Here is a 72,089-nt window from a genome sequence, read left to right as displayed (position 1 = left end):
TAATATTATACCAGAATAAATCATATTTCTAGGAATTCCATGTAATTTCTGGCATGCTCATATCAATAACACACCAATAAATATAACTTTAAAAACACTAAGTATCAGGCCAGGCATGATGGCTTATGTCTGTAATCCTAGCACTTTGGGAAGCTGAAGCTAGAGGATCACTTGAGCCCAGGACTGGTCAACATAGTAGAACCCTGTCTTTAAAAAAAAAAAATGTTTTTTAATTAGCAAGGCATAGTAGCACATGCCTGTAGTCCCAGCTACTCAGAAGGCTGATGGAAGAAGATAGCTTGAGTCTAGGAGATTAATGCTTCAGTGAGCCATGATTGTGCCACTGCACTGCAGCCAGGGCAACAGAGTGAGACCTTTTCTCAAAAAAAAAAATGGTTTAGGGTCACTTATTATCTGAGTGACACAATGTTTTTCATTTAATTTAAAATACCAAATAAGCCTAATTAATTTAACATATCTTTTTTTGTAAGGAGAGTGAACAAATTATTTTGAGATATTCTAGGGAATCTCTGAAACATCCCAAAGTTAGTGGAGGTCAAAATAACTTAATTCAGAATTTGATTTAAGGACAACAAAAATGTCAAAAGGCTTAAAACACTTGACTAAATAGACCACAGGTAACTGTGAAAAGATACTTACATACTTATTTAACCAGAATGATAATTAAAGACTTCAAAGGCAAATTCAAAATGTTAAATAGTTGTAGGAAAAAACCTTAGTTATTTTAGTAGAGAGAAGTCAGTTTTCTTAAGTAATCAAAGACATGATAAAGGCTGCAGTGAGCCATGATTGCGCCACTGCACTCCTACCTGTGTGACAGAGCAAGACACTATCTCAAAAAAAAGGGATGAAGCACAAGAAATTATCTTAACATGAAACATAAGAAATTATCTTAATACAATGCAGAATTTTTGTTTTCTAGGCATATCACTCAAGAAATAAAAACCTTTCATTAAAAAAAACTTTGTTCCTTTAACAGGAGGAAAATCAGTTTCTAGTTTTTTGCCAATACAATTTTGATATTAAGGCTCATTTTTAAAACACAATAATTCATTTAATTTTAGCTAATTTGACCACACATTAAAATTTGTCTTTCAAATTTTTTTTTCCTTAAACAAAACACATCCTCATACTTTACTACTTTCTTTACTAAAAATACATCTTACTTTCCTCACATATAGTTGTTTTCTTTATTATAGCTAATAGTTTTAATTAAATATACCAATTACAATTACTTTCAGTATCTTTCATTTCTAAAAGCATGCATGTTTTTATAGTATAATTTTTATGTTTATTAACAAACCCAAATATTTCCAGCTTCTCTATAGCTGTGAAATGACAAGATGCCAAAAGTATATAAACTAAACATATATTCAGTAATTACTGCTTCAATATTTTAACTTACTTAGAAATAACTTAGACATTTAATGAATATATATTATCTAATATAACATAACTTTAATGTTTCAAGTTACTAAAAAGAACTTTTGAAACTACTTTTAAATAGACATGTTGCATAAAACGTAATTATTTTTGAAATTTTGTAAACTTTTATTTCACATACATTTACCTCATTCACTCATTTTTTAACAATTATTCTTGAACTCCTCATGAAAAATTTCCTAAAACATTAAACAGTCTGGGCACAGTGATTCACACCTATAATCCCAGCACTTTGGGAGGTCAAGAAGGGTGGATCACTTGAGGTCAGGAGTTTGAGACCAGCCTGGTCAGCATGCAGAAACCTCATCTCTACTAAAAATACAAAAATTAGCCAGACGTGGTGGTGTGTGCCTGTAATCCCAGCTACCTGGGAAGCTGAGGCACAAGAATCACTTGAACCTGGGATGTGGAGGCTGCAGTGAGCCAAGATCGTACCACTGCACTCCATCCTGGGCAACAGAGCAAGACTCTGTAATAAATAAATAAATAAATAAATAAATAAATAAATAAATAAATAAATAAAGCTAGCTAGCTATTGACGAGTCTGGGAAGTGTCACCCCAAAATATGCTACTTTGGTACATTAGTTTAAGCTGAAGACAGTTGAAAAGCAGCAAATGCAGGGTTAGGCTTTTTCTGACCCTCCTTAGCCTAGAGATAATACTCCAAGGAACTTGGTCATCAATCCCCTCCCCCAAGAGTTTTATTAACCAGGAAAGACCAACTCCTATTCCAGGAGAAGAGACTAGAAGTCGATCTCAGATAAGTGTCATTACAAACTATCATCTATTCTAATAAGGACCCATTCATCTTTCCCAGGAATTATTTACTCTCCCCTAGGTTGTCTACATTTTCTCTTCCTTCTCCCCTATGAAGAGGGTATATAAGCTTTTAAATATCACTGTTGGTGGTGGTGGTGGTGGTTGGGTAGGGGGAGGTATTTACTTTTCATTCCTATGATGTCCCATGCACATAACAAATTTGTATACCTTTTCTCCTGTAAATCTGTCTTTTATTTATTTCATAGATTTAGTTATCAAATCCTTAAAGGGTAGAGAGAAAGTTTTCCTTTGCCTATACTATCATTTTAAGCTGTTTTATTTTTGTTGATATATCAAACAAGTATCAAAAACATACAGAAGCAAAGAAATTAAAATTAAAATCAAAAAGTTAAACATATTATTTCCTCTGTTTTTTGTTTTTACTTCCATGACTGACATGCAAAAAGTAATTTAGTTTTACTCTGCATTCCTTCTCTTAAGTTAGATTTGTAGTTTTATGGTCTTAACATCTAGGAGATAACATAAGGTTGTTTGACTAATAAATTCAGGTTAAAATTAAAAGTATGTCTGCATTATACTTAATGCTGACAATTTTAAAAACATTTCTATTTTTATTTTGTCAACAATTTTAAAATTATTACCAGAGATTTCCCCAGACCTTGTGAACTTAAAAACATTTGGGTCATCTTCTATTTTTCTGAGAGGTTTGGGAATACGTAATTGATATAAATATTCATTTATCTCTAAGACAATTTGAATAGAACTTCTTTAAGGGATTTTATAATTTAGTTATAATTACAGGCTAATGCCTGTAATTCTGGGCAATTTGGGAAGCTGAAGTGGGAGGATCACTTGAGGCCAGGAGTTCAAGACAAGCCTGGGCAACAAAGTAAGACCCCCACCCGCCATCTCTACAAAAATTTTATTTAAAAAATAAAATTAAAGTATAAAAAACTAAAATTTGAAAAAGACTTAGACAACCACCCAATAATAGTAAAAGACTTCAACATCCCACTGACAGCATTAGGCACGTTACAGAAGCAGAAAACTAACAAAGAAATTCTAGACTTAAACTCAACACTTAACCAACTGGACCTGTGAGACATCTACAGAACACTTCACCCATCAGCCACAGAATATACATTCTTCTCATTTGCACACCAAACATGATCCACCACATGCTGGGCTAGAAAGTAAATCTCAGTAAATTCAAAAAAATTTAAATCATATTGTATTAGTTCATTTTCATGCTACTGATAAAGTCATACTCAATATTGGGAAGAAGAAAAGGTTTAATGGGCTTACAGTTCCACATGGCTGGGGAGGCCTCACACTCATGGTGGAAAGTAAGGAGGAGCAAGTCTTGTCTTACATGGATGGCAGCAGGCAAAGAGAGAGAGTTTCCCTCATGCAGGGAAACTTCCATTTAAAAATCATCAGATCTCATGAGACTTATTCACTATCATGAGAACAGCACAGGAAAGACCCGCCCCCATGATTCAATTACCTCTCACTGGGTTCCTCCCATGAAATGTGGGAACTGTGGGAGTTACAATTCAAGAAGATATTTGGGTGGGGCACAGCCAAACCATATCACATATCAACCTTACTCTCAGACCACAGTGGAATAAGAATAGAAATCAATACCAAAAGATCTTCAAAAACTACACAATTACATGGAAACTAAACAACTTGCTTCTGAATGACTTTTAGGTACACAATAAAATTAAGGCAAAAATAAAACATTCCTTGAAATAAATGAAAACAGATACACAGCATACCAAAATCTTTTGGAGATAGCAAAAGTAGTGTTAAGAGGAAAGTTTATAGTGCTAAAAGCCTACCTCAACAGTTAGAAAGATCTCAAATAAGCAATCTAACATCACACCTAGAGGAACTAGAAAAACAAAACAAACTAACCCCAAAGCCAGCAGAAGAAAAGAAATAACTAAAATCAGAGTAGAACTAAATAAAACTGACACATAAAAATTGATACAAAGTACCAAAAACCAAAAGTTGGTTTCATGAAATGATAAACAAGATCAATAGACCACTAGCTAGATTTTAAAAAAGAGAAGAGAATATCCAAATAAGCACAATCAAAAGCAACAAAGGTGACATTACAACTGATCCCATAGAAACATAAAAGATTCTCAGAGATGACTATGAACATCTCTATACACACAAACCAGAAAATCTACAGACATTGATACATTCCTGGAAACACACAACCTCCCAAGATTGGATTGGAAATAAATTAAAACCCTGAACAGACCAATATCGAGTTCCAAAATTAAACCACTAATAAAAAATTTACCAATCAAAAAAGTCTCAGATCAGACGGATTAACACCTGAATTCCACCAGACATACAAAGAGCTGACACAAATTCTACTAAAATGATTCCAAAAAATCTAAAAGGGACTCCTTCCTAACTCAGTCTACAAAACCAGCATAACCCTGATACCAAAAGCTGGCAAAATACAACAACAACAACAAAAAACTACAGGCCAATAACCTGGATGAACATAGACACAAAAAAATCCTTAACAAAATACTAGCAAACCAAATCCAGAACTACATAAAAAAATAAATTCACAAAATTAGAAAAAAATTAATTCATCACGATCAAATAAGCTTCATTCCTGTTAGTCAACATTGGCTCAACATGTGCAAATAAATAAATGTGATTTACCACTTTCATGGAATAAAAAACAATAACCATATGATCATCTCAATAGGTGTGAGAAAAACACCCAATAAAATTCAACATCCCTTCATGATAAAAACCCTCAAAAAACTAAGCTTCAAAAGATCATATCTCAAAATAATAAGAGCCATCTATGACAAATCCACAGCCAGCATCATACTTAATGGGCAAAAACTGGAAGCATTCCCCTTGAGAACTGGATGAGACAAGAATACCCACTCTCACCACTCCTATTCAAAATAGTCCTGAAGTCCTAGCCAGTGCATTCGAGCAAGAGAAAGAAATAAACGGGATTCAAATACGAAAAGAAGAAGTCAAACTATTTCTCTTCGCAGACAATATGATCTTACACCAAGAAAACCCTAAAGACACTGCCAAAAGGCTTCTGGAACTGATAAACAACTTCAATAAAGTTTCATGATACAAAATCATTGTACAAAAATCAGTAGTATTTCTAACCAAGAACATTCAAGCTGAGCATAACATCAAGAATACAATCCCATTTACAATGCCCCTCCCCACCCCCACCCCACCCCCACCCACACACAAATACCTAGGAATACATCTAACCAAGGAGGTGAACGATCACTACAAGGACAACTACAGAACATGGCTGAAAGAAATAATAGATGACACAAACAAATGGAAAAACATTCCATGCTCATGGATTGAAAGAATGAACATCTTTAAAATGGCAGTGCTGCCAAAAGCAATCTATAGATTTAACACTATCAATCTACCAACATCATTTCTCATAGAAATAGAAAAACCTATTCTAAAATTCATATGAAATCAAAAAAGAACCCCAGTAGTCCAGGAAATGCTAAGCAAAAAGAGCAAAGCCGGAGACATCTCATTACCAAACTATACTATAAGTCTACAGTAACCAAAACAGCATGGCACAGGTACAAAAACAGACATATAGACCAATGAATAAAAGAAAGAACCCGGAATTAAAGCTGCACATGTACAGACATTTGATCTTTGACAAAATCAAAGAAATAAGCAATAGGGAAAAGACTCCCTGTTCAATAAATGCTGTGGTATAGCTGGCTAGTGATACACAGAAGAGTGAAACTTGACCCCTATCTTTCACTATATACAATAATTAATTCAAGATGGATTAAAGACTCAATGTAAGGCCTTAAATTATAAGATTCCTAGAAGAAAACCTAGAAAACACCATTTTGGACATCAGCCTTGGAAAAAAAGTATGCCCACATCCTCAAAATCAATTGCAACAAAAACAAAAATTGACAAGTAGGACCTAAGTGAACTAAAGAGCTTCTGAACAGCAGAAGAAACTATCAACAGAGTAAACAGACAACTTACAAAATGGGAGAAAATATTTGAAAACTATGCATCTGATAAAAGTCTAATATCTAGAATGTATAAGGAACTTAAACAGTTGAACAAGCAAAAAACAACCCCATTAAAAATGAGCAAAAGACATGAACAGACACTTCTCAAAAGAAGATGCACAAGCAGCCAAAAAACATGAAAAAATGCTCAACATCACTAATCATCAGAGAAATGCAAATCAAAACCATGAGATGCCATCTTACACCAGTTAAAATGGCTATTATGAAAAAGTCAAAAAACAACAGATGCTGGTGAGGCTATGAAGAAAAGGGAAACATGAACTGTTGGTGCAAATGTAAATTAGCTCAGCCACTATAGAAAGCAGTTTGGAAATTTGTCAAAGAACTTAAAACAGAACTACCATTTGACATAGCAATCCCATTACTAGGTATATTTCCAAAAGAAAATAAATTATCCTACCAAAAACATAGATGCATTCCTATGTTTATCACAGCACTATTCACAATTGCAAAGACAAGGAATCAACCTAGGTGCCTACCAGTGGTGAACTGGATAAATAAAATGTGGTATGTATATACCATGGAATATTATGCAGCCACAAAAAAGAACAAAATCATGTCTTTTGCAGCAACATGGATGCAGCTGGAGGCCATTATCCTAAGCAAATTAATTTCAGAACAGAAAATCAAACAACACATGTTGTCACTTATAAGTGGGAGCTAAATATTGGATACTCTTGGACATAAAAATGGCAGCAAGAGACACTGGGGACCACTAGAAGCAGGAGGAAGAGTAGGAGGTAAGGACTGAAAAACTAACTGTTGGGTACCATGCTCACTACCTGGGCAATGGGATCATTTGTATGCCAAACCTCAGCATCATGCACATATACTCCCTGAATCTAAAATAAATGTTGAAAGTAAAAAAAAAAAAATTAAAATTAGCCAGGTGTGGTGGGATGTGCCTGTAGTTCCAGTTACCCAAGAGGCTGAAGTGGGAGGATCACTTGGGTCTAGGGTGGAGTTTGCAGTGAGCCCTGATCATACCACTGCACTGCAGCCTGGGTGACAGAGCAAGACCCTATTTCAGAAAAAAAAAAAAAGAGAGAAAATATAAAAAAAAATCCAAACTTAAAAGCTTATTAATACAGAATTGGATAAAGGACAGTCTGTATAAATCAAAAATAATTTTCAGTAATAAAATTAAAAGGAGATCTGTTTGACTTGAGGGAGAGCCCAATTTTATAAACAAACACTTATCTATTATTATTTTTTTATGGTCTTCAAGTTTAGGTGGTAACCAAGTGAAAGAGCAGATACAGAGAAGGCAGAGGATACAAAAGAAAAATATCTGAGAAACCTTTGCATGCTAATCAAAAATATATACCATTGTTTCTGAGGTATTTGGGATCCTTTTTTTTCAATGCACCCCATTTATGAGAATTTTGTTTAGGTTAAAACTTCCCCATTGTAGCTACCAAGATCCTATGATTCCCCATTTCTCTAGAAAAGCACAAATTCTGAGATGGAGTCCCAGACTCTTTGGATTTATGTGAATCCATTATTCTCTGTCTTCCTGAAACCTTTCCTACTTACGATCCTTAACTAAAGCTAGTTCAGGTTCCGTCTAACTCAGTCAGGTATCTGAAGCCTCCTTACAGGACCCAGTCTAGTTTCTGTCATGTCTTCCAATCCCAGTCTGGATCAAAAATGCTCAAATAAAATTCACAGAACTTGACACAAATTGTGGAGTTCATGTATGGGAAGGACTTAACAGTGATTACTGCCAAATGTACAGCAAAAAAAATCTCCTTACAGGACCCAGGCTAGTTTCTGTCATGACTTCCAATCCCAGTCTGGATCAAAAATGCTCAAATAAATTCACAGAACTTGACACAAATTGTGGAGTTCATATATAAGAAGGACTTAACAGTGATGACCTCCAAACGTACAACAACAACAAAAAACTCAGTATCCCACTGAGTACAGGGGGCTCAGTGGGATACTTACACCTGTTTGCTCCTTGCTTCCAAAGGTCATCATGGGGTGAGAGGGTGGGGGGTCTCTTTCAGACCCCACTCTGAGAAAAGAAAAATTTAGACAGGATAAATTTAATAGAGTTTATTTGAGCAAAGAATGATTTACAAATTGGGCCGCCCTCAGACCCAGAGGAGGTTCAGAGAGCTACCCTCTGGAACATGGGCAGTGAGTACTTATAGATAGGAAATGTCTGGCTGGGTTCAGTGGCTTACGCCTGTAATCGCAGCATTTTGGGAGGCTGAGACAGGCCAGGAGTTCACAACCAGCCTGGGCAACATAGCAAAACCGCGTCTCTACTACAAATACAAAAAGAAAAAAAACTTAGCCAGGCATGGTGGCATGTGTCTGTAATCCCAGCTACTGAGGAGGCTGAGGCACAAGAATAGCTTGTACCCAGGAGGTGGAGGTTGCAGCGAACTAAGATTCACCACTGCACTCCAGCCTGAGTGGCAGAGCAAGAGTCTGTCTCAAAATATAAAAATAAAAAATAGGAAATGGCTGAAGAAAGCAGAAACAAGGAACAAAAGGTGAACTAATCATTTCAAAGTTACTTTCCTTATATGGTTAAAGCAGAGGAGACATTGTTATCATGCCAGCTTACGTTGACTGAGCCCCTTCTGATGGGTTGCTATGAATTTTCTTTCTTTTTTTGGGGGGGAGGGTGCTGGCGGAAGGGATAATTGTCTCATTTTAAAGTACAGTTTGCTACATGGCACCTAGCTTGAGTGATTCCATTCAGGTTTAACCTGGTCTATTGGAGTCTAGTGCAGGAGCTCAGTCCAAAACAATAACCTCCCCAAAATTTTATTTAACATTACTGAACAACTTTCTAATTATTCATTTGACTTCTGGGTATATTGATTCCAGGTGTGAGAAAAGTTTTCTGAATTGCAAGCACCACCATCCTAGTCTAGAGGATAACATCTCATCGTATATTCACAAATTGTCAGTCTAGGTTGTCTACTTCAGTCTCTTGAGTTTAATTGATATTAGCTTTCCCAAGCCCAGCGAACATTGAATACTGAATGATTCAGAAGTGGCCTGAACCACAGTAAATTCACCAGTAGATTAGGTCTTTTGATAGTCATCTTGTCTTCTCTTGGTAACATCCTATCCTTCTGTTACTGCCCCTATGCCTTACCGCTTTTCTATTTATAATAGTTGTTAAGTGTTGATTAAATATAGCGTTTAATTTCCATTTGAAGATTAAAAATTCTCAACTGAAAACAATGCTCTCCTATTTTTCAGTTATCTTGGCATGGGGAGAGGGGCAATAATTCTCAAAGCCAAATGTCTCAAATAAATTAAAATGTAATATATTTTAAAGCCAAGAAGATAAGAGATATGTCATAAAATGAACAATATAGGAGAAGATTCCAATTATCTCAGAGCTCCAGGCAATAATCCTCAAAGCAAAATTAGGTATAAACATTTTAAAAATAAGAAAGTAAAAGATATGGCCCGAAGTGAATTATATAGGAAACAGTATTTTTCACAAGAGTTATTATGAAACAGATATAAAGACCTCCTTGGTATTGTGCTGGCCTATTGGCAATTTACTAAATTTAAGATAAATGGCCTTGAAAATTGAACCAGATGGAATCCATCTTAGTGGACTATTCAAGATAGAGAACTATATCACAGGTCCTTCAGAAAATAATGGAATTCAAGTGCAGCACTAATCCAATAAGAATTTTTTTAAGAGTCAACATCAGCTACTTAACAGTGATAGCAGCAAAGCCATTACTGTTGACTCTACTTTCATTACTCAAAAGTATTGCTTTGCTATTAAACTATAGCTTTAGGGGATATTTAGACCTTTTACCCCTAAGCATCTCTCATAATTTATTCCATCTGGAAGATTTGCATCAAGCATAATTTAAAATCTGCAGGCTCTATTCTCTCCTGGTGCAGAAGCATAACTCCCATTAGCGCTAATGAAAGCTATCTGTACATCTCAAGCAGTGTACCTCACTAAGTGCCTAAGAACCAAAATGTTTTATGCCCTGTGAGAAAAGCAGCATTACAGAGAATCTGTACAATTCAACACAGTTAAAATGCAAAGTGTGAATTGTATTCCAAATGACAGTGTTTCTTAAAAAGTGTGTCAATTTTCCATCAAAAAAGAGCAGAGCTCTCATACACCCACTGGAAAAAAAGAATTTCCAAGTTTGAACATACACAAAAGACAAGAAATACCTCTATTTCCAAAAAGGAAGTTTAGAGCCTGTGATTGTTATCTTGCTTTTTTTGTGAGAGGAGAGAGGAGTGTTTATGTTTTAAGTGTATTTGTATACTACTTTATGTGTAGTAACTCTTTTGCCTAAATTCAGAAACTCATCAAGTCTCAGGCCAGCTCTATACCGCCTTTAGTTTACTAGAAGTTTGGATTTTTGTGTGTGTGTAGATTCATCACTAAAAGCCAGTCATTGTCCATCTCATTTACACTTAACTGCTACTTTTATTTTTGTTTTTTCTGGACAGTATGCTGCTGAGTTTCTCCACAGAATATCCCCAAATCAAACTCCCAGCAGCCTGCAGCTGTTCTTCTAATGGCATCACATTGGAACCTCCTTCTGCACATTCTTCTGTCCAGTTTGTGAGTTTGTTTGGAATATCAAAATCCCTGGATTGCTGTAAGAATAAATCTGTTCAGTCTCCCATCCCCCTCCCTTAATAAAACAAAGGAGCTATTTAATGTTTTCTTGAAAACACAGAAATAATCCTGAGGAAGATTAAAGGATTTCCTCATATTTTGGAATCAAAGGGTTGTTCCAAAACCGGGATAGTTTCCAAGTTTTGATGTGGGAAAATTTGGTTATCACAACATTATCACTAAGACTGTATGCTGCACAAAACATTGATATAAAGCAACATCACTGCTGATTAAACACTATTAGCATATTCAGTTGGAAACACAAATGTAAACACAGATTTTTCAATGTTTGCATCAAGTACAATTACAATATTCATCTTTACACAGGAGTGAGTAAATAGAGACTCAAAGACAGCAGAAAAGATAGCATGCACATCGAAAAATGTGTAAATGAATGTTTAAAGTGGCTTAGAAGGTCTTATTTATCTTTAAAATAAACAACTAGTTAAGTCCTTTTGTTTCGTTTTGTTTTGTTTTGTTAACAGCTTGTAGCTATTATGCGCTTGTGATCTTGCCAAATGGAATGTGGCTGGGAGCATATGTTTAATAAAAATGAGTGTGAGCACACCCACAAACACACACACACACAAAACATTAAAGCAACACTACAGTTTACTTTTAAAATGACAAGATGCAAGGCGCTTTGGGAATTGAGGCAGCTCTCTATTTTAACTCTCCACATTATGTTCAGGCACTTGGAGCCTGAGTACATCTCAGCAAAGGAAAATAAGGATGCCTTATGTAAGAACTGACAAGCAGGCCAAAGCGGTTACTTTTGTTTGTCCAGAAGTTTTTTCCTTGTCTTTTTCCCAGCTTTTAATTTCATACATTTTCAGGATGCCAGAAACTCAAGTAAGTTGTGTTTAATTGGTCTTCCCTGCACTGACCCTACCAAGCTCAGAATCCATTTATAATTCACTTCTGCAACCATTCAGATCCTACTATAGATATTCTGTGCCTACAGCTTTATCTTAATCTTCCCTCCCCTAAATTCCTAATTTGTTTACTATAATTTCATTATATTTATTGTTGTAAGCCACCTCACATTTTTTATGAAGTAAGATTGGCTATAAATAAATAAATTTCATCCAGGCACCATGGCTCACGCCTGTAATTCAGCACTTTGGGAGGCCAAGGTGGGCAGATCACTTGAGGTCAGGAGATTGAGACCAGCCTGGCCAACATAGTGAAACCCCATTTCTACTAAAAATACAAAAATTAGCTGGGTGTGGTGGTGTACACCTGTAATCCCAGCTACTTGGGAGGCTGAGGCAGGAGAATCACTTGAACCCAGGAGGCAGAGGTTGCAGATTGCTCCACAGCACTTCAGCCTAGGCAGCAGAGCAAGACTCCATCTCAAATAAATAAATAAATAAATTTCCAGTATGATTTAAGTTTATGGAGAAAACATATTAAGATAATGTTAAAGTCCATGTTCACATTAGACTAAAGTTATTCTTTATCCTATGTTCTGTGGGCATCAAGGATGGAGCACCAGAATGAGAAAGAGCCTGGGAGTCAGAAATCTGAATTCATATCCAAATTTTCCTTATGAGAAAAGAAAAACAGCCCAGAGCAGTTAGAGTACCTGAGGTAAGGAAAATTTATCAATCCCAGACAGACAAGAGTGTGCGACTTCAGTCATGTGAGAGGAAGGGGGTGGCCACCATGCCCTGGGGCAATTGTTTATAGACATTTTGTTCTTGGGTAGCTGCATTACCCATTATCTTCATGTTCTTGGAATTTGTGATACAAAGCACAACGTATATAGCCAATCAATAGCCTATGCTATTTTAATGTAAATTCTTGGTAAACAACTTAGGAGTTGCCCCCTTTTTTTTCTTTAAAAACTCACCTGTAACTGATGCTTCTCAAAATGTACACTCAGGACAACTTGAATCTATGCTCCCAGGTGGCCATCCTGAAGCTTCTTGAAGCTCAAATAAATGCTACACTTAATCATAATTTTTAAATTTTGTTATTTAAGGTTGACTTTCTAGCTAATAATATATATTATTAGCTAATAATAATATAGTAATTGTTACCCATACTCCAAAATCTTCTTGTGCTTCAATTATTTAGTTTGCAAGAATGGACAGTTGCAATAGATAAGGAGCTTTCTATTGTTTAGCAATAGAACCCTTTATTTCATGTAAAAGTTTGCCTAGAACCAATATTCAAAAGAATCAAAACCAAGGTGGCTTATGTTGAAGCTGAATGGAACACAATGCTCCTTCTCTACCACTTTCTCTTTTATCTCCCATTTCACCTTCATCTTTACCATCACCTCCTCCAGTACCCCTTTGTGATACTATAACCAAATGCAGGTCCCACCACTTGCTGCTTGCACAGTCCAATTAACAACAGCGAGGTCCGTAGAAAGAAAGTGACTTTATTCCAGAGCTTGCTGAGAGGAAGCTGTACAGGCTCCTGTCTTGAGGGTACCGCTTCAGCTTCTGGAGCAGAAAGCAGGGTCTTTTAAAGGGGGCTGGAGGGGTTTGGTGTAAAGGGTAAGGAGGTGTGGGGTCTATGTGACTTGCTTCAGATGTCTTATCTATCAAGTGGTGTGACTGGCATGATTGTGTGCAGAGCTGGGTTGTAAATTGAGGCAGTCTCTTAGTGGGAGAGAGTTTCAGCGGCGCCTGGTTTGCTTCACGGTTCAGTCTCTGGAACTTCTAAGTAACACATAGTTAGATAAGCTTGCTGTGTAGGGAGTGTCTGGTGGAGAAAAGGTAAATGATATAATTGCATTCCTAAAGAGCTAAGTAGAAGGTGGGGGAAAATAAAAAATATTCAAAATAATACTTTTTTTTCCCTTTTAAAAATGGGGTATTTGATTACAAAATTGTGAAATATATATTTGGTGTTCCCTCCCTGTTTCCTAACATACGGTTACTGAAACCCATGGAATCTCTGGAGTGATGAGTGTCTTTGCTAGGCTAATGAGATGACTAGTGGCTGGGGGGCTCCAAGATAGCTTCAGGATGGGGATTGGGCATCAGAAAAACTAAGGCAAGATTACAGGGAGGGAAGAAGGATTGAAGGTTAAGTTGATCACCAATGACCAGTGATGTAATCAATCATGCCTGTGTAATGAAGCTTCTATAAGAACCCAAAAGAATTGGGTTAAGGGAGCTTGTGGATCACCAAATACTGTCCTGAGACAGTGGAGCACCAGGAAAGGGCATGGAAGCTCTGCGCCCCTTCCCACACACTTTCCCCATGCATCTCTTCAATCTGGCTGCTCCTTTGTATCCTCTGTAATAATCTTCATAATAAACTGGCAAAAGTATATAAAGGGTAAAGACTAAACTCTGACATTTTGATTTTGTCTTGCCCAAATTTCTATCTAAGGGGCCTAGGGAGTCACATCCTATAAACCATAAAATCTCATTAGAGAGGTTTTTATTAACCCAGAATAATAGGACTTCCTTTCCAATCTGACTCTAGTACAGCATCATGTGACAGATAGCAGTCTCTGAAAGAAATCAAATTATTTTACTCCAAAATATATTTCTTTGACATATTTTGAATTGGCTGCCACTGGGCCAACAGACTGAAATGGCCCCACAAAGTTGTCTTTTGTAGGCAAAATTTGCATCTCTAGAGAATCTCCATTAAAGCAGCCAGGTTGTTTCTTTCTAGGCCAGGGATGTCTAATGTTTTGGCTTTGTTACCAGTGGAAGGTATCTGAGTCACTAGCGGAAAATCTGTATGGGTTTGCAGCAACCTCAATTCTTGCCTCTTCAGAAGAAGGAATTCAACTGGGGAGGCATAAGGCAGAAAAAGAGACCAGGACAAGTTTCAGAGCAGGAGTGGAAGTTTATTTAAGAAGGCTTTAGAGCAGGAAAGAAAGAGAAAGTATGCTTGGAAGAGACCCAAGTAGGCATATGAAGGTCAAGTGTAATGTTTGACCTTGATCCTAAGACTTTGTAGGCTGGCCCCTTTCCCATGATACTTCCCTTAGGGTGGGCTGCCTGCATGCACAGTGCCTTTCTTATGCTTAACATGAGCACATGCCATGTGTTTAGGAAGCTGTAAGCATGTTTGTCTGAGACTTCCTTTCCTTTAGCAGTGGAGTGCCCCTAGAAGGTCATACTTCACCATTTTGTCTCTTAATGTGCTTGCCTGGGAAGTTGCTTCTCCTCCCTGGCATCTGCATTTAATTAACACTTTAGTGCAACAGGTATGGACCATCAGGACATGGCCTCACCCTGGCACTGACTGTCAACTTATCACTTTTAGAGAGGCAGTGTGATAACTGCCAAACCATCACCCAACATTCCTGGTGGGTGAAGGAGAGCCCTCTCCTGCCCTGCTCACACCTCTCTGACTACTTATAACAGCTTCCCTGGGCAACAATGGAAGAAGAAGAATTGTCTTGGGTCACATATAAAATACACTAACACTAATGACAGCTGATGAACTAAAAAAGTAAAAATAAAAAATTGCAAAAAAATCTCATGTTTTAAGAAACTTTACAAATTTGTGTTGGGCTTCATTCAAAGCCATCCTGGGCTGCATGCAGCCCACAGGCTGCAGGTTGGACAAGCTTGTTCTAGGCCTTTCCTAGATCTAGGAGAGATTAAATGAGAGCCTGACATCTTTTAAGATCTGAAAAGAGACACTATTTATTCTCTCTAAGGACTGCTGCTTTTGAGGCTTCATCTCTACAACAAGATCCATTGCCTCCACAACCTCCTTATCTTAACTCAGGATTTCCTTTCTACTGACTTCAAGTCTTGAGACAATAGCTTAACTTTCTCCACCAATTGTTGACTAAAGAACCTCTAAAACCCACCTTGGACTTGTAAGCCCCCTCTTGGAGATGTCCCACCTTTTCAGACCAAACCAATGCATACCTCCCACATATTGACTTATGATTTTATCTGCAATTTCTGTCTCCCTGAAATAAACTGTAACCCAACTTCCTCAGGCAACTTGTTCAAGACCACTTGAGATTGTGTAACCCATGCCTCAGTCACTTATATTGGCTCAGAATAAACCTCTTTAAATATCTTTTGGCAGAAGTTGGTTTTTTCCATCATCAAGTGTTTCCCTGAGTTCTGTGAGCTACTTTAGCAAATTAATCAAACCTGAGGAGGGGATCATGGGAACCCTGATTTGCAGCTGATCACAAGCACAGGCCACATTCTGGGTCTTGTGATTGACATCTGAAGTGGGGGACAATTTTGTGGGACTGAGCCCTCAACCTGTGGAATCCAACTCTATTTCCAAGCAGGTAGTGTCAGAATTGGATTGAATTAGAGGACACCCAGTGGGGTGTCCCCTAGTCTGCTAGAGAATTACTTGGTCTGTGAGGAAATACTTCCACCCATCTGGTGTTAGAAGTGTATTGAGTGACTATGTAAGACAGAGGAAAAAACACCTTGTTTTTTTCTTTCATCAAGTTGGTGTGACAGTAGAGAGTAGGAAAAAATATTGGCTTTTCCAATATATCTTACTCTTTTCCATGAACCCTGAAAGTTCTGAGGAATACTATTGAAATCCTGTAAAAATATATAATCTCAATAGAATCATTTTGATGGAAATTATTTTATTCTAAGTATATTTAGAAAGGGGTGGTAGTCAAATCATTTAGCATAGTAATATTGGCACCAACCTGTTAGAACAGACTTCAGCTAAAACCAACCAGTAACCTATGCCCCCATCCACCAGGTGAAAATTAGTGAAGACAGAGGCATGACACCCTAGGGTGTTTCGGGGCATACTGGAGTCATGCTATCCCCATTAACAGAGGACAATGTGATTTTTGTGGGGAGATATTGAAACTACAAGAAATGTAGGACCTATCTGATATTAACCTATCATACCACAAACTCATGTTATATAGGAAAATATTTATATAAGATAGTATTAAGCAATAATATACAATAGGAGAGAACAAAAATCTGGCTTCATTGTATGGCAAATGATTATGGAGAGCAGCTTGTACATAATTACCGCCCTAGATCTCAGATATTCCACAGATTATTTGGACAGTACCTAACACCACAATTCATTGGGAGGCAATTGGGTTGGGAAATACTGTCTATAACACTAAGTAATTTCAATCAAATGTCAGTTGATGGTTGATATATTCTCTACCCACAATGAACAAGTCCTGGGGTACACCAAAGCAAGACTTTGAAAGGTGAAGTTGCTATTGTTTTTCATAATCTGATATGGAGTATTTCTCTTGCTGACTGCTTGTGAGTTTGTCTTCTTTATAAATTATCATGCTTCATCTTGTCAGTGATTATGTCCTAGACCTCTTGAGATATGAGGCTAAGCATGCCCTGGGGAACAAACTAGAATGAAAAATCTGGTGGCTGGGTGTGATGCTTAATTTTATGTGACAACTTGACTGGGCCACAAGGTGCCCAGACATTTGATCAACATTATTCTGCTTGTATCTGTAAGGGTGTTTCTGGATGAGATTAACATTTTAATCAGTAGACTGAATAAAGCGTGTTGCTCTCCCCAGTGTAAGTGGGGAGAGCAATCTATTGCAAACCTAAATAGATTAAAAGGCAGAGTAAGAAAGGATTCTTTTTCTGTGCTTGACCATCTTCAAGCTGGGACATTGGGCTTCTCCTGCCTTTAGACTCAGATGCACACTGGAACTTACACCATCATCTCCCCTTGCTCTGGACTTCTCAGCCTCCAATTATAAGGAATGTGAACCAATTCCTTATAATATATATAAATTATAGTACAGAGGTATACATTCATTAATAATGTGTTATTAATAATTATCAATATAGCACATAATATAATATGTAATATCAAATTTTATATTATTTTAGATTTTATATAAATGTTTCATATAAATAATACTTATAAAATATATTTTATATTATATACATTATATATTTAACATTGTATTATTTTATATAATATAAACAGATACATACACATCTTATTGGTTCTGCTTCTCTGGAGTATCCCAACAAATACACTGAGGTTATTTACAATTGCACTCTGGATTTTTCAGCTAAACTTGTACTAGGGGCTTTAAAAAAGGAAGCTTTGTCTTTTTGTTCATTGGATCTCAGACATTCAGGATGTTTGTCTTGAGATCATTTATATGAAAATGCGTAGTAAACTATATCCTTTGTCAACACCATTATTTTTTATGTATCCTTAATAGGGATTTCTTTTAAAAATTCTAATGAGGAATTAAAAAAAACTTTTCTAATGAAGAAAATAGTAGCTAAAAATTAAGACTAGATAGCTTTTCTAATATCATATAAGTTGATAAATATTTTACATAAAAACTCATTCAAATTATTGTGACTACACTAATCAATTAGCTGAAGAATTATCAAACCTCCATCATAGTTTATGACATATAAACAACACCTGAGTTGTAGGGGATGAAGAAGACACCTAAAACTAAAATACTTGGTACTCTCAGCTAACTTGTACTTAGCCTATTTCCCAGGAAATATTGGGAATATTTGAGGCACTGAAATTTGGTACATTCAAGGCCAAGAAAATTATGAACAAAACACGAGGAAATCTCAGGACACTAACAATACCTGTGGTAATTTTAAAAATATGTTTACACATTCTTTGATATTCTTCCCTTCAAGAAGGAGAGCCTAATTTTCTTCCCATTGAATGTGGGTAGACTTAGTAACGTGTCTAATGAATAGAATACAGCTGAAATAATGGTGTATCACTGCTAAAATTAGTTTTAAAAAGACTGAAGCTTTTTATAATTTGAATCAGTCTCTCTCTCTCTCTCTTTCTGTCTCTCATATATCACTCACTATGGGTGGAAGCCAGCTGCCATGTTGCTTGAACTACCCCAGAGAAAGAGATGCACGTAGTGAAGAACTGAAGTCTCCTGACAACAACCATGTGAGTGAGCCTGGAGGTGGATTCTTCAATCCCTTCAAGTGGCTACAACTCCAGCTAACATCTTGACTGCAACCACATGGGAGACAATAAGTCAGAAGTTACTACCTATGACACTCTGATTCCTGACCTTCAGAACTGTGTGAGATAATAAATGTTTATTGTTCTAAGATACTAATTTTGAGGATAATTTATTGCATGGCAATAGATAACTAATACAATTATATGAGTCATCAGCTGCTCCTAGATTTGGGCAAAATATTTCAGGTTTAATAAATTTCCCATCACATTTAAAATACCTTTATTCTCACAAAATCAAATAGTTTAAAAATGAACTCTTATTTTAGGATTTTACCTATTTCTAATTTCTTTGAATTAATAGGTACAGAAAAATATTCCTAGTCCCGTTAAGACTGAACACATGGGCAGGAAGTATTCTTAACCACAATATAACTTAACACAGGAACAGGATATTATTGGGGGGTTTCAATTCTCAGCCCCTGGAGTGAACAAACTATAAGGTGGGCCTCATGACCCCCACTTCCTGATATTCATGCCTTGTGACCCATGACTTGCTCTTAACTGGTTGAATAATGCAAAGGTGATGGGATAAGAGTATAATATTCCTCTTGCTAAATTTTGTCCCTTGTTAACTTTAAGGAAGAAAACACCTTTGGTTGAGTGGCAAGACACTAGTCTCCAGCTGATAGCCAGCAAGAAACTGAAGTCCTCGGTCCAGCTACCCACTAGGAATGAATGCTGCCAGTAATCCTGTGCACTTAGAAGCAGATTGTTCCGCAACTGGACATCAAGTGAGACTGTAGCCTCAACCAAAATTGAGAATTTAATGCTGGGAGACCGTAGAGCAGGGGACCCAGCTAAGCCACTCCTAGATTTCCTAGATCCCACAGAAAGCATGAGGTAACAAATGTGTGTCATTTTAAGCCTCCAAATTTGTGGTAATACTTGAACACAGCAGCAGAAAACTAACACAGTAACCCATTAGATCATGCTTCTTCCTAAGATGAAAGATAGGGCATTATCTGTGCATTCAGTTCCATACTGCTGGATGACTTGTTTTAGTTGTGTGTGGACCTTCTGATGGTAATCATTCCAACACCAGTTAAGGGTCAGGTTTGCTTATTCTTTTGGTGGAAAATGCATTTATTGGATCATTTGATGGGACAGTGACCCCCCCACACACACACACAGCATTTAAGCCTCTAAATACCGTATATTTGATCACTGAAAAATGGAAATGCTAACTGAAGGATAGTCATCAAAACTTGTAGTCCATTCACGATAAGGGAGTCAAGGCTATCCAAATTTAACCAAGAGAAAAGAGCTCATTCCCAAACTAAACCAATGAGACAAGTAACCTAATTGTATCATTTCTTTTTCTTGTTGTTGTTTCCTGGATATTTTAGTTGTATGAGAGATCCTAGAGAGGTCTGTAGGGATGTAAGTACAACAGTCTTCTAGGACAGCATGCAATTGATCTCATATGCCAGTATCCTAAGCATTTGGTACCACCACCTGTCTAATTTCAGGATGCTCTCCTGCAAGTCTCACAGGCTCAATGGCATTGTCTAGCTGTCCTTCTATACTTTGAACCATTTATTGTAGGATTTTCTAGTTTTGGGGCTTTTGTAAAGTATAAATTGAAGAAGCTTGGTGGCAGAGGAAAGCTGTCCAAAATTCTCTTTCAATGGTTAACAGTTTGAAAGAAGTTTTTAAAATTGAGACCAGTTTTTCTCATTCTTAAGTTAAATTAATCTAAATATGTGTTTTCTTCTGAGAATAAAAATCAAAGGACCAAAATGGACCTTGTGTGATATCAGGGACTATTCCAAAGGCAGCCATTAAACTGCCAAGATAAGCTATCTCTAAAAAATTAACAGATATAGTCAATAAGCTTTTGTGTTACAAGCCCAATACCTACCAATGATTTGTAATAACCTACTAATGATTTATTTTTGGCTGCTATACCCTAAGGCGTTGCCATACAGAATGGCAGTGTCTTAATACCACTCATCCAGAATGGTCCTGCGCCAGGTGATGAAATTTGTCATACAGCAAACATCAGGTAGATCTAAAGCAGAAAACTTAGGGTTGTATAAGTGGCATGCTTTTCTTATAAGATCTGAAAATGCGAAACAGCCTCTGAACATATACCATCTGCTCTCTAGCTCTTTTCCAACCTATAACTCTAGGAAAGTTCTATGGCAAAGTCTAGCTTCTGTGAAGGGCCCCAGTTGTAGTCTCTTTGGGGAAAAGAACCTGCATTTGTAGGTATAATGGACATAGGGACTGTTAACAGCAATTACCTCTACGAAGTCAGACCAGATGAGAGAAAACAGTACAGTCAAGAAAACTTTTCTAATATGCACAAATCTGCATCATTTATGATATGATATTTTAGCTGAAACAAATTCAGAAACCAATAAGTGTAAGATATTACCTCTTTAAAATGTGACATTTCCTTATTCATGACTAAGTAAAACTATACCTTATAGGTGACTTGTTTTTTCTTCATTTCCTATTCCCATTATAGTCAATAGAGACTGTTTAATGTGTATGCAGGTCACAGTGGCTCTTCAACTAAAACATTGAAGTAATGGAGGAAAAGATGTTTTCTAAGCTTAAAATAAGCATGTAATTATTCAATTCCACTACTCAATTTTCAAGTATAGACACATATTGGAAGCTCAATTTTCACCAAGAATTTTTTTTCTATTGAAGCTCTTTCTGGACATGTTTAGTCTTCTGCTCTCTAAACATGAATATTCAAAGAAAACACTTTTATTTTGTGTTGTCACATCTTTTTATGGAAAATGACTGGTCTTAAATTATCTCAGACAGAGCAAAACCCTGTAGACACTAAATAATAACATACTTAAGATAGTAGGTTTTAAATTCAACAGCAACAACTTTTTAAAAATAAGGGACTACTCTTCAAGCACATTTAGACAGAGGTGTGTGAAGTCCAGATAAGAGATAGGAACTCTAGCGCCATCTAGCAAACATGCTGGGGAACATCACCAACTTTCTCTACTAAGACCTAACAGTGAGGTTAAGTGTCCTTCAGTTCTATGTTGATAGTTGGCCTTGGAAATCACATGTAAGCATTCCTTAGCCTTTCCAGAATTCTGAACTTGCTATATAGTTCTTTAAAAGGCAAAGGAGAAAACAGTTTACAACTGCATCAGGCCTGGTTGGTAAAGAAATGTGTCTTAGCAAATAAACGCCAGCTAACTATAAATCTGATAATACATAAATGTCTTCGCCTTCGTAAAAGTGGTGGTATCATTCCTTCTTGATAAAGACATAATTATGCTAAATTTGCTAATTTGTAATCTAAGCTATTTTTAGTAATTAAAGTAACGAAGAAAAGAAATATTTTCCTTTGCCAGCTTCCCATACAGCACACACACACACACACACATACATACACACACACACTTTAATATTTTTAATACATACTCATATATATTGTTTGTCAAGCTAGCCAAATCTCAACTACACAATAATTTCCAAGCAAAAGTATGTATTTAAATACAAGTCTGAACAAAATGAGTTGAACTCAGAAATCTCTTGACCTTCCAAAACCTTAAGGTCTAAATAAATGTCATCAAGCATATGAAATGTAGAACCTGATACTTTACTGCTAAAATTTCTAGAGCAGGAGGGTTTTAATGATGAAATTCCAAGAGTCATAATCCCCAATAGAGTTCAATAACAACATAAAAAGTGTCACTTTATAATAGACAAGACACGAATGAATGAATGAATGACTAGAAGAATTAATAAATAAAATTTCTATCCACCTGTTATCAGCCACAGAAAAGATTCCAAAAATGAGATTAACTTGTTGCTTTCTGCTTATAAAGGGCTGCTTCAAAAAATTCATTGTGCTTGGAGCCTTCAAAAAGCTTGTATGATGTTGCTTTCACTGTCACTGCTTACCAGAAGCAAGAAAAATATGGTAAATAATACTACCTTCTGGGACTAGAACATATATCCTTTCATATCCTCACATAGAGATGTGGAAGATGCTTCTTCATTATAGATGTGCAGAATTAGATGCCATTTATGTCAGTCAGGATGTGATCAAGGAACAGGAATTTGAACAGAAAATGTTTAATATAAGTGTTACTAACTTCAACAGGAGATTGGCTAGGAAGAAGCAAATGAAACTCTAAGGAATATAGAAAGACTATATAAAAGAAGCAGCTGTGACTCTTACGACAGAGCTAGTACCCCTAAGGAAGAATCTCCCTCTAGAAGAGCTGAGATCCAGACCCCACTGGAGAGGGTGAAGTTGTGGCTCATTGGAAGGCAGAGAAGTTGCTGAGGTGCTGTACCAGGAGAACTTGCTAGAAAGCTGCCCTCTGGGTTGCTGAGGAAACCATCCACAGAGTGAAACCTTGCTGGTGGCTCTACTATGAAGCCACCTGAAGGAGTGCCAGGAGAAGCTGCTGGCCACTGGGTGTCAGAGAAGCCATTCATACTATAGGAGCCTAGTACTAGAGAAGTTGCACATGTGGCAAGAGCCAAACCTTGGAAAATCTACTTGTGCCACAAAGATCTGGAAAGAGGAGCACATGGGAGGCAGCAAGAGAAACTCCTTTCTCCTCTAGTGTCCCTCCAGCACCCTTCACTGGCAAATCTTAACATTGTGCCTACTGGCAAACAGGGCCCAGCTTCACTATCACAGAGCAGGCATTGAAGGGTAGACTTGGAGCTAAGAGGCAATAAATTGGTACCTAGCACACCATTCTTTATGTGTGCCCAGTGTCACACATCATGCTTTAAAAATTGCTTATTCTCTGCTAACTGGTTTCCTCAAACTTAATTTTCACAAGAGGTTTTTCAATGTTTAGCTTAGTCTCCACTTTTCAATCTGTAGGCCACCACCAGATTAATTTCCCTAAACCACCATTTCACCTTGTCCTTACGCTGCTCAAAAGCCTTCAATAGATTCATACTGCCTGGAGTAGTGATCCCAAACTTCTTGAGTATAAGAACTCCTTCACAATATCAACAATTTTGTATAGTCCACCACATAATAGCATATTTACTATTAGAACACTTTAATTAAAAAAATAAATCTTAAAAGTGCTATAATAAATTTTGAAATATGTAATTAATCTGTATTCTGCTAAGTCACATTATCAACACGTAACAATAGACAGTAGCTCACATATGTGTAGAACATATCTATTTAATCTCTGGGCCATGCTTGGTATTCCCATGGATCAGAGTTCCTTACAATATTAACTCCAGGGTACCCAGAGATCTGAGGCCCACAAGTTGGGAAGTCACTGAACTAAAATCAATTCCAAACCTCTCAGCTCAGTATTGAGTTTTTCACACTCTGGTCCAATCTACTTTTCTAACCATATCATTCACTGACTTCTCACATTACTCCAGTTAAATTACTATAATCACTGCCCTGACCACATGTAGGGCTACCCTAAGCCTAAAATATACTCCTTCATCCTTCCTCTTTATCTATCCAATTCTTACCTTTCTTCAAAGCCCACGTTATACCCCTCTTCCAGGTGATTTTTCTTGGCCACTGTACCAGATGTGTCTGATTCTCAGACTCTCACTGAACATCTAAGTTATCTCCTGTGTGGAAGAGGTTGAAATCCTGAAAATGATACTTTCCAGGCCTTCCTCAGCAGAGCATTATTGTAATCTATCATTTATTCATATTGCCTTATGCACACTTATTCAAGAACTGAAATCAGAGGCAAGCAAGACATTTTCCCCCTGCAGACCTGTAGGTAGATAAATGGGCACTTTCAGCTGGTAAATATGGGGTTTGGCCTGCAGCATTCCCTTCTCTGTGCACCATTTGCACTTTGCACATAACTCTATCACATCACTTATCACATTGTATTTTAATTATTAGTTTATCTGGTTATTCTCCTTACCAGACTGAGAACTCAACAAGAGTAAATATGATCCTCCTGAATGGCTACTATCAAAAAGAAACAACATAACAAATATTGGTGAGGAAGTGAAAAAATTCTGCAACATTTCAAATTTGTAAAATTGTGCAAGTGTGCATGGTTGATAGAAATGCAAAATAGTGCTGCTGCTGTGGAAAACAATATGTTAGTTCCTTGAAAAGTTAAAATATAATTACTGTATGATTCAACAATTCCACTTCTAGGTATATACCCAAAAGAATTGAAAGCAGGTTCTGGTAGAGATATATGTACACTCATGTTCCTAGCAACATTATTCAAAATAACTAAAATATGGAAGCAAGCCAAGCATCTGTGAACAGGTGAATAAGTAAAATGTGGTATATAGATACAGTGAAATATTATACGGGAAGGAATTATTATTCCAGAAGGAAATTCTGGCATAAGCTACCACATGGATGAGCCACATGGATGAGGACGTTATGTTAAGTGAATCAAGTTAGTCACAAAAAGATAAACATTGTATGATCCCAATTATACCAAGTAAGAACAATCAAAATCACGGGATCACACAGTAGAATGATGGTTACAAGGGGTTGAGGGAAGCAGGGAATGAAGAGTTACTGTTCCATAGGTGAGAGTTTCAATTTTACAAGATGAAAGGGTTAGGAAGATGTATGGTGGTGATGTTGCATATTATGAACATATTTAGTATTATTGACCTGAACATGTGAAAGTGGCTACATTGGTAAACTTTGCTATTTGTGTGTGTGTGTGTGTTTTTGTGTTTTGTTTTTTGTTTTTGTTTTTGTTTTTGTTTTTTTTGATGGAGTCTTGCTCTGTTGCCAGGCTGGAGTGCAGTGGCGCGATCTTGGCTCACTGCAACCTCCACCTCCCGGGTTCAATCGATTCCCCTGCCTCAGCCTCCCGAGTAGCTGGGACTACATGCATGCACCACCATGCCCGGCTAATTTTTTGTATTTTAGTAGAGACAGGGTTTCACCATGTTAGCCAGGTTGGTCTCGATCTCCTGACCTCGTGATCTGCCCACCTCAGCATCCCAAAGTGCTGGGATTACAGATGTGAGCCACCGTGCCCAGCTGTTATTTGTATTTTACCACAATAAAATCACAACAAATTTTTTTAAAATGTTAAGAAAAATTCAGCCACTATTTTTAAATTTCAACTTTTATTTTAGATTCAGAAGGTACATGTGCCAGTTTGTTACCTGACTATATTGATGGGTATATTGTATGATGCTGAGGTTTGAGATATGAATGATCTCATCACCCAGTTAGTGAGCATGCCACGCAATAGTTGGTTTTGCAACCCTCTTAAGTTAATTATTTTATATGGTGAAAGGTGGGGATCCAGTCTCATTTTATCCAGTTATCTAAGCACCACTTATTGAATAGAGAGTCCTTTCTCTATTGCATATATTTGTCAACTTTGTTGATTAGATGTCCATAGGTGTGCAGCTTTATTTCTGGGTTCTCTATTCTTTTCCGTTTGTCTACGTGTCTGTTTAACTATGGGTACCATGCTATTTAGGTTATTGTAGCCTTATTGTATAGTTTGAAGTTGGGTAATGTGATGCTTCTGGTTTTATTCTTTTTGCTTAGAATTGCTTTGGCTATTTAGGCTCTTTTTTGTTCCATATGAATTTTAGAATGTTTTTTTCAAATTCCGTGAAAAACGATCTTGGTAGTTTAATAGGAATAGCATTTCATCTATAGATTGTTGTGGACAGTATGGCCATTTTAACGATATTGATTCTTCTAATGGATGAGTACGGAATGTTTTCCCATTCGTTTGTGTAATCTGTAATTTCTTTCAACAGTGTTTTATAGTCCTCCTTGTAGAGATCTTTTACACCTTGATTAGATGTATTCCTGGGTATTTTTTGTGTGTACGGCTATTATAAATGGATTATGTTCTTGATTTGGCTCTTAGCTTGAACGTTATTGATGTATAGAAGTGCTACTGAGTTTTGTACATCGATTTTTTTATCCTGAAACTTTACTAAATTGTTTATCAGTTCCAGGAGACTTTTGGTGGAGTCTTTAGGATTTTCTACATACAGAATCATATTGTCAGTGAAGAGAGATAGTTTGACTTCTTCTTTTCCTATTTGGATGCTTTTACTTTCTCTTGTCTGATTGCTTAAGTGGGCCGCTTCTACATTGAGATTACCAGCAGTAGTTTTTCTTTGTTCCCTGCACTTCTAGGTTTCTTAAAAGCCAGTAGCAGCAATACTTACATTCACTCCACATCTCATCCAACGTTTCTGTAATCCCATTAAGCTCCTTTCTACTTAAAATATCTAAAGTAGCTTTCACTCCTTGGAATTGTGATGCAGAGTTATCAGATAAACAGAGTTGTTTACAGCTTATGTTAGTTATGTTTCCATAACTAAGTGCTTGGTGCATTTAGGTTATCTCCACAACTGAACTTCCTAAAGAAAGGACTGTGTTTTATAGTTCTTTATGTGCAGTACAGAATCTTCTCTTGCAAGCAGTTTTTCAATAAATAATTAATGATTTTATATGATTAAATATAGGTATAAATAAGATTGAGATGAAGGCATACTAGACTGACATCTTAGAAAAAGTTGGGCAAAATTTCAAACTTGCAAGTCAATATTTAGAATTTTAATGGTTTAGGATTTTTTCAATGACCCTTCCCCTTCCCATTCCTCAGTAAACTAATTTACCTATTTTGAATCAAGTTGATGACTTCCATTCTAAGTATTTATCACCATTTTTGGACGGGCAACTTCAGGTCAACTAAGCCATCACAGCACTTCCTCCTCCACTTTTTGTTCCTGAGCATTTTGTATTCTTCCACGTTTAATCTCCTTGCCTCTATTTAATCTTGCGTAACTGCCCTTAAAAGTCTACCTTTCCCCCTTTTTTTCTTTCTACCATCAGGTATAAAATAATATGAAAAAAATATACTTTTAAAATGTGAAGAAAGATAAAGCTTTTATCCTTAAGCTACAAATACATCTTTTCCTATTTCTGAAAATCTAACTGCAGTGGGTTGAATAGCGACCCCCTCCCCAAATTCATATCTACTTGGAAACTAGAATATGAGCTTGTTTGGAAATAGGGTCTTTGCAGATATAGTTAATGACCTCAAGATGAAATCATCCTGGATTTGGGGTAGGCCCTCTGTCTCATGACAGGCGTCTTTATAAGAAGAGGAGAAGATACAGAGAGACACAGAAGAGAAGGTCATGTGAAGACCAAGGCAGAGATTGGAGTAAGAGTGCCATAAGCCAGTCCCTGGGGCCACTAAAAACTGGAGAGGTGAGGAAGGAGTCCCCCTTAGAACTTTCAGGGGAAGTATGGCTCTGCAAACACCTTGATTTTTTACTTGAATCCTTTAGAAACTGTGAGACAACAAATGTCTGTTGTTTAAGCCACCGAGTTTGTGATACTTTTTTATGGCAGCCCTAGAAAACTAGTATACTACCATAGCTGTTACTTTTGATGATAGTCAACGTAAGCATTATAGACATAAATAATTGTATTAAGTTGTAAAGAATTTGACATCATTGTACATGTGGCTAAACATGAAATAGTCATCATACATACCCTCTTCTTTTTTTAAGACCACCCTTAAGGATATAAATAAAGTGTCTCCTGCTGAAAGGACTTACTGGTTTGTAGTTTATTAGGAAAGTCAATTTAACATTTAACATTTAGAAGCTGGTTTCAAAGACAAAATTATCATGGTAAAAATTAAGCCATTTTCTACATTCTAAAGATAAAACTTTAGTAATTATTTTTAAAACCTGAAAATTTAGTGAAGACATAATTCTTCTTTCCCTTGAGCAATAGAAAAGTTGGGGGGAAGAAAAACATTTTACAACCTATGAGCATGCTCGCTTCTCCTCTTGAAAATGTCAGGCATTCTGAGGATTATGTTCTAAGGGATGCTATAGAACACAAATCTCCAGGCAGAGTTAATCACGCCCTTCCCAGTGCCTCCAGTACTGTGTACTCCACATGCACCTCTACTACATCACTTACCACATTATACTGTTGTTATTGGTTTACCTGATTGTCCTCCCAATAGACTGAGAACTCCGCAAGGGTGGGAGTGTATATAAGTCATCTTCACACTCCCAGGCCCTGGCACCACGCTTGGCAGTGCTTGGTGCTTGATAAATGCTGAACTAATTAAACTTGTTAACCTTGCTCTATTCATAACAGAATAGAAACATTTAAAACATATTGCAAAATTGCAGCCCTGAAATTGAGCATTTATCCTCGAAGCAGATGCAGCAGACATTTTTATTTACAAAGTATATTTTATGCACAGTATATTTCTTTTTCTCAAAAGAAAGCAGCAAGACTAGGCAATTAATAACCCAGACTTAATGAGGGAAATGTTCACAAGTTCCTGCAGCCTGATATTCATCAGAAAGATATAACAGCTTGGTGGTAGCAAGTCCAAGACATTTTTCCTCTTCACGTGCCATCCTACCATAAAGCAGTTTTCAAGAACAGTGGTAATGTGTCTGAAAGAGAATGAGTTTTGCCTAAAAGTCACACAAGCCAGAGGTTAAATTTTCCAAATTCCCTGGCCTAGAGTCATAACCACATTCCATACCCTCTACATTTAATATTCATAATGAATATGTAAACATTCTAAGGTAATTCTAGAGTTTTTCTAAATAGAATTTGCTATCTCAAGGGAACACAGACTCTAGCTGGTATGCTCATCTCTGAGCACATATCACCAGTCTAGTTTTAGGCTAATGGCTTTAGGGAGCAAAACAATTTTGGTGGGGGAGGGGAACCCAGAAAAGTGAAGAAATTGGGAAAGTCAGGACAGGAGCCCCAGTGAAACATATCAACAATTTTGGCTTCAGGAGTTTGACTGAAAGGGATAGGGTTTAAAATAAAGACTTCCCTGGCTTTCCAGTTTGCTGTAGGCAGCCCCTAAAATGGTCCCAATGAGCCTTGACTCCTAGGACCCAAGCTCTTGTGTAGTTGTCTTCCCTTGAGTGTGAACTGGACCTAGTGGCTCTTTTGTAACAAATAAAATACAGCAATAGTGACTGCATGTCACTTCTGAGATTCCGTTATGTCCATCCTTAGCTGCCTTCCCTCGCTCTCTTGCTCACTCAATCCAGAGACATCCAGTGGTCACATTGTGCACTGTCCTGCAGAGTGTCCCATGTGGCTGGGAATCCAGGCCCTCAGTCCAACAGTCCACAAGGAAATGAATGCAGCCAACAACCAGGTGAGTGAGCTTGGAAGAGTATCCTCTCCTGATTAAACCTTGAGATGACAGCAGCCCTGGCCACCATTTTGATTTCAGCCTTATGACAGACCCTGATCCAGAGGCTCCCAGGTAAGCCACACAAAGACTCCTGACCCACAGACTCTGAGATAATAAATGTTTGTTTATTTAAACTATTAAGTCTTGGGGTAACTTGTTACACAGCAATAGTAACTCATATATACAGCTTAAATCCCATTTCTAATATTAAGGATGGTCTTACTTTTCAAAACACATATTCTGATTTTTCTTTGTGTCAGAAGGCTGCCAGACACCTTGGATAAGGGTAGAGACCACTGTTTTAGGAGCTAAGTACTGTTTTGGATGTGCAAACTCAGAAAGCAAATCATTATAATCAAGATCTAGGCTGTCTCCTTTCCCACAAGGCCAATCAAAGAGAATGCGGCAAAACTGACCCTCGGACAGTCTCCCCAAGGCCAGAAAAGCCCATTCACTCATCACCTTATGACCAGTAGTGAAAAAAAAAAGTATTTTATTCTTTAAACACCTAACTATGTGTTTTTGAATTACTTTCAATGCAATGATTTATATGGGAACTGGAAAGTAACAAGAAGTGCCTCTCCATTGCTTCTGAATCATCAGAGATGCTCTCTACATGCACAAAATTAATACTAAGCATTTATTCTGTGGAGAAACATAATTGCCAGGCTGCTACAAGATAACATAAAATGTTTCAGCTTCTATTCATTGGTTACTGATTTCCCCAAACGATTTCCCTTTTGCTCAAACTTTCCTATACAACAGAGTACTTTATTAGATAATGTTTACTAATAAACTGAAGGCAACAGTGACTATTAAAAAAGATAAAGTGTTCAATTAGAATAGCTTAATTACAATGTGACTTTCTGCAGAGTTTTAGCTTGTAATTTTATCTGATAGCAATGTCAAGTGTTCATTCAAAATAAGACATCACATATTTGGTTCTTTCCAGATTTAACTAGATACGCTAAACAACAAGGCCTATACGTAGATAGATTCTTGGTGTCTAGACCTTCACAAATAATGCTGATATTTTCTGCTTATAATGAGAAATATCATATTAGGATACTCATTCAAAACAAACATGTTTTTAGGTCTTTCAACCTGAGGTACCGCCATGGCATTTTTTGTTAATGGTTCTCAAGTAGGGGAAACAAGCAGAACTCATCATTTGTTTCCTAGGGTAACAAACCAATTCCAACACTTTTCAATGTTTAGAGTAAAAAGCGACCTCTACTCAACAGTTTGAAACAGTTTTCAGAGATATTCTTGGAATTCAGTTTCATTTTACATTTCACTATGTTTTGAAATTGTCTCCTATTAAAGAAACTCATTAAAGACATCTCTTTTCTCTGCACTGTGGTTCAAATGAACTCACTGAAGGTAAAGTTAAAATCTGAAGGAATCTGAAGTGACAGAGACATCTAAATATTTAGCTAGGTAAATACTGTCTTATTCCCTTCCTAAATCAAATAGAATTTCCATGTTGCATCTGCAGGTGCAAACATGGAAAAAGGTGAAATCCCAGATGGTATGTCCTGGACTGAGGAAAACTCATATAATCTAACAGATATCACATCAGTGAACACATTTGATTTAGCTAATTTATTTATTTTCAGCTTTTATTTTAGATTTGGGGGTTACATGTGCAGGTTTGTTACCTGGGTGTATTTTATGATCCTGAGGTTTGGGATACTAATGATCTTGTTACCCAAGTCCTGAGCATAGTACCCAACAGTTTTGTTTTTCAAACCTTGCCTCCCACTGTCCTTCCCCCATCTAGTAGTTCCCCATGTCTATTACTGCCGTCTTAATGTCTACAGGTTCTCAATAATTCGCTCCCACATATAAGTGAGAACATGTGGTATTTGGTTTTCTGTTCCTGCATTAATTTGCTTAGGACAAAGGCCTCCAGCTGCATACATGTTCCTGAAAAGAACATGATTTCATTCTTTTATATGGTTCTGTAGTATTCTACATATACCACTTCTTTTTTAAAAAAATCCAATCCACAGTTGATGGCCACCTAGGTTGATTCCACGTCTTTGTTATTGTGAATAGTGCTGGAATAAACATCCAAATACATGTGTGTCTTTTTGGTAGAATTATTTTTTCTTTTCTTTTTTTTTTTTTTTTTTTTGAGACAGGGTCTTGCCCTGTCACTCAGGCTGGAGTTCAGTGGCACGATCTCAGCTCTGCAACCTCCACCTCCAGGGCTCAAGCGATTCTCATGCCTTAGCCTCCAGAGTAGCTGGGATTATAGGTGTGCACCACCACACCCAGCTAATTTTTGTATTTTTAGTAGAGACGAGGTTTCAGCATGTTGGCCAGGCTGGTCTCAAACTCCTGACCTCAAGTGATCCGCCCACCTTGGCCTCCCAAAGTGCTGGGATTATAGATGTGAGCCACCATGCCCGGCTGAATTTTTTTATTATTATTTTGCATGTATACCAGCAATGGGATTATTGGGTCAAATGGTAGTCCTGTTTTAAGTTATTTGAGAAATCTCCAAACTGCTTTCCACAGTGGCTGAACTAACTTACATTCCCACCAACAGTATCATGTGTTCCCCTTTCTCCACAGCTTGCCAACATCTGTTGTCTTTTGACTTTTTAATAACAGCCATCCTGACTGATGAGAGATGGCATCTCATTGTGGTTTTGATTTCATTCCTCTGATGATTAGTGATGTTGAGCATTTTTTCATGTTCGTAGGCTGCTTGTATGTCTTCTTTTGAGAAGTGTCTGTTTATGTCTTTTGTCCATTTTTAATGGGATTATTTGATTTTTTGCTTGTTTGATTTTTGAAGTTCCTTATAGATTCTGGACATTAGACCTTTGTCAGTTGTATAGTTTGTGCATATTTTCCCCCATTCTGTAGCTTGTCTGTTTACTCTGTTGATAGTTTCTTCTGCTATGCAGAAGCTCTTTAGTTTAATTAGGTCTGACTTGTCAATTTTTGTTTTTTTTACAATTGCTTTTGAGGACTCGGTCATAAATTCTTCCCCAAGGCTGATGTCCAGAATGGTGTTTCCTACGTTTTCTTTTAGTTCTTTCACAGTTTGAGGTCTTACATTTAAATCTTTAATCCATCTTGAGTTAACTATTGTATACGATGAAAGATAGGGTTCTGGTTTCATTCTTCTACATATGGCTAGCCTGCTATCCTGGAACAGCATTTACTAAATAGGGAGTCCTTTCCTCATTGCATATTTTTGTCAACTTTGTCCAAGATTGGATGTTTGTAGGTGTGTAGCTTTATTTCTGGGTTCTCTATTCTTTATTTCTGTCTTTTTTTTTTTTTTACCAGTACCATGCTGTTTTAAGTACTGTAGCCTTATAGTATAGTTTGAAGTTGGGTAATGTGATACCTCTCACTTTGTTCTTTTTGCTCAGGATTGCTTTGGCTATTTGGGCTTTTTCTTGGTTGCATACGGATTTTAGAATAGCATTTTCTAATTTTGTAAAAAATAATGTTGGTAGTGGTAGGAATAGCATCAAATCTGCAGATTGCCTTGGGCAATATGGTGATTTGGCCTATTTTAGAGGAGATCAAGAAGCAATTATCTACAGTGATGCTAGGATCCAAAATCACTCAACCTAGTCTAGAAAGGAAATAATCCTAGGTAGATCACAGTTGATGAAACTGCATTAGTCTTGTACACCACTGTGTCCTCAGAAGCTTGAAAAGTGCATGGCACATGGTGGATGCTCAGAAATTATTTGTTAAATGAATGGATTAATTGAATGAATGAACCAGAAATGTCAGGCAAGTAAATCTTATTGCCCAGACAATACTTAACTATATCTGTTGTTTATGGACCCTCAAGTTAGTTGATTTATTGATTTATTTAGTCAGTGTGTTCATCACCCACATCTTTATACCTCCACCTGCACACCTACATATGTTCCTAACATGAGTTGAAACAATCTCCCCAGTCTGAATATTCTAATAAACAAATGAGCATTTGGCAGTGGGATTAAACACTGAGGTGACCCTCCTGCCCCTTGAGCCACTTCCAAATATCAGTCAAAAGAAATCTTTTATTTTTTTTTATATACTGCAATTTTATTTCAATCACACAAACGAAGTTAAATTATTATATACATTTGCTGTCACATACATAACAGTTGTGTCATTATTAGAGATTTCAGTAATTAAAATGGGAAACAGAAGCTTAAGTTATTTACCTTATCAAAACTATGTTCCTTGGAGCCACATTATTATGATGGTTTTTGTGCTCTTGTACATCGGATGTCTTAAGCTAAGTACAGTTTAGGGGATCCTTTCTAATTACAGGAAGGTACTGCTTTCCTCAACACTGTGATCTGACCTGTGACAAATCTGTACTATCCACTATGTAAATGGCAAACAAGTCAATCGCAAACAAAGTGAATGTACAAATCTTAGTGCTGGTGTTGAAATCTCTTCAGAATAGTCAGCATGATTTAAAAGTTTGTTAAAAAATTTACAAGCATCAAGTGTCAATCAAAACTGAAGATGAAACACTAATGAATGTTGAAGAGAAATCTTTTCTAAGGAGCCTTTCCTATCCTCTCCATCCCATAAAACTCATTCCTCCCTTCTTCATATTTTCCCTCTATTCTGCATATACATAAACATTTTTAACTGTAAAATATAACATGCAGAAAAGTATATAAAATATTTCTGTACAGCTTCACAAATTACAGCAATGCACAGCTTAACAAAGTATAACAAATTGCACAGTTTAACAAATTATAGTTAAGTGGATCCATGTGTAAACCCACTGAGGTTAAAATATTGAGCTTCATCAGCATCAGAGTATGCCCCCTCTCTGTCTCTTCCTGATCTCAAACTCCTTCCTCCCCTTGGGGTAACCTCATCCTGACTATTAATGATGATTTGTCCTTGCTTTGCTCTATGTTTTGCCATATGAGCAGGAATCCCTAATCAATGTGTTTTACTTTTGTTTCATCTTGTTTCTTTGTGGAACATTATGTTTCTAGAATTTACATATGCTGCATAGAGCTGTAGTGTGTTCATTTTCATTGCTGAATGTATCCTATTACATGAATAAGCAGTTTGTCTATTCATTTTACCATCAATGGGTGTTTTGGCAGGTTTCCATATAAGGCCATTATGAGCAATACTGCATATTCTTGTCAAGTGTATCAAAGTGCACATAAGTATGCATTTCAATAATAGGTGTATCTCTGAGAGAAGAATTTCTGATTGTGCATTTCTGCACTTTACTAAATAAAGCCAAAACAGTTTCCAATGTTTGTGCTAATGTACAATTCCACCAGTTTTCGAAAGCTTTTATCACTCCACATTCTTTCACTGGTGTTCTCAAACTTAAATTTTCTCCAATCCATTACGTATCTAGTGTTTTCTCATTGAGGTTTTGATATTGAGGTTTTCATGATTCCCAGTGAGTTTGAACACCATTTTAAATGTACATCCATCATTTTGATTCATTTTTATTTCTTCATTTGTGAAACCTTCTGCCTGTATTTCTATTGGATTTGCAAGAATTTTTTTATTTTTTACTAAAATTTTATTGAAATTAAATGAAATCTATAGTTCAATTTAAGAAATAGTGAAATTTTGGCCAATTTAAGTTGTAGAATCGTGACTATTTTGTATTTCTCCATTTATTCTGTCTCTTTAAATTTATTTTAATGAAGTTGCACAGTTTCTCTAGAGAGTTGTTTCTAGGTATTTGTTTTTTCATTCAGTTGCACCGAATGTCTTATTTAAACTTTAGTTTCTGTTTGTTTCTAGGGTTTGCAAACAATTACCTTTGCATGTTGGTTTTTAGAGCTACATTGCTAAATTATTTTATTCTTATTATTGATCTGTTGATCATCTTAAATTTTCTATATACAATATTATGTCATTCAAGCATAATAAAAATGTCATTTTTTAAGTTTCAAATTTATATAGGCTTTGTTTTGTTGTTGTTGTTTTGTTGTTGTTTGTTTTCTTTTCCTTACTGTATTGAATAAGACCTCCAGAAAAGAATGTCGTACAGAGGTAGTCATAGTGAGTAACCTATCTTGACCTCAAGTACATAGTAAAATTCAACAAAGCTTCAGCACTAAAAATAATTAAGCATTAAACATGATGTGCTAGCCTGGTGTGGTGGCTCATACCTGTAATCCCAGCACTTTGGGAGGCTGAGGCAGGCAGATCATTTGAGATCAGGAGTTTGAGACCAGCCTGGCCAACATGGTGAAACCCTGTCTCTATTAAAAACACAAAAATTAGCCAGGCATGGTGGCAGAGGCCTGTAATCCCAGCTACTCAGGAGGCTGAGGCATGAGATTCGCTTGAACCCAGCAGGCGGAGGTTGCCGTGAGCCAAGATCTCGCCACTGCACTCCAGCCTGGGCAAGAGAGCGAGACTCAGTTAAAAAAAGAAAAAAAAAAAAAAACCATGATGTGCCGTACATATTTGCTAACTACTTTTTATCAAATAAATGAAGTTCCACTTCACTCTTATTTTGCTGAGTTTTACGTAATTTAGTAAAGATACTGAATTTGAACAAATATCTCTGTTCATCCACTAAAATTAAAATAGGGCTAAACATGGTGACTCACACCTATAATATCAGCACTTTGAGAGGCCGTGGCACGCAGATTGCTTGAGTCCCAGAGTTTAAGACCAGCCTGGGCAACAGGGTGAATCAACTCCATCTCTACAAAAATACAAAAATTAGGCAGGCATGGTGGTACATGCCTGTCATCCCAGTTACTCGGGAGGCTGAGGTGGGAGGATCGCTTGAGTCCCTGGATGTTGAGGCTGCTGTGAGCCATGATAGCATCACTCCATTCCAGTCTGGGCAATAGAGAAAGATCCCGTCTCAAAATAAATAAATAAATAGATAAGATAGGATGTTTCCCTCACTCTTACCCTGTAATGCAATGAATTTTATTTATTTATTTATTATTTATTTTATTTTTGAGGCAGTCTTGCTCTGCCACCCAGGCTGGAGTGCAATGGTTGCATCTTGGCTCACTGCAGCCTCAACCTCTGCAGGCTCACAAAATCCTCCCACCTCAGCCTCCCAAGTAGCTGGGTTACAGGCATGCACCACCACATCCGGCTAATTTTGTTATTTTTTGTAGAGATGGGGTTTCACCATATCACCCAGACTGGTCTCAAACTCCTGGACTCAAGTGATCCACCCACCTCAGCCTCCCAAAGTGCAAGGATTACAGCTGTGAGCCACCACACACGGCCAAACTTCATTAATTTTCTAAATCAACCTCATGTTCCTTGTATAAATTCAACTTTGTCATAATACATTAGCCCTTTTATGTACCGCTGTATTAGATTTACTAATATTTTGTTTAGGATATTTTCATCCATGTTTATAGGAGACATTTACCTATACTTTAATTTTCTTATATCCTTCCTGAGATTCGTTATTAAACAAATATTTTATGATAGCCTCATAAAATGAATTGGGGAGACTAATCTTTGGATTCTCTGGACTTTTGTGCAAGATTAGCATTATTTGTATCCCAAAAGCAAGAGAACACAATAATTAATCCATCCAGACATGACATTTTCTCTATGGAAAGTTTTTAAATTATCTTTTCAATTTTTTTAGTAGTTATATGACTTCACATTTTCTATTTCTTATGTCCATTTTAATAAACTGTCATTTTCTAGGAACATGTTCCTTTCATTCAAATTTTCACATTTTTGTCACAAAGGTATTCATAATATAATATCTTATTATTCTCTTTTTTGAGACTGCAAGGTATGCAGTAATATCCTATTTTTGATTCCTGATCATTGTTATTCACACTTTATTTTCTATGATTAGTCTTTGGTGGGGGGGGAAGGAAGACAAACAAAGATTGGAATGGAACTTCTTTAATTTGATGTTTTTAACTATATCTAATAAACACCTACAGCACGTGGTGCATAATGGATTTGGAAGACCTCCAATGTATACTGTGTGCTCCCAGCTTCCGTCATGGTCTCAGCTTATGTGTTAGAGAAATAACCGCTATAATCTTTAACACATAGTTAAAGCTGAAAGACAGCTAGCATTAATCCCTTTCTCTTTTTCTAATTATCTCTTTTCAATTCCTTCTCATACAAAATAGAACTAACACTTTCTTTTCCAGGAAAGCTTGTAAGGGCTCACAGATAAAACAACTTCACTCAAACAAGAAGGCTGAAGCCCTTGATGACTATTTGGTCCACCAGCTAATTGACCCATATCCTATGCCTGTGATATGCATAAAGCCACAGGATGTCAATCAGCAAAGTCAGTGGAAAGCTGGGAAATTATACGTTAGGACTACGTGAAGTATGTGTGGAAACAGATGATGATAAGTCCTGCCGTTGAGCACAGACGAAGTAATCGGAACACACTTTCCACAGGGGTTTTTTCACTATTGTTTGTGTAATTGGTAAGTGTATAACCATTTGTTTTATTATTTTTCATCACTTTAATTTAGAATAAACACTATTGGCAGCAATTCATTCAGAAGAATGGAACTGCATGTTTAATGAAAAAGTAATTACTCCATATCTATCTCTGAGAAAGTTAATGATGATTGTGTAACTTGCAAAAAAAAAAGTTTTCAACATTTACCATGCACTGTGAAGGCTGTGGTGATATTGCTGAACACATAAAAAGGCACAAATCTGCTGAAGAATTATCAGCATCAATTTCAAAAGTAACTAAGAAGACTTAGAAACTATTGATTCAACATGTGCAGCTGCAGAAAGTGCATCTACACAAGACTGTGGGGCATATCTTTTCATTTAAAGTGAATGCCTGTTCTAAATTAATTTTATTCATTTTGATTTCAGGCTTTTTTTTTATGAGACAGCGTCTCACTCTGTTGCCCAGGCTGGAGTGTAGGGGTGAGATCATAGCCCACTGCAGCCTCCTGGGCTCAAGCAATCCTCCTACCTAAGCCTGCCAAAGCATTGAGATTACAGGCATGAGCCACTGCACCTGACCATATTATAAGTATGAAACTTTAAACCTATGAGATATTTTATTGTTGTTTTATTTAGCCAATATTAATTCAGATTTACCAAATATTTGCTCTTTTATTATTTTTATTCTTCTCTTTATCTCTGGCTTTCTATGATTTTTTTCTTCTATTTAATGAACACTCTTTAGTATTTCCTTTACTGTTGGTCTACTCATGGCAAACTATCTCGGTTTTTCTTTATTTCAAGATGATTATTCGAAGACATTTTCACTAGGTACAGAATTTTAAGTTGGCTACTATCTCAATGCGTTAAAGGCATTATTTTAGGATCTTCAAGCTTCTATCAATGCTGTTGAGAGGTCAGTTCTCAGTTGTTTTAAAGGAAAGTTGTCTTTTTTTCCCTGCTAATACAAGTTAAACTTGTTTCTCTTTTCTCTTGATTTTTGGAAGTTTCACTCTGATATGTCTAGGTATGGGTTTCTTTTTATTTCGCATGCTTAATATAAGCATGTTGGGGTTTTGAATCTTTGTATTTCATCAGTTGCAGAAAATTCTGTCATTGGTTCTTCAGATATTCTATCTGCCACATTTTCTCTCTCTCCTTTCCTGCTTGAAATCCAGCTAAACTTTTCACTGTGTCCTCTATATCAATGACCTATTCCTCAATATTTTTCACAAATTGCCCTCTCTGTACTTCATCATAACAAATTTCTTCTGCCACACCATCCAGTGCACTAATTTTCTCATCAGTTCTATCTAATCTACTATTACACTCATTCACTGTGTTCTTTAATTATTGAAATTAGGTCTAGAATTCATACTGTATATGTGCTATTAGTCTTTAGAATGTACAGTTATCTATCACCATTTTTATACTTGATGCTTACTTCCTGAGTAGTAATCATAGTTGTCTCATAGTCTGTGTCTGATATTTCCAGTACAGGTAGAGTATACCTTATCTTAAATGCTTGGGATAGAAAGTGTTTTCAATTTTTTACTTGTTGTATGTTAAAATATTTGCATATACATAATGAAATATGTTGGGGATTTATTTGTGTTTCTCACATACCTTATACATCTATCCTGAAGGTAATTTTATACAATTTTATTTTATTTTTTTGAGAAAGGGTCACACTCTGTCGCCCAGGCTGGAGTGCAGTGGCATGATTATGGTTCACTGCATCATCAACCTCCTGGACTCAAGCAATCCTCCTGCCTCCCAAGTAGCTAGGACTACAGGTGCGCCCTACCACACCCAGTTAATTTTTGTATATTTTGTAGAGATGGGGTCTCACTATGTTGCCCAGGCTGGCCTCGAACTCCTGGGCTCAAGCAATCTTCCTGCCTCAGCCTCCCAAAGTGCTGGGATTACAGGTGTGAGCCACCTAGACTGAGCAGGACTTATTTTACAGCTTAGCTAGTCACCTCTCCCTTTAGGTTCTAAGGTCACATGGGCTGGATCCACATCTCATAGATCCCTTTGTCCCCCACAGCTGGCACATAATAGGTTTTCAATTCATGTTTGCTAAAGTAATGAATTGGGCATTAGCTAAGTCCTGCAGGGCAATCTCCGGGGGCAAAATGGAAATTGAAAGGACAAGTAAATGAGTGCGTGTGTTATTATGTTACAGTCCTGCTACCTTAGGCCAACCTTAAAAACTTTTGAAAAAGAGAAGAAACTGTATCTGCCACCAGGGGACTCAGCTGTACACCTGTTTTGTTTTGTTCTGCCCTGGCAGGTGTGCAGCTGGGAGCATGAAGCTGTCCGAATTCCTGACACAGAAGGCATCTGAAGGGTTAATGGGTCAAGAACTATAGATGACATAAAATATCCTGCTGGAGATCAGCTGTTGGGAGGTTCTCCTTATAGGAATCGTCTTTAGGAGGAGCAGATGAAGTTTTAGAACAAAGAAGCTTCTTGGAATTATTTTCTCTCCCTCTTTGAGGGATAAAGTGGTCTGTGCTAACTTACTTCTTAACTGAGAAGGGATTCGATTCTTGGATTTTCCTCAACCTCTCAATGAGTGGGAATAGAGATCCTGAAATGTAGTTCATGCCTAATTTAAATATATAAATGATACCAAAATCACATTCCCAGCTAGGAATATTGCAGCCAGGGTAAAAGAGTTGCAGCCATAATCCCACTTTACATGCATTTGAAACTTTCTTGTCCTCAAAACACTTCCTCGGCCAGGTGTGGTGGCTCATGCCTCTAATCCCAGCACTTTGGGAGGCTGAGGGGGGCGGATCACTTGAGGTTAAGAGTCCAAGACCAGCCTGGCCAACATGGTGAAACCCCATCTCTACTAAAAATACAAAATTAACTGGGCATGGTGGGGTAGGCCTGTAATCCCAGCCACTCGGGAGGCTGAGGCAGGAGAATAGCTTGAACCCCAGAGGAGGAAGTTGCAGTGAGCTGAGATCACGCCACTTCACTCCAGCCTGGTCAACAGAGACATTGTCTCAAAAAATAAAAATAATAAAAACACTTCCTCATCCATTATTCAGCTTTAACTCACAACCTCCTCTGACATACTGTTTTACATAAAAGCAAATGGAGACCCAGAGATAGTGAGTTGTTCTCCATCAGACATTCAGCAAATGAGAGCTGAAACTAGAATCTGCATGTTCTTTCTCTTAGTCCAGCGGCACTGTGCAAGGGAGGAAATAAATCAGAAATTATGTGATACCGAGGAAAGGCAATAGAATGCTTCTTGAAAGATGAGGACTTTGAGGTGAGCTTGAGGGAAAGAATATTCACAAATGTCAGAGGAATAAAGCTTGGGTATGCAAGAAATATAACATCACTATCACCAAGACGGAATTTCTATTTTTAGCCCCCATCCCACCAGGTGGCATATACGATTCAATTACAGTTTTCTCCTCCTTTTTCCAAGATTGGTTTAATATAGGGAAGGGGAAGCCTACAGGATGTCAAGGCTGTGGGCTGGGGCAGGAAGTGGGTAGAAAGTTGTTCTCATCTCTCCACACTAGCATCTGCTGAGATGCCTTCTTTCCTGTGACTTCAGGAAGAACACCCCTACATATTCTCTGTTTCTCTTCCCTCCCACCTTCTTCTCTCATTTTGTGTGTCTCCTGAGGACATAGAAAACCTTTGGCTGCTTCCTACATGGTGCAAAAGAACTCAACAAGCCACCATCTCTCCTACTTCTACACTAAGCCTGCAGTACAAGACTGTAAACATGATTAACTTTCCATCTCACCCAGGAAGTAAGGCACAAGCTTTCTCTGCTGTGATCCCCAAACCCATATGGGGATACGTCATTATTCCTTCATCAAGATTCAGCCCCAAGAGGCTGGGAGGAGTGTCGGACCTGTCTCAGAGACACATCGGCAATGTCCTGTGATTCTCTCCTGATTTGTTTTCTCTCTCTCATCCCATAGAATCTTTACCTATCTGAATATCAGAAAACTGCCTCTGATGCACAGCATATTCTTCCAAATCTATCACTTAGGGCCTAAATTCTGCCCACTGCAGGGCTAAGGTCTCTAGCACCCAAGTCCAAATTTTCACAATTCACAAACCAAGAACTTCACTCTTATTCTCAGAGCTGTGCTCTAAAGATCCTCTCTGGAGCTGATGAATGACCTTGAGTAAATGAAAGGAAGTCAAGAGTTCAAGGTAATGTAAAGGGAGATAGAGGCACACATGACAAATCAGTCAATATATTTATTGGACTATATTAAGCTTATAGTTAGATACTGTGTTCTGCAGGATCTCAAGAAATAGTTACGGGAGCTTCCTGGGAGCTGAACACGTGGAGGTTCCTGGGGGGTGGCACGCCCAGGGAGGGCACAAAAGCTCTTTGCCCTGTTAGCACTAGGGAATGTATCTGAGTCACACGGCACCAAAGTATGTTACCAGCAGTGAATCCTTATGGGTCAGCAGCGACCTCAATTCTTGCCTCCTCAGAAGAAAGAATTTGACGGAGGAGCGGAAGGCAGAGTGAGAGACCCAGGCAAGTTTTACAACAGAAGTGAAAGTTTATTAAAAAGCTTTAGCACAGGAATGAAAGGAAGTAAAGTACATTTGGAAGAGGGCCAAGCAGTCTAGTTGAGAGATAAGCGCGCGGTTTGACCTCTGACCTGGGGTTTTATACATTGGCATGCTTCCGAGGTCTGCATCTCTTCTCCCGGGATTCTTCTCTTGAGGTGGGCTGTCCGCATTCATAGCCTGCCAGCACTTGGGAGGGGCCGCGTGCTCTGTGTTTACTGTTTAGAGTTGAGCACATGTTCCCTTACCAGTCAAATGTCCTAGAAGGTCATTTACCAGTTAAACCCCACCATTTTGCCTCTTAGTACACAGGCTTGAGCTCACTCACCCAACTCCTGATATCTTACCGAGAAGCTGCTAATCACCAATTTCAGATGTTTCTATCTATTGGGAGACTGCCTTTTCCTGGCACTGGCTGTGGCCAATTATGATTTTAGAGAGACAGTTTAGCAACTGCCTGACCATCACATGGTGGTCGCCTGACAGTCCTACTGGAGCGGAAGGGGACCTCTCTTGCCCAGCTTATGTCTGAGTAGCTGCCTACTGTAACAGCCTCTTACCCCATACCTCACCTTACGTGTCTCTTCATATGTATCCTTTGCAATATCCTTTATAATAAACCAAGTAACATAAGTAAGTGTCTCCCTGAGTTCTGTGAGCTGCTTCAACAAATTAATTGAATCAAAAAGGGGGGTCATGAGGACCCCAATTTGAAGACAGTCAGTCAGAAATTCCAGAAGCCCAGATTTGTGACTAGTGTGTGTGTTGGGGGCGTGCTGTCTTGGGGAACCCTTAACCTGTGGGATCCGACACTATCTCAGGGTAGATAGCAACAGAACTGAAAGATAGTATCAGAACTGAATTAGAATACTGGTATCAACTGATATTCACTGCTTGGCGTGTGGGGGAAATACCCACACACATTTAGTCACAGAAGTCTTCTTCTGTGTTGATGATTGTTGTGGCATGAGAGTGAAACCACCTTTGCAAAAATTATAACTCAGTGAATTATTACAGTGAAAGAGATCTGACCTAACCGACTCCATCTTGCTTCTAACCTCCAAGCTGTCCTTGTTCATCCCTGGCCGTAGGCCAAACTAACTCCGGGAGGGAATTAGTTTATAGTTTAATTTTGAAACAAAGATAATAACAATCATTTCCCAAAACAAAACCCCTTCCTGCCTGGGAACTAGACTGCCTTTACGGGACTTACAAATTAGCCACACAATTAGAAGTTATGGTTAGGGGTCACACAGCCGGAAGCTGCAAAATTCTCAACCTCCCCAAATTATTCCTGGAGATAACATCACTATTGTAAAACCTAACATCACCAGTGCTTGAGATATTTTGCCGACACTGCACTCAATGGATCAGCTGACACCACCCAGATCAATAAACTGTCTCATCTGGCCTTGTGGCCCCCACCCAGGAACTGACTCAGCACAAGATGACAGCTTCAGCTCCTTATGATTTCATCTCTGACCCAACCAATCAGCACTTCCAACTCGCTGATCTCCTACCCACCAAATTATCCCCAAGTCTCTGGGAGGCTGATTTCAGTAATAATAAAACTCTGGTCTCCCGTACAGCCAGGTCTGCATGAATTAAACTCTTTCTCTATTGCAATTCCCCTGTCTTGATAAATCAGCTCTGTCTAGGCAGCAAGTAAGGGGAACTCATTGGGCAGTTACAAAAGTAGAGAAAAACATGGTTGGAGATAGTTTTTCCCTAAACAATTGGTGTCAGAGAAGTGGGATTTGCTGGAAAGGCCCTTGTTCACGGAAACATGTGGCTTGAGAAAAGAAAGGACAAAAGGGTGGAAGGTGAGGAATTTTTTTTTAATATACTTTAAGTTCCAGGATACATGTGCACAAAGTGCAGGTTTGATATGTAGGTATACATGTGCCATGTTGGTTTGCTGCACCCATCAACTCGCATTTACATTCGATATTTCTCCTATTGCTATGCCTCCCCTACTCCCAACCCCACAACAGGCCCCGGTGTGTGATGTTCCCTGCCCTGTCCAAGTTTTATTGTTCAATTCCCACCTATGAGTCAGAAAATGCGGTGTTTGGTTTCCTGTCCTTGTGATAGTTTGCTGAGAATGATGGTTTCCAGCTTCATCCATGTCCCTACAAAGGACATGAACTCATCCTTTTCATGGCTGCATAGTATTCCATGGTGTATATTTGCCACATTTTCTTAATCCATTCTATCATTGATGGACATATGGGTTGGTTCCAAGTCTTTGCTATTGTGAATAGTGCCGCAATAAACAAACGTGTGCGTGTGTCTTTATAGCAGTATGATTTATAATCCTTTGGGTATATACCCAGTAATGGGATCACTGGGTCAAATGGTATTTCTAGTTCTAGATCCTTGAGGAATCGCCACACTGTCTTCCACAATGGTTGAACTAATTTACACTCCCATCAACAGTGTAAAAGCATTCCTATTTCTCCACATCCGGTGAGGAATTTTTGATTCCTGGGTGGCAACCTGGTCACCTATGGTATGAAGCCACAGCTGTGTTAAGATCAGTTACTAGAAGTAAAATTTACCAGTGGAATTTAGAGATGGATTCAATTCCCCAGGAGTTGGTTCATTGGATGCATAAAGAAATGCAAACTAATAAGAAAAAATCAAAATAATCCCTTGGTTATTATTATCTGTGAGAGCTAAAATGAAATTAAAAGAGACTACTGGGTCAGGTCTTAATGCTACACCAAGGTGAGATTTCAGTCAGCCTGAGCCTCAAAGCTGCCCCTTAAGAGCAGAATTACGCAGGGACAACAGAAAGCACCTCTGAGAACTGTAGTTCCCAAGAAAGTAGTGAATGTGAAGAAAGGGCAAGATCAAGTAACTACTGAAAAAAGAGGTTACAGTGTGAGGGAATTGTTCCATTATGTAGATCAGCATCATTGCCTTCCTGAGGAACCTTTACTAAAGTGGATTATGAGAGCAATTAATTTTGAGGAAGTATCTTTGGTTTTAAGTGCTGCAGACAGGTAGAGCATATTTGGGTTGATGCAGGACCCACAGCTCACTATTGAACAATCGCAGGTGGGTATCTGTGATCCAGACATACAGGAGGTTATTCCTGAGGGAACAGTCAGCCTCATGGACGGGATACAAGCCAGTGTGAAGTCTGTTTACCCTGAAAAGGGGAACTGTCCAACTCCACCTGTAAATGCCAAGTGGAGCACCCAAGATGAAGCAACTGATATCCTTCATATGCAAGCCACATGAGACTGGCTTTATGATGACAGGGAGATTCACCCATTAAATATGCCCATTACCGAGGTCATGGTAAATGCTGTGGTTAAGGGGGCCTCTTCTACATGAGGTGCCATGTGACTTTACACTTTCATACTGGAACAGTTCAAGAAGCCTTATCACATTTGCTGCCTCAGCTTCCCCTCATAGGTCTTACAGATGCTAAGAAAAACGTTAGGTTAATTAACAAAAGAATAGAAAAAGGCAAAAGAGAGAGTCAAAGACCTCATTGCAGGAAGGTGAACATGTTTAAATGATTATTAAAAAATAAGATGAGGCTGGGTGTGGTGGCTCACACCTGTAATCCCAGCATTTTGGGAGGCAGAGGTGGGTGGATCACAAGGTCAGGAGTTTGGGACAAGCCTGACCAACATGGTAAAACCCCATATCTACTAAAAATACAAAAATTAGCTGGGTGTGGTGGCACACGCCTGTAGTCCCAGCTACCTCAGGAGGCTGAGGCAGGAGAATCACTTGAACCCAGGAGGCAGAGGTTGCAGTGAGCTGAGATTGCACCATTGCACTCCAGCCTGGGTGACAGAGCAAGACTCCATCTCAAAAAAAGAGAAAACATTGATGGGGTGAAACTAAGAAGAAAAAGAAAGGGGGAGTCATGGGACTTGTCCCAGCAGGGTGGAAATCTTTAGATGACTATTAAGAAATGAAATGAATAAAATGAAAATTGTTGGTGTTAGAACAAAGGTCTTAATACAACACTATAGAAGGCTGAATAGACCAAAGGGAGGTGTTTCTGGTCCCTCAACATTAAAGGGCCCCAAATGAGTTTGCTGTTTCTCCCAGTTTAGAGAAGTTTTAAAAGCTGGAATGCACAGATTGCAATGAAAAAATTGCAATGAAAAAATCTGACCTCAAAAGGCCCAGGGTTCTTTGGCTCAACTCTTGGCTGGTGATATGGTGATATGGTTTGGCTCTGTGTCACCACTCAAATCTCATCATATTGAGGGAGGGAACTGTAATCCCCATTGTTGAGAGAGAGAGGTGATTGGATCATGGGGGCAGTTTTCCCCATGCTGTTCTCATGATAGTGAGTGAGTTCTCATGAGATCTGATGGTTTTTTAAGTGTTTGACAGGTCCTCCTTCACAAGCTCTCTTTCTCCTGCCGCCTTATGAAGAAGGTGCCTGCTTCTCCTTCGCCTTCCACCATGATTGAAAATTTCCTGTGTGGCCATGTGGAACTGTGAGTCAATTAAACCTCCTTTCTTTATAAATTATCCAGTCTTGGGTATTTCTTTATAGTAGTATGAGAATGAATGAGTGCAGCTGGGGACCCAAAGCCTTTTGCACAAGAAAGGGTAAAATGATCTGGGGATGGGGAAGAGAAGTTTCTGAGGCTAGAATATAAAATCCATGGCTTGATAGAATTGTGAAAGTTGGTATATTTGAGCATCCTCATGTGAAGTGGTTGCATCTCTTTTACCTGATTTTATCATGGGAATGAACATTGTATCTGATTGGGGAATGTTTCCCTTACCTGGTACTATAAAACAGAAGGCATGTAAATTCACCCTTCCAGCAATACTAATTGGATATGCTAAATGAGAACCAGATTACCCAAGCCAACACAGTGCAGAGTAGAAGCTAGAGTGCTGATAGGGACAAATACATAATTTGATAACCCTCAAGTATTTCCTGAGGCTTATGGCAAAAGCCTGTGAACACCTCATAGCAACAACTACTGGGATTTGGACTAGAGGATTTCCTCTTGAGGGGCATTTACTGCCTTCCTATGAAACATTAGCTAAAGCTACCTCTATGCCATCTAAAATACCCATGCTGTCCCAGATGATGTCAGAGGAACATTCTAATGTGAATGACAGTGCCCAGAAGGGTTCCATAATAAAATGGAAATGATTTATAGAAGATCATGCTACATGGAGAATGCAAACAGGAGCTACTCTTGAGCAGGAAGTTTCTTTTTTCCTAGGACTGACTCTGGAACTGTGTAAGAAACTGCTAGTGCCTGATAAACTCAGTACTGGATAAACAGCTCTCTACTGATCAACCAAGAGCTGCTTGGTTCATGGATAGCAATTCCAAGGTAAATGAATACCAGCCTGTTTGGAATGCTGTTATTTTGATCAAATAAGGTAAAAATAGACGTGCTCGATGGGCTGAATTGCATGCCGTTTTTCTAACAGTGATGGAAGCATTGAAAAATGGCAGGACCCTCTATATTTGGGTTTTTACTGTCTCACGGGCAGTGACCAATAGCCTGGTCATACACTCACACAAGAGTGCAAAACTTGGTCTATTAAGGGGATGCCCATAATGGAGCATGGCCCAATGGGAATTTGAGGAGTGTATTAGAGTAAGTCTGTACCCATCAGAAGAAATCCTTTCCCGGTTTAGATAGTGACTAGAATCAACAAGCAGAATTCTCCATGTGCTCCCTGAAGGTGGCCACCTGGGCCCACAAAATGAGTGGATATGGGGATATTGCAGCAGGGCAGAGATGGGCTGAATCCAGACGTGCTCCTTTTGCATCCTCTCAGGCACAACATGCCGGGAAGTTTTAGCAGCAGCAAATTGATTCTTGCCTCCTCAGAGGAAAGAATTCAGCTGAGGGGTATAAAGCAGAGTGAGAAGCGGAGGCAAGTTTTAGAGCAGGAGCGAGAGTTTATCAAAAAGTTTTAGAGCAGAAGCAGAAAGAAATCATGAGCAGAGTAAACAGATATCCCACAGAGTGAGAGAAAATCCTTGCAAACCATGCATCTGACAAAGGACTAATATCCAGAATCTACAAAGAAACTCAAACAAATCAGCAAGAAAAAAAAATTCCATTAAAAAGTAGGCTAAGGAAATAATAGATAATTCTCAAAATAAGATATACAAATGGCCAACAAAAATATGAAAAAATGCTCGACATCACTAATGATCAGGGAAATGCAAATCAAAACCACAATGTGATACTGCCTTACTCCTGCAAGAATGGCCATAATCAAAAAATCAAAAAATAACACATGTTGGCATGGATGTGGTGAAAAGGGGATATGTTTACATTGTTGGTGGGAATGTAAACTACTATAACCACCATGGAAAACTCTATGGAGATTCCTTAAAGAACTAAAAGTATTTGATCCAGCAATTCCACCACTGAGTATCTACCCAAAGGGAAAAAGAGGTCATTATATGAAAAAGACACATGCACAAGCATGTTTGAAGCAGCACAATTCTCAATCACAAAAACATGGAACCAACCAAAATGCCCATCAATCAACAAATAGATAAAGAAAATATGGTATATCACATTCTTGTAATGTCAGCTACTCAGGAGGCTGAGGCATGGGAATAGCTTGAACCTTGGAGGTGGAGGCTGCAGCGAACCAAGATCACGCCACTGCACTCCAGCCTGGGTGACAGAGTGAGACCCTGTCAAAAAAAGAAAAGAAAAGAAAGAATAAAACATGGTATATATATGCCATGGAATACTACTCAGCCATAAAAATGAACAAAATAATGGCATTTGCAGCAACTTGGATGGAGCTGGAGACCATTATTCCAAGTGAAGTAACTCAGGAATGGAAAACCAAACATTGTATGTTCTCACTTATAAGTGGGAGGTAAGCTATGAGGATGCAAAGGCATAAGAATGACACAGTGGACTTTGGGGACTTGGCAGGGGGCAGGGGAAGGATGGGAGTGGGGTGAGAAATAAAAAACTACACACTGAGTGCTGGGTACACTGCTCAGGTAATGGGTGCACCAAAATCTCAGAAATCACACCTAAAGAACTTATCCATGTAACCAACACCACCTGTTCACCAAAAACTATTGAACATAATTTTTTTTACAAAATTTGACAGCAAGATTGAAAGAAAGTAAAGTGTCCAGGTGTGGTGGCTCACACCTGTAATCCCAGCACCTTGGAAGGCTGAGGCAGACTCCTGAGGTCAGGAGTTCAAAACCAGCCTGGCCAACATGGCAAAACCCCGTCTCTACTAAAAATACAAAAATTAGCTGGGCACAGTGGCGGGCACCTGCAATCCCAGCTACTATGAAGGCTGAGGCAGGAGAATCGTTTGGACCTGGGAGGTGGAGGTTGCAGTGAGCCTAGATCATGCCATTGCACTCCAGCCTGGGTGACAGTATGAGACTCTGTAAAAAAAGAAAAGAAAGTACACTTGGAAAAGGGCCAAGTGGGCAATATGAGAGATCAAAGTGCCCTGTTTGGCTCTTGATGTGGGGTTTTATACATTGGCATGGTTCTGGGGTTTCCACCTCTCCTCCCTTGATTTTTCCCTTGGGGTGGTTGTCCACATGCACAGAGGCCTGCCAGCACTTGGGAGAGACTACATGTGCAATGTGTTTACTTAAGTTGTGCACATGCTCATTTCAGGCTCTTTTCCCTTACTGGTTGACTGTTCCTAGAGGAAGGTCATATACCAGTTAAACTCCATTATTTTACCTCTTAGTGAGGACACTTGGACCTGCTTGCCCAACTCCTGAGAGCTTATCAAGAAGCTGCTTATCACCAGCTTCTGGTGTTTTCTATTGGGAGATTGCCTTTCCCTGGCACTGGCTGTGACCAATTCTTATTTTAGAGAGACAGTTTAACAACTGCCTGACCATCACCTGATGGTTGCTTGGCATTTCTTGTGTGGGTGGGAGGTAGGGGGGAGGGCTCTCCTGCCCTGCTCACATCTGACTATCTACTGTGACAGAAGAACTGTTCTGTTTCTCATCAAGGGAGACAGGGACTGCTGACGGCTATGGGGAAAATGCTCTGGTGGGAAGACCCAGAACATAGCTGACAAGTAAAACTGATGCTGGTAGCCCTGGGGAGCTACAAATGTGTCTTGACAAGAATAGACACGATTGCAGAGTGGGTTTTGCTTATCCAGTGGAAATGAAAATGCTCAGAGTGCCATAAAAACAAAACAAAAAAACAGAAGATGTTGCCTGGATGTGGATGGTCAACCACTATTTCTTCAGACCAAGGAACACACTGTACAGCCCATAATGTCCAACAATAGGCAGAGAGATATCTTCCTTCGAATAATAGTTTGATAGAGAAGTAGAATGGGCAACTGAAACATTGGTATTCTAAAACAGGGGGAAGATAAAAGCATGAAGGGCAAGCTTACATGCCTTCAGGAATGTGTGCTCACACTCAACATGAGTGGGACTAGACTGTCTCTGCTAGATTTTTTCTCATTTTTTCTGGTTGACTGGAGAAGAAGGGGTGGAGAAGATGCTGGTATGACTATGCAATTCTTGCTGAGAGAGAATCGCACTAGTATAATTACTATAATTTTTTCTTTCTTCCCCAGATCACCTCAAAAAAAAAATTTAGGCTGGGCATGGGTGGTTCACGCCTGTAATCTCAGCACTTTGGAGAGCTGAGGCAGGAGGAGCACTTGAGCACCAGAGTTTAAGACCAGCCTGGGTAATATAGTGAGACCTCATCTCTATAAAATAATAATATTAATAATAATAACTTTTTAAAAATTATTCATTTTTGCTCCTCTACCTGATACACTAGTCCGAAGACTACGGCTATAATTACACATGCTGAAACAGCAGAGATTATTTCTAAACAAAAAAACTGTAACTGTGATTTTAAATCTTATGTCAAAATCCTTAAGGCCATGATGGGAGTGGGTTGTGCCTTCACCCCATGTAGCAAAACTGGGGCTAACAGTGAATGCATCGGTATTGCCTGGTGGTAAAAATAGCTCACTAGTTCTGCTGTTATGTAACCTTACCCTATCAGAATGGGAATAGACTGAGGAGGAACTACTTGCTAGACTTGTATTGCTACCTGCAATCTAGACCAGCACAGTGGCATTTCTAATGTCTTTCCCAAAGGTGAAAAGGTTTGGGTATTAATGGAGAGAAGGGGAAACAGTAGCTGAGAGTAGGAAAATGAATATATAGGTTATTAATCGAAAAAATTCAATGTTACGTTTTGTGAAAGGAAAATAATTCAGGACCTCAAAGTCACTAAGCCAAAGGGAAAAGTCAATCCAGACACTGTATCAGGCAAACCTGCCTTCCATTTTATTCCTAAATAAGACAGCTACAAAGATTAAAAAAAAAAAAAAAAAACATAGCTCCCTCACAATTTGCCCACTAGAAAACTCCTTGTGGGCCTCAAGATCTTTACCCTAAAACAGTTCTGTTGAATTTCACCCTAACGATGTAACTTGATAGCTTATCCTTACAGGTACAGGACAAAGAACACAATTCAAAGTCATCCCTCTGCTCACCTGAGCCAAGTGCATATCTGATTGCTTCCTCTGCCCTATGCTTATTGTATCTTATGTAAAAATTCAGATTCACTGAGCTAGATGAATGCATAAGCAACTATTCTTCTACTCTTCTTTCACATGTGAACAGCTACTCAAAGACTCAAAAGAATGCAACCATTTGCCTCTTATCTACTCACATCTCTTTTTTTTTTAATTTTTTCACTTTAAGTTCCAGGATACCTGTGCAGAATGTGCAGGTTTGTTACATAGGTATACATGTGCCATGGTGGTCTGCTGTACCTATCAACCCATTATCTAGGTTTTAAGCCCCGCATGCATTGGGTATTTGTTCTAATGCTCTCCATCCCCCTGCCCCCTACCCTCTGTGTTGTTGCCCTCCCTGTGTCCATGTGTTCTCATTGTTCAACTCCCACTTGTGTCTACTCACATCTTTCAAAAATTTCTTTCTCTTTCCCCAATAGCCACACTTTCCCCTTTAAATATTGAAGCCCTCAAAATCATCTTTGGAGAAAGGCACAGACTTGTCTACTGGGCATGTGTCCTTAAGCTTGGCAAAATAAACTTCTAAATTGATCGAGACCTGTCTCAGGTACTTTTTGGCTTACAGTTAACAACTCAAAGGAGTCTCAGAGTAAGAGATGATATTGTCTCTTAGGTCAGTCATCCCAGATGCCTGAAAGGGTGAGGTTGAATATTTACTGAGGCCACTCCTGCTTTTGGGACCTGACAAGACTGACAGGAAACCTGCAAACCTGGTTGATCTCATCCTGGGAGATACTCACACAATCTGATTAACTGGACTAATTATTAATGATTGTGTATATATATATTTTTGATGTAAAGGATCCATGGTTGAAAACCAGGGTCTGGCCTGTGGTGTTATGATATATATTGGTTTTCATCCATGGTTCCTTGTTCATAACTCCCAGAGCCCTTGTCACAGTCTTCTGTCACAATGTTGGGGGTGTTAGGCCTCAGGCGCAGGCCTCAGGAAATAGAATCTTTCTTCTGCTCTCCTTTCACCTGCTCCAAGGCAGGACTCTAATGTTCCCCCATCTTTCTGATTGTGGGTCTTAAGACCCTCCCAGGAGAGAATCCCACCCTGTACCCTAGGGGGAGGAATGCTGACATCATGGAGCTTCCATAAAAACCCAAGAGGGCAGAGTCAGCGAGCTACCAAGCTGAACTCTGAACGTGTGGAGGTCCCTGAAGGGCGGCACATCCAGGGAGGACGTGAAAACTCCCTGCCCCTTCCCCCATACCTCACGCTACATGTCACTCCTTCTTCTGTATCCTTCGCAATATCCTTTATAATAAACCAGTACATGTAAAAAAGAAAAAAAAAGAAAGAGGCCGGGCGTGGTGGCTCATGCCTGTAATCCCAGCATTTTGGGAGACCAAGGCGGGTAGATCACGCGGTCAGGAGCTCGAGACCAGCCTGGCTAACATAGTGAAACCCCGTCTCTACTAAAAATACAAAAATTAGCCAGGCGTGACGGTGGGTGCCTGTAATCCCACCTACCCAGGAGGCTGAGGCAGGAGAATCACTTGAACCTGGGAGGCGGAGGTTGCAGTGAGCTGGGATTGTGCCATTGCACTCCAGCCCAGGGGACAGTGCGAGACTCCGACTCAAAAAAAAAAAGAAAGAAAGAAGAAAAGAAGAAAGGAAGAGAGAGAGAAAGAGAAAGAAAGAAAGAAAGGAAGAAAGAAAGAAAGAGAAAGGAAGGAAGGAAGGAAGGAAGGAAAGAAAGAAAAAGAAAAAGAAAGAAAAAGAAAGAAAAGAAAGAAAGAAAGAAAGAAAGAAAGAAAGAAAGAAAGAAAGAAAGAAAGAAAAGAAAGAAAGAAAGAAAGAAAAAGAAAAAGAAAGGGCTATGTTTGTATAAACATGTTTTTAAAATTATCACATTATTTGCTAATATAAACTTAGTATACATAATATATTTATGAAAATAAACTACAAGGAAATCAACTTTTGTGTTGTTAGGATGAATCTCTAGCTATTGAATCCCTGAAACCTTAAGAAGCAAATTTTTGGAGGCCAGTCAAGTCCTCTATGTGAATCCCCAGGACTGGCTTAAGGAGCTTTCACCCTGAGAAGTCATTTAACTGAGAGCATGGAGAGGGTAGTGGAAACGACTCAGGCATTGTCACCAAACCAACCTGGGCTTTCATCCCGCACACCCTGTACTATCTGTGAGAAGCCAAGAAATTGACACAATTTTTCAGAGCTTGTTTCCTCAGACGTTACCAATAAAATGGGAGAAAAAAAAAACTCCTTGGGATTATTAGAAAATCAATGACATATAATGTGCAGTAGAACACAGCAAAGCACTGGACCAGAGTGAATAATAAATAATAAATAGAGTTGTCTGTCCTTGCCTTTCTTTTAACCAGCCTTCCAACCTCACAGATATGACTATACCAGCTCATATTGGATCACATGCTCCACATAAAATACTCTGTGTCTGTATATGCAGGACTATGAAAAAGGTATGCTTTGTGCATATGTTTGATGCCCTTAATTGCAGCTTCTTCCAGACTGCTTCTTATTTTCTCCCACCTTCTAATCTGGCAGTACTTTAGAGGGTTCAAATTGGCTCTGACCCTAAAATAACTTACTTTTGCTTCTGATAGTCCATAACAAGAAACATTTTTATGGAATATAATGGAGAGCTGGCAGCAGGCTGAGAATCTAACACAAGACTTTAAATGCTGCAGTTATCCATCAGTCACACTATAGAGCAGGTCACGCATAATAAACAGCTGCTTTATTAGGTTGATGGAGTATGCAGCAAATACAAAATGACGGAAAGCAGCTACAGACCAGAAGCTGAGAAGTCGCAGGAAAATGTGCTGGTGTGGGCCAATTCATGGATGCCATTGACAATCATGCCAGAGATCAGTTCTGACCAGCACACATTTCTATACTGGGAAGCCCCGGGACATTCCAAGCGCAAGAGCCAACCATCCCTGCAGGGAGGACAACCAGTATCCAGACCAAACTCTTCTGTCAGTTGGCTGCAAAATCTACTTTTCTCAATACTGAGATGCTACTAAATAAACATGTAACATGAATAAAGATAAACTATTAAAAGCTTATTTTCATGTTAAATTAGCAAGGATATTTGGGGATTTGTTTCATGGCTTTAATCCAGGCATATTCCTCCCTCATCTTTTTTTGAAATAGACTCAAGTTCTGTTTCTGACTTTATCCTGGGAGCATTTGTTTGTGACATGCAGAAAATGGGAACTGAATAGCCAGCAAGCCAAAAAGGGCAGACGATGCAAAGTCTATAAGGCAAAATGGAATGTGGGGAACAATTAGACGGCTCAAACTCTTCTCCTTCTGAGCACCACTGCATTTCCTTTTATTCATATTGTTTTACTAACCATCCCCCACCCCATAGGAGGAAAGGGATCAAAAGCTCATCAGCTATGCTAGCTTGAGAGTTGTAATCCCGACAAGCCAGCTAAAAAGTACACAAGTTTTTAAGTATATGCAAATGTGCACTGGTTCCTCTACTAATCTTATTTTGCCTTCTTTTTTAAGAATACTTTTTGGTTTTTTTTCAGACAGGGTCTTGCTCTGTCACCCAGGCTGGAATGCAGCAGTGGGATCTCTGCTCACTGCAACCTCCACCTCTAGGGTTCAAGCAATTCTCCTGCCTCAGCCTCCTGAGTAGCCGAGATTACAGGCGGATGCCACCACACCCAGCTAATGTTTTTGTATTTTTAGTAGAGATGGGGTTTCACTATGTTGGCCAGACTGGTCTTAAACTCCTGACCTCAAGTGATCCACCCACCTCGACCTCCCAAATTGCTGGGATTACAGGTGTGAGCCACCACGTCCAGCCTAGAATATAATTTTTTAATGTGATTCCATTTTATACTATGCCATTGTGACTTTGTGATCCATAAGGATGTCACAGAAAAACATACTATTGAAATCATGAGATTATAAGAGTATATGCTTAAGACTACGTCCAGCCAAATTACAGTTGATCATTTCATGGGGGAAAAAAAAAGAAAGCTTTTGCTCGTTGATCTATGCTTTTTCCATCTTAAAATTCCTTATGTTAGTATTTCAAGTCAATTTTTGTTTCCCTGCATAATCCAAGCAATTGCCACAATTTTCCATTTTACTTTGCAAATATTCATACATCAGGCATAACATTTTGCAATGATCTATCACAACCAGTTAAGTCTGTCTCTATAAACAGTAACTTTATTTTCTGAACCAAAAACAGGCCACCTGGGCTGCTGGGAGGGCAGAGTGCTTTACACCCAGCCTGTATCCCTGATTCACTCCCTTCTCCATCAAATAAGTATTCAAAACTGCCACTAGTGTTATCTTTCTAAACTGGAAATCAAATCAAGTCACTCCCATGCTTCAAACCTCTTGATGTCTTCTCTTTTTCTGTAAGATAAAATCTAAACTTCTTGGTTGAACAAGCAAACCCCCAAATAGCCAGGCTCAAGCCATCTCTTTCTGAAAAGAGAATCCACTTCATAAGCCCTTCCATCCAGCCATTCTCAACTTCTTGCCCTGGCTTAACGCAGCCTTTTCCAGATTTCATATCTTTGTACCGGCTATTCTTTCTGTGGAAATATTCTTACTCACTCCCAGTCCCCCTCACCCCCACCCATACACACACTCACTTCTACTTATTCTTCAAGACAGATTCCAATGTCTCCTCAGGGTATCTTTCCAAGACTTTCCCAGGCAGTTAGTTGTTTCTTAACAAGTTATTTGTGCCTATATCAAAGCACTCACAACATTTTATATCAATTTATCTATTTATACATTTATGTCTCCTTCTAAGCTATAGCTCTCTACAGTTTTAAGTAGACTATTTTGATGGATAACTCCAAATTGTAACTGTCTGCTGGAAGCTGGAGACTATTTTTGCCTCAGGCTCATGAGGTGAGTTCTATCAGGATCAAGGCTACCACGTGGGGGAGATGTTGTAAAGAGAGTACCAGCACTGGGGCAGGGAAGGGACGAAACAGTGATCTTTAATAATTCTTTGATAACTTTAATTTTTTAATGACTCTTCCACACCTAAGATGATGAGCGTAGGACAATAGAAATAGCCTCACAACAATCTTTTTGGTTCATCAGTAACCAGCAGCCATAAGCCAGGGCTGCCATAAGGCTTCACTACAGAGAAAGGCAGCATACTTCTAGCTAATTTATTAAGTTGAGACTCCACATTAGACACAGTCTGGGGTTAATAGCTGTGATTTTTCTATCTCTAAAAAGCTAATTACAAAGACCTATCATTCCCATTTTTGTTGGTAACTAAAGCAGTTCAAGAGGTATGCCTATTGGGGAAGTAGGAGAAGTTAGAGAGGCTTAATTGGGATAGTTGCTAATTCCAAAGAAGAGGAAACATAATAACAAAAATGCTTTTTTTTTCATTACAAAGAAGTTCTCTTTGAACTACAAATATAAGCTCTAGACAAAATGCATTGGCCCAAATATTTAGATTCCTGCTGACAGTCAGAGTCAGTGGTGGACTGATGTCATGCCAACGGACATGCAGTGTGAGCCTTTAACTTAAGAGTGCTAGGGCTAATTAGACAGGAAAATTACACCATGCCACATCCAGTTCTGGAATGTGTATTTCCACTACAGAATAGATAACAACAATGTGTAGCAGTACATCTCACATCTTCAGACTTGATCTAAGACAAAGAACAAAATACTTCAGGAATAATTCCTGAAGAACAGAATGGGATTCAGCCTTTTTTGCCTCTTCACAAACCCTTAAAAACAAAAAAGGCAAGCAAATCTTTTTTATATCTTAATTTTCTTCCACTTTATTCACAAGTTATTTTTTCCCCTTCCTCCTATGGGGTGGGGGATGGTTAGTAAAACAATATGAATAAAAGTAAGCCTCCTCTGTTGAGTTTCTGGTATAGGTGCAGAACAGTGCCAGCCTCTGTTCCTGGTAGCTAGACACTGTGCCTAGTGTGGAAACTCCACACATGCACTCTCCAGTGTCTGGGAAAGATGCCTCCAGCTGACATAGACCAGTCCCTGCCTTGCCCAGAGTCTGAAGCCAGTTTTATCCTGAGTACCTCTCCTCACACCGTGGGAATTCTGATTTTATTTGGTTCTAAACCCCAGTTCGCTGCTAGCTGGAAAGACAAGAACTAGAATCCTGTGCCTCCTCTCCATCTTTAGGAACCTCTACACACTGCAGAGTTGCTAACACAGTTTTCCTAGAAGCAATCATCTAAACCAAACCTATGTCACCAAAAAAGCAGAGCAAAGGCTGGGTGCAGTGGCTCTCACCTGTAATCCCAGCAGTTTGGAAGCCAAAGGTGGGAGGATTTCTTGAGCCCAGGAGTTCAACACCAACCTGGACAACATAGCAAGACCCTGTCTCTAGAAAAAAATACAAAAATTAGCCAGGTGTGGTGGTGCATGCTTGGGCACCAGCTTCTTGGTGAGGCTGAGGTGGGAGGATTGCTTGAACCCAGGAGTTCGAGGCTGCAGTGAGCTATGATCATGCTACCGCACTGAACCTGGGCAGCAGAGCAAGCCCCTGTCTCAGAAAAAAAACAAATTCTTACAACCCCAATAATAAAAAGATAAATAACCCATTTTCTAAAAAAAAAAAAAAAGCAAAGCAAAGAGATAATCAGAAAATAAGTATCTAGAAGAAGGGAAGTATCCAAGAGCAGTGTTCATAGCATCTGATGAGAATTTCTTGTCATCTCCAGTCAAAATTTTAAAAATAACAGCTCCATCACAAAATTATTGTCTTTCCTTATCAGTACATTTGGAAAAACTAACAGACCTTGGTCCCAAGATGTTCATTCAACTGTGGAATTCAGTTCATCAGAATCTCTACAATTTATGTTTTCTAACTATCTCTTTCTAGAATCATCAAAAGTAATTTAGTGCTGATATATGAACCAAATGAAAGTTGTTCTGAGACAACTATTACTCAGGTCAAATTACTTTAATGTCAACTATGTTAATAATAATAGCTTTTCAAGAAATCCTTTATGGAACAAATGACCTTCAGTTTTTGCTCATTGTTCCACTGAAACAACTGAAACACAAGTGAAATATACAGAGAAAGCTCTACAGATCATAGCACCATCTGCATCTCATGCCCATCCTGTTTCACTTCCTTCTCAAAATTATGGTTCTGCTTGACTTTTCCTAGTGATAAAAGTTAAAATAAAACCTGAAAATAAAATATGTAAACCCACGATTATTTATAGTTGCCCAATTTCTTATGACACAGATTTGATCCAGTTCTGCATGACTAAGAAAATTAAGCATGAAACATCTCTTTCAACAGACTTCTCAAGCACTGAGATGCTTTGCGGCAATTCGACACGTGTGTTGGTAGGAAACAAGAAATACAAAGATAGATGGCATCATCTGAAAAGAAAAAAGTGAGGGCCTAGGTCTATGGAGGCAGTTTAATCACTTGCAAGCAGTTTATCATTCAACATAATAACACAGGCCCTAAAAAGCCTGCTCTGACACTCTCATTTGTCCTGTGATAGACTGCTCACTGCATGGGAATTTAATATCCCCAATGCAATCAAACTTTGTGGTGCACAGAATTTGTCCATCATCTATAAGCTAGAAGTCACAATACAACTCACTTCACTCACCAGGGCAGGATGCTGCAAGGGGCCACAGTCTGTCACTGACAGGTTGGTTCTCAACCCAGCTCCCACATAAGACTCATTTGTGAATGCCCAGACCCCACCTCAGAATGTATGAAGCCAGAGCATGGACATTTTTTTTCTCAAAGCAGGTGATTCTATCATAGAGCTTTGTTGAGAATCATAAGGATTCAACATTTGACCTTTCAGCATGATTGCTGGTGGTGTTTTGAAATTTGGTTCAAGGGCAGAGAATACACTACCTTCCAGAAAACTAAAGCAGCCTCATTTGTGAGGCTACATAATAGTTTTCCTTGTAGGTGGGCAGCCCTCAGGGAGTTCTCTGATGGGGTATAAATCTCGTTTTCCATAGAAACAAGCAGATCTCCTGGCTGTTCTGTTCCTGATTAGCCTGGCACAAAAATCTCATGTCCCAGGCAAAGTAGATGTTATTATCATTAGTTTATAAAGAAATGGAAAATCTGAAAGGTAAAATGGCTTGCCTAGTTTCATATTGCTGGCTGAAAATTGGCTGGCTCAAAGCAAAGATTACAATTTTCTATCTCTAAGTTTTTTCCTGATCTTAAAATGTATTGTCTACTGTGTTATCTTCCCATATGAATTAAATTTCAGGTTTAGGAAAATAGGATGTACTCTTTAAAAATAAAATAAAAAAATTTATTTTAGAGTTTATTTTGGAGCAACGATTTTCAAAGTGTAATCCCTGAACCAGCAATATGAGGATCACTTGGGAATTTATTAGAAATGCAAATTCTCATTCGGACCTAGAGAATCAGAAGGTCTGGGGATGGGGCCAGCTCACCAGGTGATTTACATGCCTCCTAAGGTTGGAAAACAACTGTTTCTAACAAAAGCTAAACTGTTAAACTGTAAGCATTTTCCCCAAAACGTTGTTGAAGTAGAACTTATAAAAACACTTTTTTTAAAGTAACTCCAAAGGTAAAGCCAGAGAAAAGTAGTTTTGGCTACTTGATTGCCAGATGTTGGGTCCTCTTGGCTACAAGATAATCATGAGACAATCCTGGGAAATCAGCCCTAAGTCATGTTTTTCTCTTCCTTGAGGAGAGAAGGCATTCAAGTAAAAGTTAAGACAGGCAGAAACAGTTTAAAGCAAATATGTTAAACAAAGAAAGATAATTCTCTGACAAGGAAGGTAACAGGGCTTAATTAGTCCCTTAAACTAGCAGGACATAGAGGAAAAGGCCCTGTGGAGAGAGGTAGACAGGTTTAACAAATCTATTTTCCTTTCCACTCAGGTACATGGCCAGACAAATTCTCCAGCCTCCCTGGCAATAAAGTGTAGCCACATGACTGTGTTCTAATTGATGGAATATGAGTAGAAGAGATGGATGCTACTTCTAGCCCAGCACCCGAAAAATATTTCATAATGCTCCCTTTCCACTCTCTGGCTGGCTGGAAGCAGAGAATTCAGCATAGGCCTCCACAGCTCCAAAAGACAGTGCAGCCACCAGATAGAGTTCATAAATCACCCCAGGGAGAGCCACCCACCAAACACTTGCACAGAAATGCTGCATGAATGAGACTTAAGTTCCACTGGGCTAAGCTGGTGACATTTGGGCATTATTATAGACAGTGTATACCATGTGGAATTTAAGTCTTTGGTAGAGTAATTAAAATAAATGCATATTTAGCCAAAGCAGCAACATTTTATTTCATTCTGAAACCTATAACTCAAAATGGCTACAGAGCAGAAGCGATGAAATCCCTAAGGATCAAAGTCAAAAAGTGCTCCATAAAGGTCAGCCTTGCACACCTGTGCCTTGTTTTTTCTGTAAGTCTTCCGCAATGATGTAGGATTCCACTCATATTCTTGACCAGCTTGTCTTTTCAGAAATTTACCATCATATCCACATACTGTAGAGGAAAGGTGATCTAGTCAGGGTTTTAAGTCTAACCCTAATAATTGACCACAAATAACATGATGGATATGTTTGTGGAAATCATCACTTTTCTCCCAACTCCCACATTTTATGATGACTTCTCCCATTTTCCCTTGATGGCCTATGTCTTCCTCTAAGATTTCATATCTTGTGTTGAACATTTATTCATTAATTCCAAAATTATTTGTTAAAATCCAACTATTAGTCCAACTTTGTTAGTTACTCTGGGTACAATAGTGAACATAAGTTACATGTTGGGAAAACAGATATATGATTGTTTTCCATCTCTCCACAGCTTTTGATATGGGTGAAACTTCCCTTGGTTTTCATCACACAACCATCTCCTGGTTTACTTCTAGTCTCTGCAGTTTCTTCTTTCTCTAATTTACACAATCATTCTTCGTTATTCAATAATTACATTGCATTAAATGATGAAACTTTCTCAAATTTCTGTCTTAACCTGTCTCTCTTTTCAATTTCTATATTCAGGCAATTATATCCATACCAATGGTTTCAATTTTCATCTATTTACACAAGAGTCACACTTGTTAATATTTCTCTGGCACAGACCTTTCCTGGGACTTCTAGATTCATATAACCACTTATACCAATTTTCTACTAAATGTCCCTGCTTTGCTATCTCAAAGGCACTTAGGCACAGCATAACGAAAAACTGAACTCATTGCATCCAGCCCCACACTACAGCTCCATACCTGGTTTTCTTCTGGTGTGACCATTATCAGTGAACAATATGAGCTTCCATTCTGGTAAGCAAGCCAGAAATCTAGGAGTCATCCCTGACTCCTCCCTCTTTCTCACTCCTCATATTGACTCTAAAACCATACCTTGTCAATTTGACTTCCAAAATATCTTCCAAATCTTTTCACTGCATTATATCTCCTCTGTTGTATCCTAATCCAAGCTGACCACATCTCTTGAATGAATTGTGGCAATAATTTTTCCATTTAAACCATGACTTGTCCATTCTCTACAATGCAGAGTGATCTTTTACAAAGTGCAAATCTGCTCATTTTATTACTGATTAAAACTCATCTAGGGGCTTCCAGTCAATCTCAAGCTAAAGATCCAAATGCTTGACATTGTCTATAGGTTCCCGCCTTTGTCTGGATCCCACCTGCCTACCCAGCCTCATCTGAAGACCATCCTTTCACTTTCCCTCTGCTACACCACCACACTGGCTTTTTTACTTGAATAAGCATGTTCCCTTCAGCAATGTGGCCTTGAGTCAACTTCCTTGGACTCAAACAATCTCCCTACCCATATCATTCCTCTTTTACCTCTTCTTTCAGAGTTTATCTCACCGTGTTGCCCCTTATCAGGAATCCTAGTGTGACCTTCATTTTGTGGTCAATTATCTCTTTCTTAAGTCTCTCATCTCCACATTTATCATAGTTGTAAATTTTCATTCATTTGTAAGACTCTTTGATTAACGTCTATTTCCGTCACTAAACTACGAGCATCCTATGAGAGCAGGAACCACGTCTGCTTTTATTCCACCTTTGTATCCTGAGTCTCTCACTCATTTAACAAATATTGTGAGGATACACTAATAACAAAACAGAGAAGTTTCCATCTGTTGTGGTACTTACAGTGTAGTGATAGACAATGACAAATGAAAAGGACATGAGATGGAAGCCAACAGCTGGCACAATGCCAGGCTCATTATTAATATTCAGTAAGTATTTACTGACTATTGTTACAGCCAGTTGGCAGATAAGCAGAGCTCACTGAGGAGCCACTAACCAAGGCTTCTTCTCTTCAGGCTATGAGAGATGGAGAGGGTGGGGAGAAACAGGTGACGTGAACGGTTTCTGTTGTAGTTGCTATTGACTGACAGATCTTCAGTGCTGCTTTCAAAGGAAGTAATGTGTGATGCATTGATTTTTGGAATTTCTATTGTAAGACAGGGATGACTGGTCTTATTGACAAGAGTGATTCAGTAACTTGCAGACAACAAGACCCTGGTCAGGCTGAAGGAAAACCTGCACCTGCTGTAACTATTACTGTTTTGCTCAAATTATAGCTGACTCTGAGACATTGCTTTGAACTAGGCACAGTAAAATTAAAACTGTTTTCTTGATTTAAGGTTGTCCTTTCAAAGTTAAGCTAAGTGTGTAAACAAATTCATAGTATCTTGAGGATACTTTGAACATAAAATATAATGTTCAAGTCTAGAATCATCTTATATCTTCTTCTTCCCAGCCCTTGGGTACTCTGCAAATTGAAGTTGTCCTCGGTTATTTTTCTCCTCCTCTAACTCTGGAGTAACAATAAAATTTTATGCATCAAATGATAGATAAGAAATGCTCTTCCCCAGGCAGAAAATGGGATCAAAGCAAAGTGTTACTCAAACCTTCAGCCTTTTTAAAAAGCAAATGCTTCTTCATAGGATGAACTAAAATATTTAAGGTTTGGAGAAAATAAGGTCTGGAAAATCCTTTAAAGTTGTTGTTCAATCGCATAAATAAATTATTCTACTGAATAAAAGTTTTAAAACCATTAGTTCTCAGGTTTTTACAAATGATTCTGTGTGTGTGTGTGTGTGTGTGTGTGTGTGTGTGTGTGTGTGTGTGTGGAAATTTTCTAAAGACTTTTTAAATAAAAGGGCCTGTGCATCTTTCATTTTGGAAGGTGACTCTTGATGACAGGACTTGAAGATGCTTCAGTTACTCCTGATCACTCTCATTAGTGAGTTAATAATCACCCTTAAGTTAACCGAATTGACTTACTCAATGACAGTTCCTTTGAGAAAGTTATTCTCCCTGAACCTCAACAACCTAGCCTTAAGGTGGTGATAATAATACTTCCCTTACATTTGGATAATGCTCAACAGCATCTGATATATCACTTACAGATAAAGAGTAACCAGAAAAGATAATTAATGTTACGATGCTGTCTTTACAAGAATAAGACTTTATAACTGAAGGAAGGCAGTAGGGAACGTGTTTAGATCAAATACACATCCCACAGTGTCCTGACATCTCCAGTCAGTTTATTCCTTGGGAGTGGGACTTAAGAAGTTTTTCCCCACACACTGGGACATGTTGGAGGTGTGGGGAGAGGGAGAGCATCAGGATAAATAGCTAATGCATGTGGAGCTTAATACCTAGGTGATGGGTTAATAGATGCAGCAAACCACCATGGCACACGTTTACCTATGTAACAAAACTGCATGTCCTGCACGTGCATCCTGGAACTTAAAATTAAATTAAATTTTAAAAGAAGTTGTTCCCCTTTCTAGCTGATCATCAGAATCACCTGGAGAGCATTTTTAAAAGTAAACATTTAAAGGGAATCTGATAGCCAGATTTGGAAGCACTGAGCTTGAGAATATACCGTAACGACTAATATTCTGGAGGATTTTTCACATATTACTTCTTATAAAGTTCATAACAACTCATGACTTTTTAGGGGCCAAAGCACCTGTAAATATAATCATTTAAAATGAGAAATGGTGTTTTATTGTGGGGAGGGGTTGTGTGTCCTGAGTGTTTTTATTATACAGTAAAACCAAATAAAAAAAATATGGGCATCTGAAAAAAGATGTATAAGTGTCCACGGTATGTGTAGTGTGTGTATAGTACATGTTTATAACAATATTAGAGCTATGTCAGCCCAATAAGACTTTGATGGCCCTTCTTTTTTTGTTGTTATTGTTGTTTGTTTTTAGGATTTCAAAATGGTTGATCGAACTCAGGTTGAGTGTTAAAGAAAATGTTTTAGTTTTAGGCTGGGTGCAGGGGTTCACACCTATAATCTCAGCACTTTGGGAGGCCAAGGCAAAAGGATCCCTTCAGCCCAGGAGTTTGAGATGAGCAACATGGTGAGACCTGATCTCTATAAAAAATGTAAAATTATTCGGGCATGGTCTTGCACACTTGTGGTCCCAGCTACTTGGGAGGCTGAGGCAAGAGGATTACTTGAACTCAGGAGGTCACAGCTGGAGTGAACTGAGATCATGCTACTACTACACTCAAGCCTGGGCAACAGAGCAAGACTCTGTTCAAAGAAAAAAGTAGTTTTAAATGTGAATTCTGGAAGAAAATTCCGTCTGCCAAGCTAAAAGAAAACATCTATCTGTTGAATCATTTAGGAAAACTACTATGATTCTTTAATTTTATATGTAGCATTATGAACTATTCTAAAGGTGCTTATAATCAGAAACCATTAAGGAATTCTTACCTTTCCTCTATAAAATATTTTTAGTTGCTGGTTGGTTTTACTTTAATAGTTTCCATTCTCCTAAATCACCACCTAAATCAGATTTTATTGTAGATGAGAGCACTTAGAAAAGAAAAGAACAGAATTTAAAAGTCTGTGGTTTTTAGTGCATATGCTAAAACAAAATGTTTTATATGGTTACAGAATGAACTTTCATTTTTGAGTCTAGATTATGGGTTATAAGATAATTGCAATGGTTATGTAAAATGTGCATATAAATACACTGCCAGCTTTAAGAAAGATGTGCATTATACCTCATCTAGAGAGTAGACAGTGACCATTTAAGGTCCAAGAGTAAAATACTCTTCTATTATATTCTTAACTCTGGATCCTAAAAATTAGAAAACAGAAAGATCAAGAACATAAAAAGGACACATTCTCTGAGACTAAAAGTAATTCACACAAAATAAATAAGATCATTTGGCACCTAGAAAACATTCTAGAAGCAATTAAGAGACAGTCCATTGAAAAGGTACTCACTGTGAAATTGGATGCTGACATTGTAAAGATGTTCAGAAGGTATTGCAGTGAGGTAGAAAACTAAAATAAGAGTTGAATTTTGGGCCAATGCAGGCACTACAAAAAGGAAAGTTAGAGGACATTATTTTATCAGTTTCCTAAGCCATGTCCAGTGAATAACATAGTCTAGTTTTCTTTTTTAAAAATCCAAATTATGTAATCAAAAAAAAATCTAGAAAACAGAATGAGACTTTAACAGGCTAATATTCATTGGTCAAAGTCATTTCCAAAGAACATTTATTCTTTTTGCTCTAAGTCTGATTTTCACGCTATATTTGCTTATGCCATTTAGTTTCCTAAGTAGATACAGCCACAGAGAAACCTCAAATGTAGTGAGCCAAAAATATCCCCTATTGTAAAGCAATATTAACTTTCCAAATTTCAAAACAATCTCTTGATAGTTTGCTTAGCACTAATAAATCTCTCAGAGATTGATTAAACAGAATATGTGAAAAGGGCCTTAGTGGTAACCATGACAACATACAGTAATCAAGAAGCACCACCTACATCTCCACAAACACACTCACACAATCATGCACACAAACATATACAAAGACCATCCTCAAATCTACAATGACCTCAGGAAATCTTCATATCTGGCCAAATCAAGCTTTATAAGCAAAAAAGAGATAAGATCCTTTTCAGAGAAGCAAATGCTGAGGGAATTCATTACCACCAGACCTGCCTTAAAAGAGCTCCTCAAGGGAGCACCAAATATGGAAAGGAAAAATCATTACCAGCCACTACAGAAACAAACTGAAGTACACAGACCAGTGACATTATGAAGCATCCACATAAACAAGTTTGCAAAATAACCAGCTAGCACCAAAATGACAGGATCAAATCCATACATAATAATACTAACCTTAAATGTAAATAGGTTAAATGCCCCAATTAAAAGACACAGAGTAGAAAGCTGGATAAAGAACCAGGACCCATTGGTATGCTGTCTTCGAGAGACCCATCTCACATGTAAAGACATATAGGCTCAAAATAAAGGAATGGAGGAAAATTTACCAAGCAAATGGAAAACAGAAAAAAGCAAGGGCTGCAATCCTAGTTTCTGACAAAACAGACTTTATACCAACAGAGATCAAAAGAGACAAAGAAGGGCATTACATAATGGTAAAGAGTTTCATTCAACAAGAAGAGCTAACTATCCTAAATACATATGCACCCAATACAAGAGCACCCAGATTCATAAAGCAGGTTCTTAGAGACCTTCAAAGAGACTTAAACACCCACATAATAATAGTGAGAGACTTTACTATCCCACTGAAAATATTAGACAGATCAATGAGACAGAAAATTAACAAAGATATTCAGGACCTCAATTCAGCTCTGAATCAAAGGAACCTGATAGGTATCTACAGAACTCTGTACCCCAAAACAACAGAATATACTTCTTCCCATTGCCATGTCACTTATTCTAAAATTGATCACATAATCATAGGTAAAACACTCCTCAGCAAATGCAAAAGAACTGAAATCATAACAGTCTCTTGGACCATGGTGCAATCCAATCAAATTAGAACTTAGGACTAAAAACTTCACTCAAAACCATACAAATTACTTGGAAATTGAGTAACCTGCTCCTGAAGGTCCTTTGAATGAAATTAAGGCAGAAATCAAGAAGTTCTTTGAAACTAATGAGAACAAAGGTACAACATACCAGAATCTCTGGGACACAGCTAAGGTAGTGTGAAGATGGCAATTAATAGCACTAAATGCCCACATCAAAAAATTAGAAAGATGTCAAATTAACCTAACTTCACAATGGAAAGAATTAGAGATGGAAGAACAAATCAAACCCAAAGCTAGAAGATGAGAAATAACAAAAATCAGAGCTGAAGTAAAGGAGATTGAGACATGAAAAATTATTTAAAAGATAAAAAAACCCAGCAGTTGTTTTTTTGAAAAAATTAATAAAATAGGCCATTAGGTAGGCTAATAAAGAAGAAAGGGGACTATGCAAATAAACACACTTAGAAATAACAAAAGGAATCTTACTACTGACCCCCACAGAAATAAAAGGAACCATCAGAAACTGCTATGAACATCCCTATGTAAACAAACTAGAAAACCTAGAAGAGACAGATAAATTCCTGGACACAAACACCCTCCCAAGCCTGAGCCAGGAAGAAATTGAATCCATGAACAGATCAATAACAAGTTCTGAAATTGAGGCAGTAATAAATAGCCTACCAACCAAAGAAGAAAAAGAAAAGCACAGCACCAGACATATTCACAGATGAATTCTACCAGATGTACAAAGAGCTGGTACAATTCCTACTGAAACTATTCCAAAAATTTAAAAATGAAGGACTCCTCCCTAACCCATTCTATCAGGCAAGCATCATCCTGATACCAAAACCTGTCAGATACACAACAAAAAAAGAAAACTCCAGGGCAATATCCTTGATGAACATCAATGCAAAAATCCTCAACAAAATACTGGAAAACCAAAACCAGCAGCACATCAAAAAGCTTATCCACCACGATCAAGTAGGCTTCATCCCCGGGATACAAGATTGGTTTAACATACACAAATCAATAAATGTGATTCATCACATAAACATAACTAAAGACAAAAACCACATGATTATCTCAATAGACGCCAAAACAGCTTTCAATAAAATTCAACATCCCTTCATGTAAAAACTCCTGATAAACTAGGTATTGAAGGAGTATACCTCAAAATAATAAGAGCCATATATGACAAACCCACAGCCAACATCATACTGAATGGGCAAAAGCTGAAAGCATTTGCCTTGAATACTAGCACAAGACAAGGATGCCCTCTCTCACCACTCCTATTTAACATAGTGTTGGGAGTTCTGGCCAGGCCAATCAGGAAAGAGATAGAAATAAAGGGCATTCAAATAAAAAGAGAGGAAGTCAAACTATCCTTGTTTCCTTATGATATGATCCTATATCTAGAAAACCCCAGTGTCTCCCCACAAAAGCTTTTTAAGCTGACAAGAAACTTCAGCCAAGTCTCAGGATACAAAATCAATGTGCAAAAATTGCTGGCATTCTTATACACCAACAACAGTCAAGCTGAGAGCTTGAATGATTAAACTCCCATTCACAATTGCCACAAAAAGAATAAAATACCTAGGAATACAAGTAACAAAAGAGGTGAAAGATCTCTACAAGGAGAACTACAAACCATTGCTCAAAGAAATCAAGGATGACACAAACAAATAAAAATGTTTTATGCTCATGGATAGGAAGAATTAATATCACAAAAATAGTCATACTGCCCACAGCAATTTATAGATTCAATGCTATTCCCATTAAACTACCATTAAACTATTCCTATTAAACTGTTATTCCCATTAAGCTACCATTAAACTATTTCCATTAAACTACCATTGACATTCTTCATAGAACTAGAGAAAACTATTTTAAAATTCATATGACACCAAAAAAGAGCCCGAAAAGCCAAGGCAATCCTAAGTAAAAAGAACAGGACAAAAAACCAAACACAGCATGTTCTCACTTATAGGTGGGAGTTGAACAGTGAGAACACATGGACACAGGAAGGGGAACATCACACACCGGGGACTGTTGTGGGGTGGAGGAGGGGGGAGGGATAGCATTGGGAGATATACCTAATGCTAAATGACAAGTTGATGGGTGCAGCACACCAACATGTCATATGTATACATATGTAACAAACCTGCACATTGTGCACATGTACCCTAAAACTTAAAGTATAATAATAATAAAAAGAACAAAGCTGGAGGCATCATGCTACCTGACTTCAAACTATGCAACAACTAGGCTACAGCAACCAAAACAGCATAGTACTGATACAAGGACAAACACATAGACCAATGGAAGAGAATAGAGAACCCAGAAATTAGACTGCACAGCTACAACCATCTGATCTTTGACAAACCTGACAAAAACAAGCAATGGAGAAAGGATTAACTACTCAGTAAATGGTGCTGGGAGAACTGGCTAGCCAAATGCTGAAAACTGAAACTGGACCCCTTCCTTATACCATATACAAAAATTAACTCAAGATGGATTAAAGACTTAAATGTAAAACTGAAAACTATAAGAACCCTAGATGACAACCTAGGCAATACCAGTCAGGACATAGGCACTGGCAAAGATTTCACGACAAAGATGCCATAAGCAATTGTAACAAAAATAAAAATTGACAAATGGGATTTAATTAAACTAAAAAGTTTCTGCACAGCAAAAGAAACTATCAACAAAATAAACATACAACCTACACAATGGGAGAAATTTTTTGCAAACTATGCATCTGACTAAAGTCTAATATCCAGCACCAATAAGGAATATAAACAAATTTACAAGAAAAAAACATGATCAAAAAGTGGACAAAAGACATGAACAGACACTTCTCAAAAGAAGACATACATGTGGCCAAAAATCATACAAACAAAAGCTCAACATCACCTATTATTAGAGAAATGCAAATCAAAACCACAATGAGATACCATCTCACACCAGTCAGAATGGTTATTATTAAAAAGTCAAAAGACTAACAGATGCTGGTGAGGTTGTGAATAAAAAGGAATGCTTATACACTGTTGGTGGGAGTGTAAATTAGTTCAATCATTGTGGAAGACAGTGTGGCAAGTCCTCAAGGACCTAAAGACAGAAATACCATTTAACCTAGTAAGCCCATTACTGGGTATATACCCAAAGGAATATAAATCATTCTATTATAAAGACACATGCACATGTATGTTTATGACAACACTATTCACAATAGCAAAGACATGGAATCAACCCAAATGCCCACCAATTATAGAATGGATAAAAAAAATGTGGTACATATACACCAGGAATACTATGCAGCCATAAAAAATGAGATTATGTCCTTTGCGGGGACATAAATAAAGCTGGAGGCCATTATCCCTAGCAAACTAACACAGGAAAAGAAAACCAAATACCGCATGTTCTCAATTATAAATGGGAGCTCAATGATGAGAAAACATGGACACACAGAGGGAAGCAACACACACTGGGGCCTATAGAATGGTGGAAGTAGGAGGAGGAAGAGAATCAGGAAAAACAACTATGGGCACTAGGCTTAATACATGGCTAATGAAATAATCTGTATAACAAGCCCCCAGGATGCACCTTTACCTATGTAACAAACCTGCACATCCTGCACATGTACCTCTGAACTTAAAATAAAAGTTTTTTTAAAAAGATCCATACCAAGACCAATAT

General features: G+C 38.2%; 4 annotated features.

Annotated features, from left to right (window-relative positions):
* Window positions 42,056-43,255: an enhancer, noted in NCBI's record as "CDK7 strongly-dependent group 2 enhancer chr1:101918390-101919589 (GRCh37/hg19 assembly coordinates)". NCBI's record gives its function as "activates an origin of replication core promoter dependent on BRD2, BRD4, P300/CBP, MED14 and CDK7 cofactors, with strong dependence on CDK7, by STARR-seq in HCT116 cells {active_cell/tissue: HCT116}" and the evidence as "EXISTENCE:reporter gene assay evidence [ECO:0000049][PMID:35650434]".
* Window positions 43,625-43,674: an enhancer, noted in NCBI's record as "active region_1410". NCBI's record gives its function as "activates an Ori minimal core promoter by ATAC-STARR-seq in GM12878 lymphoblastoid cells {active_cell/tissue: GM12878}" and the evidence as "EXISTENCE:reporter gene assay evidence [ECO:0000049][PMID:35858748]".
* Window positions 51,570-51,629: an enhancer, noted in NCBI's record as "active region_1409". NCBI's record gives its function as "activates an Ori minimal core promoter by ATAC-STARR-seq in GM12878 lymphoblastoid cells {active_cell/tissue: GM12878}" and the evidence as "EXISTENCE:reporter gene assay evidence [ECO:0000049][PMID:35858748]".
* Window positions 59,534-59,703: an enhancer, noted in NCBI's record as "active region_1408". NCBI's record gives its function as "activates an Ori minimal core promoter by ATAC-STARR-seq in GM12878 lymphoblastoid cells {active_cell/tissue: GM12878}" and the evidence as "EXISTENCE:reporter gene assay evidence [ECO:0000049][PMID:35858748]".

The sequence above is a fragment of the Homo sapiens genome, chromosome 1 (genome assembly GCF_000001405.40).
Source record: "Homo sapiens chromosome 1, GRCh38.p14 Primary Assembly".
Lineage (NCBI taxonomy): Eukaryota > Metazoa > Chordata > Mammalia > Primates > Hominidae > Homo > Homo sapiens.
This window is presented reverse-complemented; position numbering and strand designations above follow the sequence as displayed.